Consider the following 72089-nt stretch of genomic DNA (forward strand, 5'->3'; position numbering starts at 1 on the left):
GTGATGATATGACCTTGATTTTATATCTTGGAAGAATGGATCTGATTTGCCTTGCAAACAGTTTGTTGGTAGAACTTGGCTGTGTACAATACAACAGTTGTCTGGGTGATAAATTGAAATGGAAATTGCTCTTTAAATGAGACTAAGCATATGGCAACATTCTTTCTGTACAGTGAAGTTATTACTGTTTTAGCCATTGAAAAAAAAACTTGAAATTAAGCTATTTTAAACAGTGATAAAAATCCACTTTACTGGCAATGAAACTGACCCTCTTTGATCTTATCTGCTAGGTTTTAATTTTTACATATACTGTCTCGGTATTCATGTAAAAGTCACAAATAATACTTGTAATGTTTGCAATATGTTTGAAATGTCAGTTTCTCTGTCTTTTACAGGGTGAATATAGCATTCCTATGGCCTAACATTATAGGCTAAAAACATTTGACTGGAACAGGAAATAATATGAGGAAGAACCTCTGTACTGTATACAAAGTATATGGGGATAGCTGTACTCACCACTGACAGTGTAATAAATCAGTTAATGCAAACAGTGACCTGCTATACAGAACTGATACAATGTTGCAGGGATGGAACTTTGTTGTTTACCTTAAAGCGGAGTTCCACACAAAAATGGAACTTCCGCTTTTCGGAACCCTCCGACCGCAACCACCAACTTTATTGCACACTTTCATGTGTACCCTATTATGGTGAAGTTGAAAGTTTGGGACAGGATGATCAGTGAGATTTTTGGAAATGTAATGGGTCTGTGTGCAAAAAGGTTGGGGAGCCGGACAAGACCAAATATGTGTAATTGTCATCTGGTGTCTCACCACATCTGCAGCAATCTCAGGGTATTGAGAGGTAGTTTGTATGTAACTTAGAGTGTGTTACAAATTTTACAAACCAATTTTTAACCTGTCTCTTGATTTTTATGATAAGCACACAAAGACTGACCCAAGCTCTACCGCTATGTTGAAGAGTGTATGAGCAGAGTATTGGTGCTCTGGCTGGGACATTCACTGCAGATCCATAAGAGACATAAGCAGCATCTCGATAGCTTCTTAATGAAAATGTTTATGTTTGCACTACAGCAATAGCAGAATCCAACAGATGCTAACGCATTTCAGCCGAAGCCTTCCTCAAAGCATACACAGATAACATTAACCTCCCTGGCAGTATGATTATTTCAGATTTTTGATGCTGAAAGCAGTACAATTATTTTGCATGGAAATTTGGCTTTTTATATTGTAGACCTGTAATTTTTAAGAATAACTCACTCAAATCTGTAAAAAACAAGAGTCTAGTAGACATCCCGGGTATGATAAAGTTTGAAAAACTAAATCATAACTTATAATATAATAAATAACTATAAATAATTATAACAAATAATATAATAATAATAAAAATTATTCAATAATGTAATCAAATCAAAAACACTAAAATTTGCTCAGTTGCAGAATTGTCGCTGTCATTACTTTCAGTGTTTGATGACGGATTTCCCCACAAATCACTATCGCTCAATTCTGCAAGTGATTCTAATTTATTATCGCTGTTTTCTAGCTGGTCTAAAATCACTTTTGATGGAAAGAGACAGTTTTGGTTGCTATGGACAATCTCCAGTTTCCCAGGCAGAAAGAACAATATTTATTATGTAAAACTGCTTGCAGGGCACTGGACAGACCACTAGGGACAGAAGGGATAGATCAAGCAGAGGACGGCTCGCTCACAGTGCAGGGACACATCTCAGGATCCTGGGGACAAGGTAAGTAACATGTACCTGGATCCTGCAAAGCAATCCTGAGTGTGGTTCAGGGTTACCGCTTTTGGTACTGAAAATCCACCCCGAGCCACACTCGGGAATAGCGCCAGGGGCGTTAAAACCACATTTATTTGCTAATACAGCCCCTGTGACAAACAAGAGGTGGTTCAATCCTAATTAACAATCTCATCACTTGGGGATGAGAACACTGTAAGAGAAGAACAGGTGGATGGCAAAACACTCAAAATAGGGTATTAACCATATATATGTTGAATGAAAAAAAAATGTTTTATTTTTTAAAAAAAAGGTTAACATCCATCCTATTATTCATTCCAGATGGAATCTTGGTGTTGAGTGTCTAAATTCACCACACCTTTCTCTCTCGAGCAGGATGCGATGGTCATTTTTTGATCCCTTCAAAACCACTTAAAAGGACAAATAATCAAGATTCCCTCCATGTACTGTCCTAAAATGTTTGGATACATTTCATATACCCTTACTTAGCATTTGGGTTGAGTGTATTGTTATAATGCTCTGACAGTCTAATTCTTAAAATGATGGATTGTACAACCTATATGTTACAATCAGCAGGCACTGCATTCTATAATACAGTTGTACTGATAAGTTTACACACCCTGGCAGAATTTATGATTTTGTGGCTAATTTTCAGAGAATATGAATGATAACACAAAAACTTTTCTTTCACTCATGGTTAGTGTTTGGCTGAAGCCATTTATTATCAATCAACTGTGTTTACTCTTATTAAATCATAATCACAACAGAAACATCACTCCAAATGACTTTGTGCCAGAAGGTTTGAGGCTTGTCTCTGGGTTGTTTGGTGTATTGTAAGCGAGATACTTTGTGGTATTTGTGTAGTAATGGCTTTTTTCTGGCAACTCGACCATGCAGCCCATCTTTCTTCAAGTGCCTCCTTATTGTTCATCTTGAAACAGTCACACCACATGTTTTCATAGAGTCCTGAAGTTATTTGTTTTTCTTTGCATCCCAAACAATTTTCCTGGCAGTTTTGGCTGGAACCTTACCGTGGTTTGGTTTCAACAGAGCCCCTCATTTTCCACTTCTTGATTACAGTTTGAACACTGCTGATTGGCATTCTCAATTCTTTTGATATCTTTTTATATCCCTTTGCTATTTTATACAGTTCAACTACCTTTTCAGGCAGATCCTTTGACAATTCTTTTGCTTTCCCCATGACTCAGAATCCAGAAACGTCAGTGCAGCACTGGATGAAAGATGCAAGGGTCTGTCAGGAGTCCAGAAACTCATTGACTCTTTATACACACACACACTAATTACAAGCAAACAGATCACAGGTGAGGATGGTTACCTTTAATAGCCACTCAAACCCCTTTGTGTCAAATTGTGTGCATGTTATCAGGTCAAAATCACCAGTGTATGTAAACTTTTGATAAGGGTCATTTGGGTAGTTTCTGTTGTGATTATGATTTAAAAAGAGTAAACACAGTTGATTGATAATAAATGGCTTCAGCCAAACACTAACCATGAGTGAAAGAAAAGTTTTTGTGTTATCATTCATATTCTCTGAAAAATGGCCAAGAAATCATAAATTCTGCCAGGGTATGTAAACTTATGAGCACAACTGTATAAATCACCAATTTGGAATAGCAATTAATATAGGTTTTGAGAGAATATGATTTGCCTGTGGAAAAAGAAGTTACAGCTTTGCACTTCTTATGTCTGCTACATTGTTACAAGCTCAAACCATATGGGTATGAGCCTGTAACACAAAGGCTCGGTTCACACTTTTGCGATGTGGTAACCCTGTGAATCCACTGCGAGTTCCTGGATCGCAACCGACTCGCACAGCAGTTCACACTGCCATATGCAAACTGCTAGGAGTGTTAATACATTGTTAATGAAACCCCCATTTCATCTTGCATATTGGACTGTGAGCTGACAGTTCAGACATGCATCGGATTGCATAGGTGTGGACTCCCATGCAATCTGATTCTGGTGCGGACCAAAAAAAAGGTCCTGTGCGAGTTTGGTCCGAATGCAATGCGATATCAGCCACACTATCTGTATGGCTGAAATCGCATCACACGGACATTGCATGTGATTTGCACTGCAGTGCGGTGCAAATCACATGTGATATCGCAGAGTGCACAAGTGTGAACCGGCACTTAATTGTGTATTGGAGGAGCGAGGCTTGTGTTAACAAAATAGATTGGAGGACAGGATAGATCCCGGAGTGGGATCTCCCCAGCTGGAAAAACTGCTTCCCTGCTGAAGAATGTAATACAGTATCTTATCTGCATACAATATGGGAAGACACTACTTGACAATTTTAATGATTTGATTGTATTGTGTAGAAAAGGTGGTTACAAAGTGAATCACTATATTTCTGTGACAGGGGTGTTTTTTATGTAGCACCCCCCAGTGTGGCTGGAGTGCTAAGGATAGGATTATTGTTTAGTGTACGTGAATTGTCAGGCTTGGCTGGCAGCACTGGGGCATTGTGGTGTTCAGGTGAAAGATGGAGATGGAGTGTTTTGCTGTCGGGGCCTTTGAGAGTAGCATCCCAGTCTGGGGGGTAATCTCAAGTCTGGGCTTGGGTGTGGAAGGGACCCCTTCTCATGACACATGGAGGGATTCTGAGCAGGAGTTTTCTTTTGCGAGAGTACAAAGAATGCTGCCTCCTCCAAACTGGGGGGGGGGGTTGGGGCTTCTTAGTATTGGAAACAGGGGAGAAGGAATCAGGGCTGCTGTTATAAATTACAGGGCCCCATACAGCCTCCCTAACAGCCCCCCAGCCAAATATGACTGAGGACATATTCTTATCAGTCCCTCTCTCTACAGCCTCCGCTGCACAGATGAATAAATAGGAAGCGCTCTGAGACTTCCTGTTCATTCACAAACTGAAGTAAACACAATTTACTGTGCTTCAGTGATGAATGGATACAGGAGTGATTGGTACTGATCGCTCACTGTGTTCATTCAGAAAAGGAAGGGGCCAGTAAATGACATCCACCTGTGAGCCCACAGCAGCTGGAACTGGAGAGGAGGGAAGATGGAATCACTGTGGGTGAAAGGGGCACACAGGGGGGCCAGACAGCATATGGAAGGAGTGCATGTGCTATAACCAACCCCCCCGTGCAGTGCAACCAGAGGGAGGGAGAGGAGGAGAAGCTGGCAACGCTGCAGTGGGAGAAAGAAGAGGATTGATGTCTGCAATAAGACAGTACAGCTGGACCTCCTGCTCAACAGGTGCCTGGGCCCCCCTTTTGAACAGATGGGGACCAGTACAGAAGATCTGGCTGTACTGTCCTATCAGCAGCCCTGGAAGGAATTGTTAACCTTCTGTAAGTCAAGTGTTCCATATCAGAGCTATGGTAGGGTGCTTTGCCAATCTATGGATTGGGAGCGCTGGGCACAAAGGGAAGACACTTAATTGGGTAGGTGATGTGACTTGCTCAAAAATCAAAAATACTATCAGTTTTATCCATTAAATGCCAAGTCTCGTTTGTCAAAAAGCTACTCAATGGATAAAAGTTAGGAGAAAATATCCTCAGGGCTTTTAAACTGGGAGTTCCAGATCCAGTCTAGATGAACAGATGATAGAAGTAGAAACTGAGCCAAGGGATTTTAGAAGATTGTCTTAAGTTAAAGGGGTTGTAAAGGTTCATGTTTTTTCACCTTAATGCCTCCTATGCATTAAGGTGAAAAAACATTTGGCGATTGCAGGCCCCCCAACCCCCCTGTTTACTTACCTGAGCCCTCCAAAGTCCCGCATCGAGAACGCGATTGATGTCGGCCTGGTCTTCTCGGCTGTTCTCGGCTCTGCATTGGATAGATTGATAGCAGCGCAGCCATTGGCTCGCGTTGCTGTCAATCAACTCCAATGACGCTAGGGCCGGGGGGCAGGGCCGAGTCCTGTAGTCGGGGCTTATGGACGCCGGATACAGGACTCAGGAGTGCGCCCGCAAGCTAACCCCCTGGGAGTCCACTTCCCAGAGGGGGTTAGCTGATGCAGGGAGGAGCCGAGACAGCAGCCGAGGGACCCCAGAAGACGTGAGGTAAGGTAAGTATGACATGTTTGTTATTTTAAAAAAAGTGAAGCTTTACAACCCCTTTAACCATCCCTTCATATTTTTTTTTACATCAAAAAAGTTTATTTAGATGTTGAAAAGTCAGTACAAATCAGAAAAACCATTATGATTTCAAGTAACCTTACATAATAGTATTTAGTCGACATAAGTTTACAATAAATCTGTAGGTAAGTAGTGTATAACATATTATAAAGTTAATGTCAGTAAAGGTGAGTGTGATCATTAGCATAATGATGTCACATAGTTAATGAATCCAGTCTATCACACCTCTCTTTGTCTAGATCTATTCATCTCCCATGTAAGTAGGTAGAGGGAATAATCTGATTTGTTTGCCAGATTTAAGAAAAAGAGTGAAGAAAGTAACAAGAGAGAGAAAGAATTTATGACAAATTTATATTCAGAGTTATTTCGATAGGTTACCAACCACGTTATCCAGCTGTATAGAGCCAGTGAGAATCTATAGTTGTAAATACAAGCGTTCCAGTCTTAATCCAGCCCAGAAGTCTGAGCATCGTTAATCTCAGTGAAAGTCTTGGAATATTTGAATACATTCCAAGGTCTCCAGGTCTCATGAAAGCTTTCGACCTGTTCATTGGATTGAGCGAGGGTGTCTTCCATTTCATAGAAGTCTGCAACACTATGCAGCCAATCAGTGACTGTTGGTACTCGTTGGGATTTCCAATGAATTGGAATAAGGGATTTGGCAGCATTTAGTAAGTGCCTTGTGAGTGAATGCTTGTATTTTTAGAGACCAATTTGAGACGTGTAGTAAACAACAAACTGCATCAAGAGTTAAAGTTGTCTCAATTTGATTAGTTCTAAGACTTAGTTCCAATAGCTGGCAATTAATGGGCATTGCCACCAAATATGCAACAAGGAACCGCTATCCTCCAGACATCACCAACAGTGGTCCGATGTTTGTGGATACCATTTGTTTAATTTCACTGGTGTTAAGTACCATTGTGTCATCAGTTTATATGCTGTTTCTTGCACCTTGGTGCTGATGGAGCACTTATGCGATAAAATGCAAGCGTTCTTCCATTGTTTAGGTGTTATGTTTATCCGTAAGGTATCTGACCACCTCCTTCTGAGTCTGTCATCCACTGGTCCCCTTGCATCCTGTAGCCATGCGTAAGTAATTGAAGTTGTTCTACTGACCGGCTCACCCATGTGGCACACCGACTCAAATTCCGTCAGGGGTCTGGAGAAGTCACCTGCCTTGTAATTATCCTTAAGATAACTTCTAGCTTGTAAGTAAACCCAGAAGGGTAAGTCTGTCACGTTATCTTCCCTTTTTAGGACCTGGAATACCTTTATTTTAGCCTGATGATAACAATCGCCTGCCAAAAGAGGTCTATCATTGAAGGGTGACTTGAGATGAGGATTGCTCATCCCTGTGGTAAACTCTGGGTTGTCTTTCAATGGTGTTAATGGGCCTAGTGCAGACGTAATCCCTGTACCTCTAGGTAACTCATGAATCAGTTTTAGAGTGGTTCCTGTTAAAGGATGTTGCTTTAGGTCGTCAGGGTAGGCCGTCCAATGTAACCAGGGGGAAAAAGATAGTGGGGTGGAGATGAGGTCCATCTCCAACTTCACCCAGTCTTTACTGTCTCGATGGCAGTGCCAGTCTATAATCCTTGCTATGTGTGATGCCAGATAATAATCCCTTAAGTTGGGTACTCCAAGACCCCCACTTCCTTTACTTTGAGTAAGGTTTCAAATTTGATTCTTGCTTTTTTATGCGTCCAAATGAATTTCAGGAACAATGATCTCAAGGTCCTAAACATACTGGGTGGCAGCCTAATCGGTAATGAACATATTAGGTAAAGAAGCCTGGGTAGGACGGTCATTTTGATAATGGCCGCTCGACCAAACCACAAAAAGGTTCCTGTATGCCAGTTGCGTAGGTCTCTGTCAATGTTTTTCAGTAATGGAGGGAAGTTTTGATCGTATAATGAAGAGATCTGTGGGGTCAAATTAACTCCAAAGTACTTCAGTCTTTTAGGGTCCCATTTGAAAGGGGAATTGTCCATAATGGAGGTGAGTGAGTGGTTTGAAAGTGATATGTTCATGGCTTCTGACTTGGAGTCATTTATCTTTAACCACTTGCTTACAGGGCACTTAAACCCCCCTCCTATCCAGACCAATTTTCAGCTTTCAGCGCTGATGCACTTTGAATGACAATTGTGCGGTCATACAACACTGTACCCAAATGAAATTTTTATCATTTTTTCACCACAAATATAGCTTTCTTTTGGTGGTATTTGATCACCTCTGCGGTTTTTACTTTTTGTTAAAAAAAATGTAAAAAACTGAATTTAAAAAAAAAAATGTTTTTTTTTTTTTATATTTTGTTAGAAAAAATTTAAAACGGGTCATTTTTCTCCTTCATTGATGTACGCTGATGAGGCGGCAGTGATGGGCACTGATAGGCGGCAGTGATGGGCACTGATGGGTGGCAGTGATGGGCAGCACTGCCAGGTGGCACTGATTAACACTACAGGTGGGCATTGATAGGTGGCAATTGTGGGCATTGATAGGTGGCACTTGTTGGCATTGATAGGTGGCACTTGTGGGCACTGTTAGGTGGCACTGTGGGCACTGTTAGGTAGCACTGTGGGCACTGTTAGGTGGCACTTTTAGGTGGCACTGATGAGGCAGATGTGCCTCACTTGGGGACCGATGTCCCTGACATCCGAGCTGGTGATCGGCTTTCTTTCTACTCGTGCTGTCAGCGTGAGTAAAAAAAAAAATGATTACCGATCTTTTGTTTACATCATGTGATCAGCTGTCATTGGCTGACAGCTGATCACATAGTAAGGGGTCGGGACCGGCCCCTTACTCGGATCGGTGATCAGCTGAGTCTCAGTGACTCGGTGATCACAGCGTGCCCGGCGTGCGCCCTGCAGGGCGTGCACAGGGAGCGTGCACAGGGGAGGCCGTCATATGACGGCCTCCCGGGAATTCAGGTCCGTGCTGTGGCCGTCATTCGGCCATAGCGCGGATGCGTAGTGGTTAAGTTAGACACATATCCATAATGTTCAAAATCCTTCATGAGGTTGGGGAGAGTAATATGGGGCCTAGATATAAAGAACAGTAAGTCGTCGGAATAGGTGGCAACCTTGAACTCCCGATCCTTCATCTGCCATTCCCTTACAGAGGGGTTGGAGTTGGTCTGTCTGATAAATGGTTCCAGGGACAGTATGAACAAGAGAGGGGACAAAGGGCACCCCTGTCTTGTGCTGTTTGCAATATGAACTCTCTCGGAAAGTGAGCCATTTATTTTTAATCTCGCTGTAGGTTTTTGATATAGTGCTGAAATCCAAGCCAACATTCTCGAGCCCAAACCCACATGTTTGCAAGTGGCCAGCATGTAGTCCCAAGCTACTCGATCGAAGGCCTTCTCCACATCAGTGGATAGGAGAAGGCCCTCGATTTCGCTGGTTCTAGTCTTGTGTATCAGTAACAGTGATTTAATGATGTTATCCTTGGCCTCGCGTCCAGGCATGAAGCCTACCTGCTCTGTCCCAATTAGCTTTTGTAGGAAGGGTCTCAATCTGTTGGCGAGTATTTTTGCGAAAATTTTGACGTCTATATTCAACAAGGATATAGGATCATAGCTTGAACATTCACAAGGGTCCTTACCCGCTTTTGGTATGACCGTTATTAATGCCGAAAGAAGGTCAGGTGTCACCTCCCTAGAATCAGATATGGAGTTCAAGGCTGCCGCCAAGGGGTCAGTTAGCAAATCCGTAAATGTTTTATAATAAATTGCTGTGTACCCATCCGGTCCTGGGCTCTTACCTAGTTTCAAGTTTTTAATGGCAAGTCTGATCTTGGCTGCATCTATTGGGCATTCAAGAGTATTGGCTTCTATGTCATCCAGTGACGGGAGGCCACTCTTGTCTAGGTAGTCTCGTATGATCTGGGACCTGTCTCCTGTCATTCCTGGCAGTCTGTGTTGTTGCGGTAAATTGTAGAGATTGGTGTAGTAAGCATGGAAGTGTTTTGCAATTGCCTCTGTAGAGACGTCCAGCACGCCATTTGCTCGTTTAATGTCCAAGATGTTGGTGTTATGTGTGTGTACTCTCAGAGCCCTGGCTAATGTCTTTCCAGGTTTGTTACCCTCCTCATTATAAATCTTTTTCTTGAAAAACAAGAAGAGGGGAGCATGCGCGAAGCTCGACATGGCAGACACTTCTCTGTAGAGCCCCGCACTCCCCGCTGCACTTTTGGGACTCGTTTACCCAGCTAAACCGGTGCTTCAGCCCCCTTTTCCAGGGATCGCTTCCCTAAACACCAGAGTATCCTCCAGTATGGTTTTAACGGGGCACCGAGGCAAGTCGAAACCAAAACCTATCAAAGAAGCGCTGGCCCACGCTTCTTCCAAGATGAAAGCCGAGCCCTGGCTGAACAAACTGCTTCCTCTCCTGCACCATCTGACATGCTAGACAGCGAGGACAATAACAATACACAGTCTAATCCAGGTGGCTCCCCTCCCATCTCGCAGACAGGTATGTCTCAAGCTGCTTTCATAAGACTGATGGAATCAATGCTCCATAAGGCCTTAAAAACAACATCTGACCAGATTATTAATAGTCTGACACGAGAAATCCGTGAGATTGGCCAGCGAACAGCAGATCTGGAAACTAGAGTAGATGACATGGAACTAACTTTACAAGAACAGGCCCAAGAGCAAATAGCCCTGCGTGAGGAAAACTCCATGCTTCTATCTCACTTAGAGGATGCCGAAAATCGCTCCCGCAGGTCCAATCTGTCCCTCCGTGGTGTGCCTGAGACGATCGATGACCTTCAATCGTTCACCACAGCACTGTTCCAGGAGCTTGCACCTTCCATACCTATCGAACGCCTCGAATTCGATAGAATTCACATAGCACTCACCCGTCGCCAGGCCAACGGACCCCCTCAGGACATTATTGTCAAGCTGCATTTTTTCCGCACGAAGGAACAGTTATTAACAGCAGCCCGTAATCATGTCCTCTCTCCAATTTCAGAGCCACACATACCAGTTATTCTTTGACTTGGCACCCCTTACCATCGCAAAACGCCGTGCCATGAAACCCCGACTGCAGATATTGCTACAGCACCAGCTTAAATACACTTGGCGGTTTCCATTTGCCCTGCAGTTCACTTACCAAGGGCAGCAATACACCTACTCCACCCTGGACTCTCTACAACGCTTGTTGGAATCGCTTCGCCTGTCGCCTCAGACACACCAGTCGGAAACATCACTTCCACGCACACCAGCTAGGGCAGCCCCCCAGCCGTACTCCACGACCCCGAAACAATGTAATCTTGATCCTGTATCGATCCGGAAAGGAACCCCAGCCCGATCGTCTGGAACCTATCACCCCAGCCCAAAATCTCAAGCACTTTGTTGAGAAGAATGAATCTATTTTACTTTTATTCTCACCTTTTTTCTTTTTTGCATTCAGGTTCTCGGTTGCTCTCGTAGCAACTAACTGTCAACTACATCAGGATGACATTCCAGCGACCGAGACCTGTTGGACGGCTGATATCGGCTTTGTCCGCTCCGCGTCCTAGACGTTTTTTCTACAAGGCTCCCAGACTTCAAGGGGCCTGTTCAGGTTCAGTTGTTTTACTGTTTTGTTGTTTTACTTTATGACTGTTCAGCTACCTAAAAATTGAAATTATAAGTTGTACTAGTCTACTTGCAATTAATCGGGCCCACTCATAGTGAGCCTGATTAAAGCCATTACCACTGCCATTTCCACTTTTGAACTTTGGTGAAATCGAAATTATACCCCCTGTTTATCCTGACAAAGTAAACTGTTCACACCCAGCATACTCCGCTAAACCCTTCTCCATATCCCTCCCCCTACTTCCCTTTTCCCTCTCCTCTCCTCCCCCTTCTTCTCCCACCTCCTTACCTCCCTCCCCCCCTTCCCCCTCCTCCCCTCCCCCTTTCTACCCCTCACTACCTCCCCCCAACCCCCTCCCCCTTTTTCCCCTCCTTTTTCCCCTTTCCCCTCCCCCTTCCCTCCCCCTTTCTTACCCCCCTATATCCAACCTCCCTCCCCCCCATTCTTCTCCCCTTCCCCCACTCTCCCATAGTTCATCCACATTTGAATTTATATTGAAATGGCACCAACAGAACATCCATATACTCACCTCTCAGTTTCCTAGACATAGTACTCCTTTAGCTTCTACCGTTTGTTTGTGTAGCCCTAATGGCAACTACAGATTTACAGTTTTATGTACTAAACTTAATCTTTCACTCCTGCGTGCAGCGGGGAGAAGTCATTGCTCCCCCCTCTACGGTGCACCTGCTCTTTGACTATTTATCTGGTCACAGGGCTGGTGCATTTCTTGGTCGGGCTGTGCTGACCTTTTGCCTCCCTCCAAGGGGGACTTCTCGGTATTTGCCCTACACCTTATGTCTTCCCCCTCCTTTCTCCCTAACTTCTATTCCTCTTCCTCCATGCTGTTACTCTTTCCCTTCTCTTTCGTCGGTCGGCTCGCACGGGCCAGGTACACTCTGATAATACTCCCCCACAAGCCTTTTAATGTCCCCGATTAATATACTAACTTTAAATGTTAGTTACTCAAGAGACTCAACTCCCCACACAAACGGGTGAAGGCCTTTCAAACGTTTGCATCTTTAAAAGTCAACGTAGTGGCGCTCCAGGAAACCCACTTCTCTATACGCCAAACCCCGAGCTTTTTTAGTTCCAAATACCCTCAGGTATTCTCTGCCTCAGCAGGAACAAAACACAGAGGGGTTTTGTTAGCTTTCCATTACTCTATGCCATTCACCCCTTAACTGAGATAAAAGACCCAGAAGGTCGCTATCTAATCCTTGTAGGAACACTGCAAGACATAACGACAACATTTGTTTCCTATTATGCCCCCAACACTAACCCAAACCCCTTTTTTTCACACCTATTACAAGTCGTAAAGACACATTGTAAGGGAACCCTGTTTTTATGTGGTGATTCCAATTTAGTTCTACAACCACATGTGGATAAGTCTCCCTATGCCCCTGAACATTATACCCCCTCTTCACACCTCTGTAAGCAAATCCAGAAGGCCTCCCTTTTAGACACATGGAGAGAATGCAATCCCACAAAGAAAAATTATACATACTACTCACACCCCCACAAATCCTTCTCCAGGATAGACCATATCTTCACTTCCATAGCGTCCGCACCACTCCTGCTTCACTCACACATACAACCAATCACATGGTCTGACCACTGTGCTATGATCACCTCGGTATCATCCTTAATATCACAGGCTACTAACAGATTCTGGAGTATGAATGATTCTCTACTAACCAATCAGTCGTACTGCCCGGATATCCAAGTAGCCCTCAAAGATTATTTCACACATAACTCTACCCCGGACATTTCCCCTATACTGCTCTGGGAGGCGCATAAGCCAGTGATCCGAGGTACCTGTATCTCAGTAGCATCACATCTCAAGAGAGATAGAATTCTTAAACAGCAACAACTAGAGTCAGAATATCACAATAGTTTTCTCCAATTCCAGTCCAGTCCTTCTGAGGCAAATAAAATCACTTTAGAAAAAACTAAACTTGAACTAGATATACTTCTAGCTGAGGCTGCCGATAAGGCCATTCGTAGATCTAACCACACGATCTACACTAAAGCGAATAAACCAGATACCTACCTGGCTTTGCACCTTTGTAGACCAGACCGTGCTCGGGCTCCCATCAGTCTCCGACTGGCTAAAGACACGGTTACTAGTAACCCAATCAGAGTACTCTCAGAGTTTCGTAAACAGCTGGCAAACCTCTATGAGGCTAAAACAGCGTTTCCCTTATGTCTAGCTGAGAAAATATTTCATAATCTGCCTATTCCTACATTATCAGACACCAGTCGTGAGTTGATGGAAAGCACGATCACAACTGATGAAGTCTTATTTGCCATCAAAACACTCAAACCTCACAAACGTCCGGGACCGGACGGCCTCCCTAGCCTCTATTACAAAAAATTTGCTATGGAACTAGCCCCCCTTCTTGCCAACACTTTTAACGCTATACTCAGACAGCAATCTTTTGGTAGAGACACATTGACAGCGCTTATTTCTATGATCCCGAAACCAAACACGGATAATACATTGTGGTCTAATTTCAGACCAATATCACTTTTAAACGTAGACATAAAGATCCTGGCCAAAATCTTAGCTCTACGCCTTAACCCTATTATTGGAGTGCTGATACACAAGGATCAAGTAGGGTTTATACCCAAGTGGCAAGCGAGCAATAACATTAGGCGAGTGATCCTCCTACAACACTTAGCCCGTTCCCGAAAAATACCAATGCACCTCCTCTCCCTAGATATAAGAAAGGCTTTTGATACAGTCTCCTGGCCCTATCTATTTTACATTCTCCAATGCTGGGGCTTTGGCCCTCACTTTCTTGGCTGGATCAATGCCCTGTATGATCACCCACAGGCCCACGTACAATACCCGGGATTCCGTTCAGAACCCTTCCCCGTCTCTCGAGGAACCAGACAGGGCTGCCCCTTATCCCCCTTGCTCTTTGCTCTTGTGATCGAACCTTTAGCGGCCCTGATCAGAGCAAACCCTGACATTTGAGGTCTTGAGTCTCAACCTCGCACAAATTGTGTCTCTTTGCGGATGATGCACTAATGTTTGTTACGTTGCCACACACTACCTTACCAAATCTTATGAACATCTTAGATAAATTCGCTCTGGTCTCCGGACTAGAAGTTAATCAAACAAAATCAAAAGCCCTCAATGTGTACCGATCTTGCTCTCCTGCGCCAAAACTTTTCCTTTCTTTGGTCCTCCACATCCATACCTTACCTAGGGATTAAATTGACCAGTGACCCATCCAATTTGTTCCAATCCAATTATCTCCCGATGCTAACTCAATTATCTTCTCTACTCAACTCCTGGCTACCATTATGCGTCTCCTGGCTTGGGCATATCGCTGCTGTAAAAATGTCGCTGTTACCAAAACGACTGTACTTGTATAGAGTGCTACCAATCGTAGTCCCCCCCTACTACCATAGGGTAATACAAAATAGAGTCTTTAAATACATTTGGGGCCCCACACGGCCTAGAGTTGCGAGACCGGTATTACTCCATAATAAGCTCAGTGGAGGCCTAGGAATACCCAACTTTTTACATTACTACCATGCGGCCCGCCTGGCCCAATCTACTCTATACCACTCTAAATCTGAAATACCTCTTTGGGTTGGTCTCGAGGCCATTGACCTCCACCCAATTACTGTATCCAATTTGCTATGGCTTCCCCCTTTGGCACGAGGCTCTATAACCAACCCAATTACGCAACATACACTTAAACACTGGGATAAGTTGAAGGTCCCCTTCAAATTGATCTCCTCACACTACCCTCTTCTATCATTCCTAGGCCACCCTCAATTCTACCCAGCATATGCAGAACCAACCTTATTTCATGCCTGGGCTCAGGCGGGTCTGATTCACATATGTGATCTAATTACTGGAGACTCTATAAAATTGTTCCAATCCAGACTCAAGCACACCTTCCGCATAGAGAGTGTTTTCGTTATCTCCAAATTGCACATTTTGTTCAAATAACTATAAAATCTAGCTCTGGACTGGATACTCTTACTGAGTTTGAGAAGGTGTGCGACTCGGACACGCATGCCCCGGGCATTATCTCTCGTCTATACATACACCTCACGTCATCATCTTCAAGTCTTTCCACCTACGCACAGCAGTAGCCGAAAGACTTAAATATTGAACTAGAAGCTGATGATTGGCTGACCATTTGGACTAATACAAAAAATTCATCCCAAAATGTTGTTGCCTCAGAGGCCAATTACAAAGTGCTAATGCGCTGGTATTTAGTCCCAGTCAGAATCACTAAATTTATACCTGACTATCCCTCTAATTGCTTTAGGGGTTGCAGGGACAGAGGAAATCATATGCACATCTGGTGGACATGCCCATTGGTGCAGCGCTTCTGGGCAACAACATTCCAAATGGCCTCTACCCTCCACCAAATCACTTTGGACCCTAATCCAGCTGTAGCTCTCCTTAACTTTATTCCACAGGATTACACCAGATCGCAACTCCGCCTCCTCCTTCACCTGTTTACTGCAGCCAAGCAGACGATTGCTAAAGCCTGGAAGACACCCATCCTTAATATAGTTGAAATGAAAAATAGGATCACTCAGGCTATGATACACAGTAAGATTGAAGCAAAGATCCTAGACAAGGTCCCCCAACACTTTAAAATCTGGCAACCGTGGATTGACCACTTTATGCCCACCAAGATAGACAAACATCTCTTGGAGCCTTGAGGAGGTTCTAAGGTTCATCTAAGAAACCTATTGAATTCACGCCTGTGCCCGTGCGGCCCGGCCTACTCACCCCCCCTGCTCAATTTACTCTTATCTCCTCTCCTCTGGTCCCCCCTATTCTGCTCTTCTCTTTCCTCCCCTATTCTCCTTTTCTTCCTCCCTACAATAACTATTGGTATTGTACTCTGTCGTATGTTATGGCCCTGGCGACTCTCTCGCTCGTACTCTGAGGAGACCGCCAGCACCTCAATATAACAAAATAAAGGACTCCGTTCTCCCGTACTGCTAACATATTTGTCTGAATCTAGACGATGAGTTATTTGACAGAGTATCCATTTTTTGTAATATTTACTATATTGCTCTCTATTCCCGTTATACTGACCGATTGTGATGTGCACTGTTCAATATATGTATTATACCTTGTATTGCAATACATGTAACAGATGCTTGTTAACTACCAATAAAATATTTGAAAAGAAAAACAAGAAGAGTTTGGCCTTCGTGTCAAAGAGTTTCTGAAGAGTTTTCCTGGTGTTTAGCAATTCCGTGGTTGTATTGACCGACAGAGATTGTTTGTGCAGAGATTCTAGATTGCGAATGCGATCTATCAAGTGTGTAATCTCTTTCTCTCTTTGTTTTTTCCGCTGTGAGCCTATCGCAATTAATTCCCCCCTCAATGTGCACTTGTGGGCCTCCCAAAGTGTTAGCGGGTCCATCCCAGGTGTGTTGTTTCGGTCAAAAAAAACTCTCAATGATTCCCTCAGCTTAGATATATAGGTAGGATCTGAAAGTATGGAGGAGTTAAGTCTCCATGTCTGGACTTTTTGTGGCAATTTCGTCAAATCCAAGGTTATGGCTATTGGTGCAAGACCTGATATGAATTGTGAGCCTATGCAAGCCTCTGTGAGTACAGAGAGATCATTTTGTGATATAAAAACTTAACAATGTATTTTATCAGCTCCATAGTAGTGCTTTACCCCAAACACCCCCTAAAATGTTTTAAATTGTGATTTGTGCTTTAAATTCAGGCAGAGTGCCAGAGGCTTTTTTTGGGGGTCCCCAAATCATTTTAACCCTCCCTCCCCCCAACTGCTAAGTCAGCTGATACCAATTCTCTACAAATAAAAGGCAGTACAGTGCATACATAAATAATAATAAAAACGATCAATAAACATCCATATGCAAGTGGTAAATGCAGAAGAAATCCAGTAATTCCTCCGGTGATATAAGTGACATGAAAAGCATGCAGAGTGACTGTAGTGAAAGGGACCTCCACCTTCAGTGATACAAGCCACTCACCTCTACAGATGGACCCCTGAGTAAATCAGTCAGGTCAAAACAGCAGTTCCCTCACGGGGATAATGGCAGGAGGAGATGCATATAGGACTTGATCAAACATCAGCAACTGGTACATTTGCAGTAATCACATGGAACAGATGTAAAAAGAAATCTAGTGCTCTCTGTATACTGCTAAAAGATTTATTGTAAAATAGTGGAAACACTTACAAAACATTGCACTGTGCCCCAGTGCGAAGGATACGAGCGTGAGTGTGGATGGATGATCCACATAGGATAATCGAGCAGAGCGCAGGTGATGTCACGATCCAGTCACTTGAGTAATGCCGTACGCGTTACGTCCCTAGAAGGGGGCGGGACTTCCTCAGCGGCGACGGCCAGATGTGACAACACCCGCATTAATACATGTCACCTGTTATAAGATAACCATTGGTGAATAGCCATAGTAAATATACTGATAAAACGGTCTATAAACACTATGGCAAACCCAACTGTTAAAGGAAAAGATAAATATATGACACTAACCCCGCACTCAAACTCAATACCCTGGATCATCCATTTTCCACAGCATGAATAATACATATTAAAAACACATAATCAAAACATGTTCATCTCTCAAAATAATGAAATTAAAAATCAACAAATCAGCCACTATCGGTCAGAGATAAAACAATTAACGTCAAAGTCGACGTTCAGGCCCCCCGGAATGAGAACCTTGGTCTCGTGAATCCAATGGGATTCCCTGCGACTAAGTTGACGTAGGAAGTTGCCCCCCTCCAATGTTTGTTTACTCTCTCGATACCCCAGAAACTCAGACCCCTGGGATTTTGGCCATGTACTAATTTAAAATGTTTGGAGACATTATGTGTTTTTAATCCCTTTTTAATGTTGTTAACATGTTCTCCTAAATGGACATGCAGGGATCGGGAAGTCCTTCCTATGTATTGAAGGCCACACTCACATTGGAGCATGTAGACGACCCCAGTTGTTGTGCAAGTGATAAGTTGATCTATTTTATATTCCTTACCAGTGGAGGTGGCCCTAAAACTTTTACGTTTTTTGTTGTTGCATTTAGAATGCCTGCAGGCTGTACACCGCCCACAGGCATAGAAACCTGAGAGAAAGGAAAATAATCTGTTTTCTGATTGTATGGGGGGATCCACCACTCCTGGGGCTAAGCGATCACGCAATGATGGAGCTTTTTTATATATGAACATAGGACGCGGTGGCAGCAGGGGACCCAGCACATGATCCTGCTTAAGGATTGACCAATTTTTTGAGACTAATTTTTCAAATTGTTTATGTTGGACATTATAGATAAGCACCATTTTAAAGCCAGAGACACTGGAACTAGTGTCCCTAACTTTATCAGAAATCAGTGAGGTTCTGTCCATGGCTAAAACTTTCTCAACCTCACTTTTTAAATTATGTGTATCGTAACCTTTTTCCACAAATCGGGATGTGAGTAACGTGGATTGGGCAATGAAGTCAGTATCACGTGTACAATTATGTCTAAGTCTGACGAACTGCCCCCTGGGAATGTTACATAGCATGATTTATGATGGCAGCTTCCCAGAGGGATGTATGAGTTACGATCCGTGGGCTTGAGGTAATTACATAGTCTGAACCCTTCATTGTCTTTCCAGATCTCAAGGTCTAGGAAAACTATTTTTTCTTTGCTGAAATTCCAGGACAACTGGATGTTCTTGGTGTTACTATCAAATTTCTGAACAAAGGCATCTAAACTGGGCTGGTCCCCTTCCCAGATCATGATAAGGTGATCTATGTACCTTTTGTAACATACTAATTCGGGGGGGCGATGCTTAAACACCACATCTTCCTCCCAGTGGGCCATAAAAAGGTTGGCCACACTGGGAGCAACACGGGCACCCATTGCAACACCCCTTTTTTGAAGAAAAAATTGGCGATTGAACCAAAAATAATTTCTGGCTAAACAAAAGGTTAAACATTTCAAAAGGAACTTTTTATGTTTCTCTGGGAGGTCTGAAAATAGAGATAGGGCCTATTGGACAGAGGATAAAGCATCCTCATGCCCAATGATGGTATAAAGGGACCCTACATCGGCTGTGACCAGAATACTAGAGGGAGAACATCTGACTGATTCGATGATTTGGATAATGTGTTTGGTGCCTTTAAGAAAAGCATCCGTTTTAAATACCAAGGGCTGGAGAAAATGGTCAATATAATGGGCTAACCTAGAGGAAATGGAGTCAATACCATTTACTATGGGCCTCCCAGGAGGATTAACAATATCCTTATAAATTTTTGGGAGGCAGTAAATGATGGGGGTTCTACAAAAAAGGGGGTCCAAATAGGAAGCCTCCTTCTTATTGAGAATGTTCCCTATTTTCCCTTCCTCTATTAGCCAGTGGAGCTCATCCTTATACACCAACATAGATAGTTGATGGGAAACACGTCTACATCGGCCCACCACCCAACTCAGGGTCGTACTATTGTAATTATAAGGGGTTCAATAAAATTGTGATGTTGGCGGTGGTGTCGGCTACTTATGAGTTCCTGTATGTGGACGTGGAGAAGAATGGCCAGATGTCCGATGGTGGAGTCATCACCCAGACGGAGTTCTACAGGCGTCTCCAGAATGGCAGCTTGGACTTGCCACCTCCAGAAGACAATGTGGAAGGACTCCCATTCGTCTTCGTTGCAGATGAAGCATTTGCGCTGGGGGACCATCTTATGCAGCCATTCCCGATGAGGACCCTCACCCCGGACCAGGGGGTTTTTAATTACTGGCTGGCCAGAGCCAGAAGAGTGGTGGAGAACACGTTTGGAATCATGGCCAGCCGGTTCCGCCTATTTCTTACACCCATACATATGGCGGAGTATAAACTGAATCATATAATCCTGGTGTGCTGTGTTCTACACAACTTTTTACAGCAACATTCTGCCAACTATGCAGGCTCAGTTGGGCCTGAGGCTGGACTTCAAAACGAAACAACCCTGACGTTGCTTGAAAGTGGCCATCCTGGCTTGCCCCCCCGAGTGCCCGTGATGTCCGGCTAATATACCTTGAATACTTTGCGGGTAGGGGGGCTATCAATATGCCAGACAATGTCTGAAACCTTTTTCAAATAAAAAAACAAATAACTACTCAAATCTTTGGTGACATTTACTGCTTGTGTTTGTTTTAGCTGACCCTGACAGAAATGTGATGAGTCCTGAAAATGTTGCGATTGTGTAACCTTACAAAGCACTGGTGGGTGTTATTTACTAAAGGCAAAGACACTTTGCACTACAAGTGCACTTGAAACTGCACTGAAACTGCACTTGTAGTGCAAAGTGGATTTGCCCTTAGGAAATAACACCCATTGTCACAGAAAACACCAATTAGAGCACCACAAAAGTGTTGTAGCATTGAGACAATAATCCACACATTCTTGATTAACAATCTTTTTAATACCAGCACAATCACATGTGCATTTAGAAAAGGTTTTTTAAAACAAACCAACATGTTTGTTGTATAACAATTTTTGGGGTCACATTAGAAAAAGTAGAAATGTCCATTTAAGATAAAACAGGCATGTTTAAAACCAACAAGAAAGACACAAATCTTGAACTTACAAAGTTCACTTTTGGTAGAACTTGAAGGCAATATCAGACATGAGTATTTACAAACTGTGTTTGATATTGCGTTCAGATGGGGTGAAGTCACCCCCGGAAAAGCCAAATTTTGAAGATGCACACAAATTTACGAATGTCAACATGTGCTACCTGCCATCACGGGAGATCAAGGGACGTGTTTTGGGGGTGCAACCCCTTCCTCACAGCAACTTTATTATTGAGGAAGGGGTTGCACCCCCAAAGCGTGTCCATTGATCTCCCGTGATGGCAGATAGGACATGTTGACACATTGTGTGCCTCTTCAAAATTTGGCTTTTCTCAAATTTGTCAAAAAATTTCAAAAATTTGTAGCACACAAAAAACAAAGGGATTTGGAGGGGTTTTAAACTCTCCCTAAAACATCAATGATGTTCTTCATTTTTTGAAGAACATCATTGATGTTTTTCTTGATGTTTTCCAAGTCCCTATTACACCCCATGATCTCCCAGATCAGGATCTGTGCACTTTCCGAGGTGAAAGGATCCACAACATCACGATCACCTAAAAAGATAGAAACCAAAAAACACCATGTATTATAAATATGCCGGCATCCATCTCTTACCTGAGTCTGTGGTCGCAGACATTTACCTGTTGTGGTGCCAATTTCCACCACGTCTCCCTCCTCCTCCTCCTCTGCTTGTCTTGGGTGGATTTCCCCTTCTTCCAGAGGTGGGGGGTCTCTGGTCTTCTCGGATGAGGGGTGTCCTCCGAGTCTTTTCTCCCCTATGTAAAAAAAATAGGTCTACTTAGCACACAGATATTTGATGGCAGAACTATAAATATGAAACATTGCTTGGAAGTGGGGCACAATTGTCTGTTTTTGACAGAGTTCCAAGATGTTGCATTTTTCTTGTCCTTTGTGAAGCTTCAATACTTACCTGTTTTGTACAAGCTTCACAGATGGAGTCACCCCTATAGTATACACTGGAGTACCTGTGTGGGCCCCCTAATAAAAAGGGTGTTCTTGTGTCCCACACTAGTGCTCCAGCGTCCAGATGTGTAATCAGCTGCTGAGTGTCCTCTCCTTACACAGAATCTAGTTTGCATTTCATTCCAGTAACAAACCCATCTACACAACCAAATTAGTTTCACACAAGTAGGCCCTAAAAAATGTGGGCAAATGCATAAGGCCAAAACAATAGTGTTTTATAGGCCGAAAGAAAAATGTTTGATACGAACGAATAATGTGCCCATGAACATGAAAGTTGACATTTTGAACTGGATAATGCCCCATACACACGGTCCGACATTGATCAGACATTCCGACAACAAAATCCTAGGATTTTTTCCGACGGATGTTGGCTCAAACTTGTCTTGCATACACACGGTCACACAAAGTTGTCGGAAAATCACGGTGACGTAAAACACGTACGTTGGGACTATACATGGGGCAGTAGCCAATAGCTTTCATCTCTTTATTTATTCTGAGCATGCGTGGCACTTTGTGCGTCGGATTTGTGTACACACGATCGGAAATTCCGACAACGTATTTTGTTGTCGGAAAATTTTATAGCCTGCTCTCAAACTTTGTGTGTCGGAAAATCTGATGGAAAATGTGTGATGGAGGCTACACATGGTCGGAATTTCCGACAACAAGGTCCTATCACACAAAATCCGACCGTGTGTACGGGGCATAACAGTTAAGAAAAGCACATGGAACAGCATGAACGTAATAAACATAAAAAGGAAAAAATAGGAACACAGCACAACTACTTACTTTTTTGCAGCACTCTCCGGATCTTTCTGTACTGCTCGTGCTCTCTTAATTTTAGGTCCGACCACCGCTTCCTGAGCTGATCTTTCGATCGATGTACTCCGAAATTCTGGTGAAGACTTTTGACCACTTTCGCCGTGATCTTGGCCTTTCGGACATTGGGGTTGGGATAAGGTCCATACTTTCCATCATAGTCAGCCTTATTCAGGATGTCGACCATCTCCAACATCTCCCCAAAGGACATATTTGATGCCTTAAATCGTCTCCTTCTGGATCAGGACGTTTCTGCCTCTGGGCTTTCCTCCTCCTCCTCCTCATTGCTGTAATTAGCACACACCTGCTCTGACTCCACCATGTGCTCTTCCCCACTGTGACAAACAAGAAGGGGCGGGGAATAGACTAGAAAGAATGTCAGGGGCGGGCGGAGTTTCACGCATGCACAGTGTCTATAAAGCGTAACACGCGTGCGTAGTACGTACGATCTGTGAGCGGAGGAAGGAGTAACGGAGGCACCGATCGTGATTGCGAAGGTAAGATTTAACATTGGGCCTATACTGCTTCTAGATTGAGGCCTGTATTTGCACGAGTTTAGAAGACTTTAGGCTGACATTAGGGTTTGTCTTGTGTTGTGTCTTGCAGTGAAAATGGATATCTTGAAAGATAAGGACTTTATGCCAATCTTCATTGATATGTTCAGGGAGCTGCCCTGTCTATGGGAGATAAACCACCCTGAATATAAGAACCAAACAAAGAGGAAGGCAGCGCTGGATAATTTGTTGGAATTTGTGAAGACGGTGATCCCCACGGCAGACATCACCTATTTGAAGATCCTAATTGGTGGCCTGAGGAGCACTTATCTAAGGGAGCACAAGAAGGTCCAGGATTCCCAGAGATCCGGAGCTGCAGATGACATCTATGTCCCCAGGCTGTGGTACTATGACAGGCTGCATTTTCTGTCAGGTCAGACTGAACCCAGGTCAGCACTCTCCAATCTTCCTTCCCCCCAGCTGAGGCTTCTGACACCCAACTTGGGTCTTCCAGGCAGCAACATGTGGAGGAGCCCAGCTTGAGCCAGGTATAGCATTCCTCTAAATCTTCATGGTTGTCCAATCAATGATGCTAACTAGATGTTAGTTTGGAGTACTAATTTATGATTGTGATTGATGATGCAAAAACTAAAACCATGTCCCTTTTTCATACACAGGGAAGTCTCAGCCAGGAGGTGGCCGGGCCAAGCAGGCTGCCTGATATCCAGGTCCCTCCCCTCTGCCTTCAAAGGCAAAGTGGCAGGAAGAGGTGTAACCTAGAGGAGGCTGCCATAGGCCTCTTTTGGAAGACTACAGAGGCCCTGAGAAGCCCCCACAGTGTGGAGGAGGACTTTGCTGGCATAACTGCCTGCAAAATGATGCAGATGGAGGAGGGCCAATGACTCCTGTGTGAGTCCTTAATTTTGGAAGCTCTCAATAAGGGGTTGGGGGCCAAATAACATGTGCTATCCACATTTGTAACCTCACACATAATCCTCCTCCTCCTCCAGGTCCTACTACTCCTCCTCCTCCTCCTCCAGGTCCTACTCCTCCTCCTGCCACATCTCCAACACCAGAGCCACAGCCGGGAAGGAAGCGTGGAAAGAAGACCAGAGAGTGATGACCCTGGGTCCAGTCTGGTCTGGCAAAAGATGCAGGCTCTTGTAGTACCACAGCCTGGGGACATAGATGTCATCTGCTGCTTTCTGGATCTCTGGGACTTCTGGACCAGACTGCACTCCCTTAGATATGGACTCCTCAGGCCACCAATTTTGCAGTAAAAGAATTGATGGTTGCCCTGGGGGTCCAAGGCTTCGCCAATTTATGATGTTTATCCAGCGTTGCCTCGCTCTTTGTTTGGTTCTGAGCCCTTAATAAAGGAATTTTTGTTTCAATTATACTCGCCTATGTGTGTTTTCCTTCAAAAAGGACAGTTTGTTTGTGAGGATTCAGGTACATTTCAAAAATTCTATGTGAAATTAACAAGGGACACTAACACCAAACAATCTCCTTGAGATTAAATAATACAAGATATCAATGTGTTGTGGTAACTTGACACACAAAACACACACAAAAATATTATGGAGTAAAACAAAGATCAGCCTTGAAAAAATACAAACCCAAAAAAAAAAAAAAACCAGCCTTGAAAAAAAACAAAACAAAAATAAAACAACAAAAAAGAAATTTGGTCAGATGTGACAAATCAAAATATATTGAGGGAATCACGATAAATAATAAAGAAAGAAGTTTATGGGAAGTCTGTGTGAATATCAGCAGCAAAACTACTTCATTCTTCTCACATTATAAAGAAGAAGAGAGTGTGCTGTATTAAACCATTTTTTACATTGCAGCGTGATGAAAGTGCTGTATCCATTCCGAACGCTAATTTTACCAGACCAATCTGTTCCGTCTCGGAATTTCTTCTGAGCATGCGTGGCACTTTGTGCGTCGGAATTGTCCACACACGGTCGGAATTGACGCGATCGGATTTTGTTGTCGGAAAATTGTATAGCCTGCTCTCAAACTTTGTGTGTCGGAAAATCCGATGAAAAATGTCTGATGGAGCCCACACACGGTCGGAATTTCTGACAACACACTCCGATCGCACATTTTCCGTAGGAAAATCCGACCGTGTGTACGGGGCATTAGAGTATTCCTATAAGCGGACAACGTGATTGGTCAAAGGTCTATAAGAAGAGAAAGAAAATAGGAAAAGTGAGAGAGCTTAGGTCAACCTCTAGATAGGGCCCTATCCAGAGAATTATAGTGAGTCTGGTGGACTATGAATGGGACCAGATCACTTTGTGGGACAAAGGGAGGCAGCTGCCTGGTATGTGAGCAAAAATAAGAATAGTATACTGCGTTGAAAAAAATCACAAAAAATAAGAATTTAAACTAGAAATATAACTGGCAAACCATGCCTCCAAGTAACACACAGCCTTATATATAAAATATGGTAAGTATATGATTAATTCACCCTATCAGTCAAGGGATCCCATCCCCCCTAACTGTGGGACATCTAATCCCCCACCGCCACCTAAAGCATTTAACTGCAAATCTGCGATCTAATCACCCCTTGTGGTCATCACCTCCAAAGTGTCGTGACCACCCAAATCCTCTCTCCCAAAGATGCGCCATTAGCCCCAGAACTTTATGACCAATATCATCAAATAACAAATCACGTTTTGCAATTGGAACTTTGACAAATGACCTCCAATGGTCTCTAATTCCCCATAAGATCACCAGTCCTGACTAGAATCCTAAATTTGGACTGTTCAGGTGCTGGATGGAGGACCTAATAAAAAGGAAAAAAGAAATATGGAAAGTTCCAAAGGAAAAAATGCAAAAATTGCGACTGTCAGTGGTCAGACGAGTGGAACCGTGCCACTAAGCTTGATGAAAAGAGGTTCAGCCGAACCTTAATCCTCTACATGGTCCTGGTCCAACATGGATCTCGGATTCGGAATGCCTGTTTTGGAGCCTCCTGGCCTGCCCTGTTTCATCTTCTTAGAAAGTCTCTTTTCCGGCGTGGAGAAAGGCGACCGGGGTGGGCTCCTATTGTGCGGTGGTAGGACAAATTCTGCGTACCAGTCAGGGAGTTCCACTAGGTCTAGGCCAAGACCAGCACAGAAATTGGGAAGGTCCAGTGGGGTGCGCAGTATGTGTTGGTGACCATTCGCCGATACAATAAGTGCAAAAGGGAAACGCCAGGTGTACCTGAGATCTCTGTCCCTGAGCTTATCAAGTAAAGGACGCAAAGCTCTGCGTTTTTTAAAGTAATCTACGATAAGTCATGAAACAACATTATGGTTTCTCCATTAAAGATGATCCTGTCATTTCCTGTCTTCCTTCAATTGAAAGCTCTGAAGGCAGCATATTATATCACGCGGTGGAGCAGTGTCAGGGCCTCTAGGCCCGAGGGCCCAGTGTGCTCGCACGTATTCGATCTCTGTCTCTTCCTGTCTGTCTAGCAGGCTGTTAAAGACTCTCTGGAGGGCTGGGGCTATCTGGTCTGCCTCTACTGATTCAGGGATCCCGCGCACCCTAATATTATTCCTCCTTCCCCTGTTGTCGAGGTCCTCAAGATGCCTATTGATGTCAATGAAGTGTTGTGCATGAGAGACCATGACCTTGTCAAGTCTGTGCAGGGCCTTGTCTCTCTGCCTCCCTGCGTGCTCTGTTGCTGCCAGCTTCTCAGTGAGAACCACTAGATTTGTTTTCAGGTCTGTGATTGTGGCCGAAAACGTGGATTTGATATCCGCAGTAAATCCGGACATATCAGCATAGGTCAGGGGTTTGTTTACTCTGGATTTACCTGTGTCCTCAGTGGATTCTGAGTCACCGCTGAAGTCCTCCTCGTGGAGCTCAGCCTGCTGCATCGGCGCCATCTTGGGACCGGCCGTGCTGCTACCCGCTGCTGGTTTTTGTCTCAGCAAATCTGCAATGTTCCTAGCAGCGGATGGCTGATGCCCACGATGGGAATGTGTCTGAGGGGTGCTGTGAAGCTGTCTGCCCGGCATTGAAGGCTCTGCAGCAGGGTGTCAGGCTGTAAGGCTGTGTGTCTTACGGAGCTCCTCTAGTGTGCTTCCATCCAAGCCGCGCGCCAAGCCACGCCCCCTCACATTTTTATTCACTTATTAGCATTATATAAAGTGAGAACGTGGTAAATCCTCAGTCAGTTTTTACTTGCTCAACATCCCTCCCCTAAAAATGCCTAAACATGCACTCAAAACATATTGTAAGTCCATGATTGTTGCCTTAGACTGTGTAGCAGGGTGACCCCATGCTACTCATTAAAATGGTGGTTTATGCTGAATTTTGAGAGAAGCAGGCACACTAATGGCTCAGGTGTGTCCTGACTTCATGTTAGAGCCAGAGATAGAGCTAAGGGCCTCACCCCCTCGAGGAGGTCAGTGTGTGAAGGGAACCATGGGGTGCTGTGGTACCATGCTGCTCAGGTTGGGACAGACCAAGACCAAAGCCTGAGAGAGAATCCAGAGGGACCAGCGCAGCTAGAGAGCTGTGAGGAAAAATGCAGAGCTAAGATTCAGTGTCTGCGTATAAATACAGGAATGTGTTTAATGGTCAGGAAGACCCTGCAGAGGTATTTGGAGCAGTAAAGTTGCCATAAGAAAACCAGGAGGCTGAATGTTGTTTTTACAGTGATGGTGAGAACTCCCTGCGTGGGAAGACTTATCTGTATGAACTTTGACTTGCTTTTAAATAAAAGTGGGCTGCCATAAAATACAGTTTTGACTGGCGCAACTTATTGTAAACATACCTAGTGCTTGCGTTTCATCACCTCAATCTTACAAATAATCTTTAATTACTTTTTATTAAAGCATATCCCTGGCTGATGATGGTGTGGATCACTGCTGCAGTATAACTAAAGAATGACAGGGGAAAGCAGGTTAGAAATAATAAGGAGGAAATGGAGCAAAATCCACATGCTGCTAATGTAAGAGAGAAAAATAGCTAAAGTGTGGAGTCGCAATTATTTCCTTACCTTTATGTTTCAGTATTTTTATTGAAAAGATCTGGTAGTAACAGAAATAACATTGGAACAAAGCCAATTCTCAGGTTGTCATCATAGCAAAACATAGAGAACAAAGAGAGAGGGTGCCCCAGGGATTTTATGGGCGAGGGTTGAAGCCAGATAGAGAAGTAGAAGGCATATATAAAAAAGTATTACAAAATGTATTGGTTTATAAGACATACAAAATTGCATATAAAGATATTATAATCACAAGACCAGTGGTTAATGTATGGTAATTTACATTACCACTGGTCTTGTGATTTTAATATCTTTATATGCAATTTTGCCTTCTACTCCTCTGTCTGGCTGCAACCCTCGCCCATAAAATCCGTGGGCACCCTCTCTCTTTGTTCTCTTGTTTGATACGGGATGCAGCTTGGGTTCCAGGTCCCAATCTAATAGGTAGTCTTCAACAAATTTTTTCTTCATAGCAAAACATAGGCAAAAAAGATATGAACAAAAAGGATAAGTATAATCCAAGATTATATGAAAAAAGCATACATTAGGCAAAACATGGTCTCAGGTTAACATCCAAGGGTTAAATGTACTATCCATCATCATCAAGAAATAAAACAAAAAACATAGTCCTGAGTAATAATGAGACCAAATAATCACTTCTTTTGGATAGCAAGGAATACAGCTATGTATGATGGAGGGCAGGAACAAGGGCATGGTATGGGGGAATAGATGGAGAGGAGGGGGGGTGAGAGGAAAATAATGGGTATGGAGCCATGGGGAAATCCCCAACACTAATTCCTGAGACTATCGTAGGGCACAAAACTGTAAAAGGCCCCAACGACAACCCAATATACATTATATGTAGATACCAGAGAAAGAGGGAAATAAAAGTGGAAGAAGAAGAAGAAGAAAAAGAGGGTCAACCCGGAGCTCATTGGGGAGCCGAGATATAACAAATACACGGATCCCATATCTTGGGAAACTGTTTGGAATTGTTATGAAGTATATGAGTGAGTTTGTTATTAACCATGATCAAATTGAATTTACTCTTAACGTAATCAAGGGGAATAACCGACTGTTTCCAATGCCTAGCAATTGTGATCCTTGCTGCCAGCAATATATAGGTAATCAATTTCATCAACCTTCTGGGCACTTCATCAGGCTGCTTGTGAAAAAGAACAGCTTCTGGTGATCTGCGAATGTTCACCCCCATCAACGAGTTTATAAGATTAGATATCCTGATCCAGAACCTAGTCATGAGAGGGTATTGCCACCAAATTTGATGCATCGTCCCCAACTGGCCATAATGTCGAAAACAGTTCGGCGATGTGGAAGGATGCATTTTGGCTACCCTAATCGGAACCAGGTACCAGCGCAAGAGTGTTTTATAATTAGCTTCGATTAGAGTCGTATTGATGGAGACTTTAGATAAATCATAAGTGATGTCCTGCCACTCAGTCAGATCAAATGTAAGGTTCAGGTCCTTTTCTCATTGGTTCATATAGGTAAGTTTTAAGTTTGGCTCAGTAAGTGAGGCATATACCGCAGATACACACCCCCCTCAAAAGGCCCCTGGTTTGGCAAGACATGTCAAAGTTCGTAAGTGTAAGGGGCCCTTCCAGGTTAAGGTTAGATCTGGCAAAGGATGTGATTTGATTGTATTGGAATATTTCACTAGGAGGCATTGGCATTGTATCCTTAAAGTGTTATAAGGGATATACTTGATCTCCATTAAGATAATCGCCAATTCTCAATAGCCCCTTATTTAGCCACCACTGAAATAATCTTGATACCAAACCAGGTGGAAACTCTGGATTACAAAAGATGGGAGCTAGTGTTGTATGTGGGGATGATAAAGAGTTGCAGTGATGTGTTCTGGCCCATACTGCTAAAGAATGTGATAGAGAGGGACAGAGTATAGGAGAGCGTAAATGGCTAGGAAGCCACATTAATGATCCTATGGCAAAGAGATAGCAAGAAAGTGCCTCAATGGAGACCCAAAGGGGGACAGAGCCTTTAGGGGTAGTGTAGGCTAATTGGGCAATTTGAGCTACGTGGAAATATGCCTGTAGTTTGGGAAGACCAAGCCCACCCCCAGATTCAAGGGTACATAGTGGTCATTCTGCATCCGGGTCTCCTGTTACCCCACACGTAGCGCAGGACTTCAGGTTGCAGATGCTGTAGATCTCCTCTCAGGACCACCACTGGTAAAGTTCTAAAGTAGTAAAGTATCCTGGGTAAGAACGTAATTTTGACTGAGTTATTTCTGCCAAACCATGATAAGGAATAGTCCGCCCAGCGTCGAAGGTCCTCCCTAAGTTTATTAAACAATGGGGGGTAGTTTGCCTTATAAAGAGTCTCAATAGAGGATGTCAACTGAACCCCTAGGTATGGAAGGGAGTGATGTGCCCATTGAAAACTAGTATTCTGGACCTGGACCATGGCAGGGGATAGCGAAAAATTGAACGCCATTGTTTTTTGAGAATTCAGGGAAAGGCCAGAAAGTTGCGAAAAATGGTCAGAGACAACAAATTACGTAGAGTCACTTGAGGGTTAGTGATGTACATAAGGACATCATTGGCAAATAAAGCACATTTATGCTCCTGTTGTCCACAATTAATATCGTGAATGTTAGTGTGTGAACGAATCGCCATAGCCAGGGGTTCAATTGCCAATGCAAAAAGCAAAGGGGTAAGTGGGCGGCCCTGTCTCGTGCCACGTCTAATAGGGAATGGTGATGATTTGTAACATCTAATGGAAACCTGGGCTAATGGGGAGCTATATAAAGTTTTCAGCAAGGAAAGAAATGTAGAGCCAAAACCTAAGGTCTCTAAAAAAAACAAATAGGTAATTCCAAATTAAGCTATCAAAAGCCTTATTGTGGTCTAATGAAAGGAGCAAAAGTTCCTGAGTGTTGGGTATATCCCAATTGGTACGTACAGCTGAAATCAGAGTTATAGACCTACGAATCTGATCTAGCATTTGGCGCCCTACTATAAATTCTGACTGATCCTTATGGATATACTGTGCCAAAAAGGTATTGAGGCGAGAGGCCAAAAGTTTTGTAAGAATCTTTAAACCTCAATTGATTAATGAGATTGGGTGATAAGTAAAGACGTCAGTAGTATCTTTGTTAAGTTTAGGAATAACGCTAATATAGGCTTTATTTTCAGCCTGTTCAGAGAATTTTTTGTAGTAAGAGTTGGGAAGACCATCAGGGCCAGGTGATTTATGAAGTGACAATGTTTTTGTAGTATTACAGATCTCCTCACATGTAAAGGGCTGGTCCATAAGGTCTCTATAGGCCTCCACAATAGATGGGAGGGGAAAATTTTCCAAAAAGTCCTTGATGGATGGAGGAGCAGCATCCCAGGGTTGCCCATATAAATCAGCATAAAATGTATGGAACTCCTGAAACGCTTGGTTAGTTTGGGACTTAAAATGAGGCGTGACACCACACCTCTGGCGCATAGAGCATGACGTCGATGGGTGCAGCAGGGACATCCACCTTAGGAGAAAGGGGAGGAGGATGGCCCGCGGCACACATCGCAGCTCCCGGAAGGGATGGGAGCTGAAGGCTCCTTAACCGGATCATGTGACAAACTCTGCATAAGAAAGAGATTAACAATAATTAAACAAAGGATGGGAATTGGAACCATCCCATGGGTATAAACTCTGGAATGGGGGGAATTAGACAATACAATAAACTAAGATATAATGCATAATAGATTAAGTATAATCAGACCTAACTAGAATTAAACTACGTGCTTCCATCCCTATGATAATTATAGAGAGGAACGCTTGGTCAGTAGGGATGAGCCGAACACCCCCCGGTTCGGTTTGCACCAGAACTTGCGAACAGGCAAAAAATTTGTACGAACACTGTTAAAGTCTATGGGACATGAACATGAAAAATTGAAAGTGCTCATTTTAAAGGCTTATATGCAAGTTATTGCCCTAAAAAGAGTTTGGGGACCCAGGGACCCTGCCCCAGGGGACATGTATCAATGCAAAAAAAGTTTTAAAAACTGCCATTTTTTCAGGAGCAATGATTTTAATAATGCTTAAAGTGAAACAATAAAAATTAAATATTAATTTAAATATCGTTCCTGGGGGATGTCCTTAGTATGCCTGTAAAGTAGCAAATTTTTCCCTTGTTTATAACAGTAACACAGCAAAATTACATTTCTAAAGGAAAAAAAGTATTCTAAAACTACTCACAGCTGTAATGTATTGTCAGGTCCCAGCAATATAGATGAAAATCTTTGAAAACAACAGCATGGGTTCCCCCCAATCCATTACAAGGCCCTTTGGGTCTGGTATGGATATTAAGGGGAACCCTGCACCAAAATTTAAAAAAAATGGCATAGGGGTCCCCCCCAAAATCCAAACCAGGCACTTCAAGTCTGGTAAGAATTTTAAGGGGAACCCGGAGCCAAAATAAAAAATGGTGTAGGGGTCCCCCCAAAATCCACACCAGACCCTTATCTGAGCACGCAACCTGGCAGGCCACAGGAAAAGAGGGGGGATGAGAGAGCACCCCCATCCTGAACCGTACCAGGCCACATACCCTCAACATGGGGAGGATGCTTAGGGGTCACCCCAAAACACCTTGTCCCCATGTTGATGGAGACAAGAGCCTCATCCCCACAACCCTTGCCTGGTGGTTGTGGGGGTCTGCGGGCAGGGGGCTTATCGGAATCTGGAAGCCCCCTTTAACAAGGGGACCCCCAGATCCCGACCCCCCATGTGAATCAGTATTGGGTACATTGTACCCCTAAACATTCACCAAAAAAAGTGTCAAAATCTTGAAAAAGGACAGTAGACAATTTGTAGACAAGTCCTTTATAAAAAAAAAACTGTCTCGCGATGTCCATTATCTTCGATCACAGCGTTCGGTGACCTGATTAAAAAAAAAACATAAAAAAACTCCACCTCCATGGGAGGCTCTCGCTGACTGAAGCCTCTTCGCGATGACAGCTGTTATATAGCTGAGGGCGGGGCCACCCGGTGATGTAAACAGGTGACCCCTTCCCCTCTGACATTATGTGATGTCACGTAACATCAGAAGGGGGCGGGGTCACCCGTTTACATTACCGGGTGGCCCCGCCCTCAGCTATATAAGAGCTGTCATCGCAAAGAGGCTTCAGTCAGCAGGAGCCTCCCATGGAGGTGGAGTTTTTTATGTTTTTTTTTTAATCGGGTCACTGGACGCTGTTGTCAAAGATGAATGGACATCACGAGAAAGTTTTTTTTAATAAAGGACTTGTCCCAAATTGTCTTGTCATTTTTAACATTTTGACACTTTTTTTGGTGAATGTGTAAGGGTACAATGTATCCGATACCCATTCACATGGGGGGGCAGTATCTGGGGGTCCCCTTGTTAAAGGGGGCTTCCTGATTCCGATAAGCCCCCCCACCCGCAGACCCCCACAACCACTGGGCAAGGGTTGTGGGGATGAGGCCCTTGTCCCCATCAACATGGGGACAAAGTGCTTTGGGGTCAACCCCAAAGCATCCTCCCCATGTTGAAGGCATGTGGTCTGGTACGATTCAGGAGGGGGGTGCTCTCTTGTCCCCTCTCTTTTCCTGCAGCCTGATGGGTTGCGTGCTCAGATAAGGGTCAGGTATGGATTTTGAGGGGAATCCTATGCCATTTTTTTTTTATTTTGGCTCGGGGTTCCCCTTAAAATCCATACCAGACCTGAGGGGCCTAGTATGGATTTTGGGGGCACCCCCACGCAATTCTTTTTAATTTGGATGCAGGGTTCCCCTTAATATCCATAGCAGACCTAAAGGGCCTGGTAATGGATTGGGGGGAAACCCCTGCTGTTTTTTTCAATGATTTTTATCTATACTGCCAGGACCCGATTATACATTACAGCCGCGATCAGTTTAAATGTCTTTTTTTCATTTAAAAAAATATGCTACTTTACAGGCATACTAAGAACACCCCCAGACATAAGAATATTTATTTTTTATTGTTTCACTTTAAGCATTATTAAAATCACTGCTTCAGAAAAAATGTCTGTCTTTAAAACTTATTTTTGCATTGATACATGTCCCCTGGGGCAGGACCCGGGTCCTCAAACACTTTTTATGGCAATAACTTGCATATAAGCCTTTAAAAGTAGCACTTTTGGTTTCACCATTGAAGATAATTTGGTCCTTGCACCTGGCTTTGTGCATTATATCCTTTTTTAGGGGAAAGTTCTGCAGACAGAAAATGATGTCCCGTGGTGGTGCCATGCCAGGGTCTTTCAAGGAGGCTATTAAAAACTCTTTGTAAAGCAGGAATAATTTTATCATTCTCCACAGATTCAGAGATTCCCCTAACTCTGATGTTATTCCTCCTTCCCCTGTTGTCCAAGTCCTCCAGATGCCTATTAATTTCTATGAAATGAAAGGAATGTGAGACAGTCACTTTCTCCAGCCTGTGTATTGCTTTGTCTCTGTGCTTCTCCGTTGCCTCATCCAAGGCCAGCTTCTCTGTGAGAACTAGTAGATTTGTTTTCAAGTCAGTTATGGCTGCAGAAAATGTGGACTCTCCACTTCAAACCCTTACATATTGGCATAGGTGAGGGGATGGTCAGAGTGCAGAGTCTCCCTACCTGTGTCTTCTGATGCCGACTGGGATTATTCACTAAAGACCTCCTCATGCCAAGACGGTGCCATCTTGCTGCCTGCCATGCTGCCACGGGCCAGGGTCTGATTTTTGAAGAGATCTGGGATATTCCTCACTGAGGAGATGGCCGAGTTGTGGCAGGATCTAGCATGGGGTGTGACGTGGGTCAGTCTATCTATTTCAAAGGTGCGGATAGCACTGTTTTTAAGTTCTATCTCACCTAATGTTTACTTGATGTGCAGACTTCTAGATATTAAAAATTTTAATTTGACTCTAATCTGTGACAACAAGCTTAAAATGTATATTTGATTTCAGTTTAATTGAAATGTGCCAACAGTGTTTAAAATTACACCCATGCTTGTGAATTATATTTCTCTAAAGACTTGAAAGTCTTTCTTTTTAATTATGCAAACTACTTAGTAAGAGATGCAAGAAACATGGTGGTAAAATCCATTATACTGTATAGTTATGCTTATCCTTTTTTAAGTTAGTATTTTTAATCTGCTAGCTTGACCTGAAAAAAAATAGGTACATAAAAACTTCCTTTTGCAAAATAAAAATCTGGATGAGGAAGCAACATTTCAGAATCTGGCAATTTTTACACACATTGCTGAAAATACTTTCAAAGACATTATTCTAAGACAACTTCATGTTTTGCAGTAATACATTATCATAACAGCTTTCAAAGATGATATATTACTTTAAGCATGCCACTACCCAGAAGTAGATTTAATAGAACTGAATGTAGACAGTCAACATTTTCTTAGCACCAGATTTAAACAGTGACATTTTCTGGATCCATTACAGTAACTGATCAACCTTGTCATTTGTTGGAGAAAACATCTGTTGGTTTGCTATGCAGAGAAATGTATGCTGCTAATCCCCACCTATTAACATTTGAACAATAAACACACAATTTTTTCAGGGTTTGCTGACTAGAGGGCAATTTGTTGTTTTCTCATTACTTAAGATGTTCAAGTACAACATTTGTTAAAACAAGTATTGTCAACCGATCAAGGAAACTAAAAGCTATAAACCAGTGAATGCACCAAAGGATCAAGCAGCCCACAACAATGTCATCTGGTTGCTAAAGTTACAAATATTACTATTTATATGCATATGTTTATTCCCTGAGACATTCCTTTGTGTGCCTATGAGTTACTTCAACCTGTACAAATACCCCTTACAGTGGAAGACTCAATCCTCTTAGATAGATTTGCCAAGTGATTGCTACTGTTTCTCTGAGGTAAGGCTGACATGGTAGCATCTGCAAATAATGTATGGCTATCAGGTGCCTAATCTTTCATCAAACTTGCAAGCAATAGATATTTATTGGGTCAAGAGGGTATTTTATCTTATTATTGCGGTTGTTTATTTTCTGTTGAGGATCAACAATAAACCAAGAGATAAAAAACGAATAAAATGTTTTCAACATAAAATAAATAAAAAGCAAACTCTAAAAATAAAATATTTCTAATAGAAATAAAAAGGAAGCCATTTTATAACAATTGCTTGTTTGATGCCAAGATGTCATGGTTGCCCAGCTGTTGCTTGTAAAGTGTCAAGTTTGCTTGCTTGTAGCCCATATATTGTAATAGCCCATTTGTTGTCCATGTATTGCTTGGATTTTCATGTTTTTACTTACATGTATTGTCAAGTCAATAATCTTTGTTTAGAGGAAAAAATCATTACAATTAAATGCCCTTCAGACATCTCAATTTCAAATCGTTCCACTATTATCCTGTTTTGCATGGCACGCTACATGCGCTGCTATTAAACCATTTCATTTACTGGGTGTAGCTTCAAGGACATCACAGGGCAAAAGGGAAATGCATGCAGCAACCATATCTAAGGATTATCACACTGTAATATATTGCCTTTTTTCTGCTGGGTTTAGATACAGTTCAACAAATGTACTCACCTGCAAGTTCAATGATAAGTACTACAGGGAGGTCACATCACCACATAAGGAACCTTCTTAGAGGGGACCATTAAATATATAGGGACACAATCTTAAGAGTGTGAACAATGGCTGGGGATGAGGTTCAAGTGTGCCAAATCCTGAACTATTGGTCAATAAGTTTGAAGTTCACACCAGAAAGAAACAACCAATAGTTACATGATCCAAAATTCAGAAATATTGATTAACCCATCACCTTCACTAAATATGGGTGGGCTCACAGCAACTATGCTTTCAGCGTGTCATGGTGCTTTAATGGTATTCAACATAAAATTTTAATTTTACAAATTTTGAGCATGATTCACGAAACGGACTTCAAATCAAACCCAGGTCTAACAGAGATTAACATTTATCACCAATCCTTGGCTCCGAAATGGTGGTGCAATAGCTATTATTATCAGGGAACTTATGTCCAATAATTGGGGTAGAGGTTGATGTTTTTATTGTCTGGGAACAGATTTGCTTAAAGGCTATGAAGTTCACAGTTTCACTATTGTATTGATTTGCATTTCTGTCAAGTCTGTTCATACTACTGTACTATGCTTCTTACAACAGTATTTTTGTAACCTCCTTTTTTTTTTTAAAACAAATGAATAGCACAATAAATATACACCAAACTGTGGTTTATGTAACAAACGGCTGATGTTTCTTTTATAGTCCTATAATGTTTTTCTTTTGCAAATTTTATTAAGAAAAGGCAACGGCTAAACAGTGAAACAACTGTGTCACAATAGAAAATTGCAATAAAATATGATTAAACATTAACCCAACCTTGTAATTAGAAATGGTCTAGAATTAATAGTTACATCTTAATGGCAATATATTAAAAGGTTATCACTGTCAATATTTAATGAATTATTTTAATTATTATGATAAGGACATAGAACCTAAACTGCTTTAAAGTCAGAAATTTGCAGTCATTTGAGGCATGAACTTCAATTTCCATCTTTTCCTTTGTGATAATTGTGTTGATTGAACACTCAGAATCAACCTCTGTGAAACTTCCCACAATGTTTTCATTTTGTTGCCGTTATTTTCTTGGAATTAATCATTTAAAAGTTCATTGACCTTCTTATCTGCACTTTTTGCCATGCTTTGAATATGGAGGACTTATTTTGCTGTTTTATTAGATATCCAAATACATTTTCCAAAGCTTTTATGTGCTGATGAAACAGAGATAGTTCTCTTTTCTTTTAGCTGTCCTAAGTCCAACCAAAATCAGTAGCCTGACTACATGAGCTTATTAATATGGACAAAATAGCAAGCTATGCAATTAAAAGAAGCCAGTTAAACTTCTACATTAAAGAATGCAATTTGCACTAGACTGACTAAAAATAATATAAAGATATTAAAGGGTATTATGGATGTTCTGACATTTTGCATGAAATATGATGGTGACTTTTGGAACAATGTTCTCTAGACCAGATTACACAGAGAAATATTTCAGACTACTGGAGGTAGACATAAAATTACATTTGACAAAGAGGATTAGATTCAACGATTGAGTATTGAAGGGCCATTACATAAACACACATGAACGCACACACACACAGGTCACATTCCCCTAAATAAATAAGCTTGAAAAGAGAAGGTTGTTGGGACTTTAAATGAGGCCTATGACGTATGGGTCAGTACCTCCATCCCTAATTACAGAGAATAAACAAAAAGGGTTTCGACTTTAAATGAAGCAGGCAAAATTGGAAGCAAATAACACAGTTGTCTATAAAAAAATATGTATTTTGAGGCACATGCGTGGTGGTGTCAGGCTAGGAGCATATAACAGGTAACAGTTCAGGTGTTCTGATTATGCAAAGAGTTGAAAGAAAAAGAGCACATACCATGAGCAGGTCTGAGCAGAGCAGGTCAGCTGCGACTTGTAGTTCACCTCTGTAGATGAAGGTAGATGTTTGCTGGACCTTGTAGTTCACCGCTGCAGATGAGTATAGATGTTGTCTGGAGCTTGTAGTTCACTGCTGCAGGTGAGGATAGATGTTGTCTGGTGCTTGTAGTTCACCGCTGCAGATGAAGGTACTACAGTAGAATCAGGCAAAGCGTGGTCTAGGCAAGCTGGGTCATACACAGGAAGATCAGAGTCCAAATGGTACCCAATCAGAAGCAAGCAAACAGGGTCAAACGAGCCGGGTCATACACAAAATACACAGAGCAGATATCAGCTGGATCAAACACAAGGTAAACTCTAACACGAGCACTGATTGAATGTTGATACAAGTAATTTAAAGGTGAGCTGGCCAATCACTGTTGTTTCCCAGGCAAAGGCTGTGTCAGGTGAGTTGTGCTGGGTCCTAAAGGGATCCTAGTACTGACAGTACCCCCCCTTTCTCGAGGGGTTGCTCCTGCACCCCCAGGCTTACTAGGATAACGAAGATGGAATTTTTTCTTAAGTCGGTCAGCATGAAGATCACGAGCTGGGACCCAAGATCGATCCTCTGGGCTGAAACCTTTCCAATGAATGAGATATTGTAAGGAATTGCGCACCTGTCTGGAATCAAGAATAAATGCCACTTCATATTCCTGACTGTCCAACACGTCCACAGGTTCTGGTTCATTTACTTGGAGGCTGGAATGAACAGGTTTCAACAATGAAACATGAAAGACATTTGGAATGCGCATGGATGGGGGAAGTTTTAATCTATAGGATACAGGATTAACAATCTCCGAAATTTCATAGGGCCCGATGAATTTTGGGCCAAGTTTTTTAGATGGAACATGCAGGGACAGATTCCTAGATGATAGCCACACTTTGTCACCAACTTTATATCCTGGTGCCTTTGAGCGCCTCATATCAGCCACTTTCCTAAAAGCCTGCACAGAGCGAGAAATAGCACGATTAACATCGGACCAGATTTGGTGTTGACATCTGGCACATCAGAGGGTGGAAGATCAAAGGGGCACACTCGAGGATGCAACCCGTAAACACAGAAGAAAGGAGAGGTCCCTGTAGATGTGCTGGCACAATTATTAAAGGCAAACTCTGCCCATAGCAGGACGTTGACCCACTCCACCTCATCATTGGCCATCAGACAACATACCATCTTCTCTAGAGTCTGATTAGTCCTTTCTGTTTGGTGGTTTGTCTCAGGATGATATGCTGAAGAATATGATAACCTAATCCCCAGCTGAGAGCAAAGGGCCTTCCAAAACTGGGCTATAAACTGAGAGCCACGGTCTGAGAGAATATTAATTGGTGCCCCATGGAGCCTGAAATCATGTTTAATGAATAAAGATGCCAGTTCTTTAGCAGATGGAAGTTTCGGAAGCAGAACAAAGTGGGCCATTTTACTGAACCTGTCTACCACCACCCAGATCGTGGAACATCCCTGGGACAGAGGCAAGTCAGTGATAAAATCCATAGATAAATGGGTCCAGGGACAAGTAGGTATGGGTAGAGGACGTAGGAGACCGGGCGGCTTAGAGGTACTGCTCTTGCTTCTGGCACAAACTTCACAGGCCTGGACGAAGGCTAACATATCCTGCCTAATCGATGGCCACCAGAGGTTGCCAGAGATAATCTCAAAAGTTTGTCTAAACCCCGGATGCTGCAGGTTTTGATGCATGTGCCTGCTGCAATACCTGCAAACGAAGAGCCAGGGGCACAAAAAGCATACTGGAGGGAAGGGCTTCAGCCTGTGCAGGTAACAAGGCCTCAGAGATGTCAGTCTGGGTGAAAGCCAAAATCCTATCCTCAAAGATAATGGATTGTGGAGGAAGCGGAGGAGGAGACTCTGATAAAAAGCTGCGAGACAAGGCGTCAGCCTTAATGTTTTTTGGCCCTGGTAAATATGAAATTGTGAAGTCAAACCTGGAGAAGAACAATGACCACCTGGCTTGATGTGAGTTCAGTCTTTTAGCAGAATGGATGTATTCAAGGTTTTTGTGGTCAGTCAGAACTATGAATGGATAGCGAGCTCCCTCCAGCCAATGTCTCCATTCCTCCAAAGAGAGCTTTATGGCTAAAAGTTCTCTGTTGCCTATATCATAATTGCACTCTGCTGGGGAATATTTAGGAGACAAGAAGGCACAGGGGTGGATGGCAGCATTTACAGGATCCTTTTGTGACAAAAGCGCCCCACCCCTACTTCAGATGCATCTACCTCCACAATAAAAGGTAGCTCCGGAACAGGATGGTGTAGGATTGGTGCAGAGGTAAAGGCTTTCTTTAACTGAGTGAAGGCTGCCTGGGCTTCAGTAGTCCATTTAAAGGTAGTCGGAGTCTTCCTGGTGAGAGAGGTGATGGGATGTGCAATGGTGGCAAAGTTCTTAATGAATTTTCGATAGAAATTTGCAAAGCCCAGGAAGCGCTGAACTGTCTTCAGGTCTGAAGGTGGTGCCCAGTCTAAAATGGCTTGAATCTTGACTGGATCCATGGTGAGGCCTGTGTCAGAAATTAGGTAGCCTAGGAAAGGTACTTGTTTAACATGAAATGAACATTTTTCAGGCTTTACAAAAAGGGAGTGAGTCTTTAATCGGGCCAATACCGAGCAGACATGCTTCTGATGTGTTTCAAGATTGGGAGAATATATCAAAATATCGTCTAAATATATAAGCATGAAGCGACCCAACGTGTCATGGAAAATGTCATTCATAAAGTACTGAAAGACAGCTGGTGCATTTCTGAGACTGAAAGGCATGACAAGACATTCGTAATGACCATCCTTGGTGTTAAAGGCTGTCTTCCACTCATTACCTGCACGGATGCGCACCAGATTATAGGCTCCCCTTAAGTCCAGTTTGGAGAAGATTTTGGCTCCCTGGATTTGTGAGAACAATTCTGTGATGAGAGGAAGAGGATACCGATTGGGAACAGTTATTTTATTTAGACCTCTGTAATCAACACAAAGTCTCAGTTCCCCATCCTTCTTTGGGACAAAGAAGCATCCTGCTCCTGTGGGAGAAGTGGAGGGACGGATGAAACCCTTAGCTAGGTTTTCCTGGATGTATTCTTGCAAGGCAAGATTCTCTGGCTCAGACAGTGGAAAGATTCTCCCTCAAGGAGGTGTAGTGTCGGGCAAGAGGTCAATGGGACAATCATAACTGCGATGAGGAGGTAAAGTGTCAGCAATCCCTTTAGAAAACACATCCCAAAAGTCCTTATAACAAAGTGGAACTTCCGGTTCCGGCGCCGCATGGAGTAGCTGAGCCTCCTCACAGCTCCCACACCACGATCCAAAAATCAGCCTACAAATTCCTGCCCAATCCCCACTTGACGCCGGCACACCTCCGCGGGTGTTCCCCGCTCTCTTGCCGACCTCCAGAGCTCCAGAAACCGGCTTCTTACCAGGCCTCGACGACCTCACCCGGCCCGGCCGTAAATCGAGGCCCCGGTCTCGGCCTACGCGGCATCCACGTCAGGAACAGGGGCTTGAAAACTACCGCCCGACCCCCCCTCCTGCCGCCTGCAACCTAATCGGAGACCCCTCACCCCCCTAGGATCTCCAGATCGCCAGATACCGACCTCCGACCAGGCCGCGACGAACTCACCCGACCCGGCCGCAAATCGAGGCCCCGGTCTCGGCCTACGCGGCATCCACGTCAGGATCAGGGGCTTGAAAACGACCGCCCGACCCCCCCTCCTGCCGCCTGCAACCTAATCGGGGACCCCTCACCCCCCTAGGATCTCCAGATCGCCGGATACCGGCCTCCGACTAGGCCGCAACGAACTCACCCGGCCCGGCCGCAAATCGAGGCCCCGCTCTCAGCCTACGCGGCATCCACGTCACGAACGGGGGCTTGAAAACAACCGCCCGACCCCCCCTCCTACCGCCTGCAACCTAATCGGGGACCCCTCACTCCCCTAGGATCTCCAGATCGTCAGGTACCGGCCTCCGACTAGGCCGCAACGACCTCACCCGGCCCGGCCCCAAATCGAGGCCCCGGTCTCGGCCTACGCGGCATCCACGTCAGGAACAGGGGCCTTAAAACAACCGCCCGACCCCCCTCCTACCGCCTGCAACCTAACCGGGGACCCCTCACTCCCCTAGGACCACCAGATCGCCAAGGTACCGGCCTCCTACTAGGCCGCAACAATCTCACCCGGCCCGGCCGCAAATCGAGGCCCTGGTCTCGGCCTACGCTACCTTCACGTCACGACCCTGGGAACTAAAACAACTGCCCGACCCCCCTCCTGCCCCTCATCAGGGACCCCTCCTTCACTAACCAAGGGAACGGCTCGGATCCACGCCAGATTCGCCTAGCCCAGCAAATATCTAGGCCTACGCAGCCCTAGCAGGTCAAGAAAAGGCCCAAATACAGCCGCCTGCCCCGATCTAGGCCTTCAACAACAGGACTTCAATATCGAGTGCACACCCCCCTCCTCCTGCCAGAAGTCACGCCACAGCCCCCACAAGTTACCCTATGGACCGATTTGTGGAGAAGACTGGCGCGCGCTCTTACGCGGCCGCAACAATGCAACCGGCCCGGACGCAACCCGAGACCCCGGTCCTCCCGAATTCCACGCCCGACGAACCAGGCATGGAGGTGAGCGATCCCACAGTACCCCCCTCCTCACTCCACTCTCCTCTCTCCCTGCATCCTACCTCCCCCTCCCCATACCAGGGGGATAATGATACGGATCGTATAGCTCAAGCCGTCGCAGCCCTCCTATCCCCTATGATAACTTCCTCAGTGGAAAAGGCAGTGGATGCGGGAATGAGGCAAGTCAAGGCACAACTAGGAGAACATTCAACTAGACTTCACGAGGTGGAACACCACCTTTCAAACCTGGAAGAAGAAGTTTATCAGGCACAAGCTACCGAACGAGCACAGGAGAAAACCAATCAGTACATACTACAAAAACTGGACGATCTAGAAAACAGATCTAGAAGGAGCAATCTGCGATTCGTGGGGGTCCCAGAATCACTACAGTCCTCAGCTATTGCAGAATTCTGCGCCAGACGCGTCCCGGAGGCATTAGGCCTCCCCGGCCCTTTTACGGTAGAACAGGCCCACCGAGTGGGAACATTCGCTCCTGATCGCAAATCCCCTCGCCCAATCATAGCGAAGTACCTAAACTACAACGACAAGACTGTCATCCTACAAAAGTTTCGGCAAAACAGATCTCTGGAAGTTGATGGGATCAAAATCCTGATCTTCGCGGACTATTCCATAGAAGTCTCAAAAAAGAGGAAAGCATTCCAACACATCTGCACAGAGCTACATCAGCGACAGATGAAGTTCACATTGGCCTTCCCTGCAACTCTCCGCATCAAAGCTCCCAACGGAGACCAGCTTTCCTTTCAGGACACCCCTGAGGCGGAAGCCTTCTTGCGTTCATTGCGCACCGAATCTCACTCTGATTCCCCGCTCAGGGCCTCTCCAAATATTCGCCCTCTGGACCAGCGAAGCCCGAGGAAAGATTCCCCGAAACGCTTCAGATCTTCCGGACCTACCCACCGTAACACCCCCCGCTGATGAGAAGATTTGCTACCTCACCATGTTTTCTTTAGGAGCATATGTTCTGCCTGCTCCTCGGTATTAATGACTCCAATGTCTGGACACTCAGGTATATGGCTTGTTTAAGTTTGTCTGTTCTCTTTTATTATGGCACAGTTTTCTTTTCCTTTTATACTACTTCACCTCCTATAGCCTCACTTTGAATGGCCTCCCCCTGATCCTGCACCTATGAGAGGTCCTCCGTCGCAGCCATTGACACTGAGCCATTCAGGGCACGCACTCAGTACAGCGACTGGATCGTTAGGGGAGCTGGCCTGCACAGTGACTCTATGTGGAAAAAAGAGAAGTTCCTCTATTGTTATGAGATGTTTTTATTCCTTGCTCCTACCCCTCCTTATCCCTCCTCATTATTTGTCCCCAGCAACATCCATCTGCCACTAGACTCTCAGCCACAACTCCTTCCTCAGAGCCAGTCCACCCTAGTTAGCACTACCAGTTCAACTCCTCTCCTCAGGTCTACATATATTGTTAACAATTTACCGGCACATAACCTACCTTCGACCTTACTCACATGAAAGTCACCTCTTGGAACGTGAAAGGGCTTAGGTCCCCCGTTAAGAGACTTAAAATTCTTCGTCACCTCAAAAGACTAAAAACAGACATCGCCCTGCTCCAGGAAACCCACCTAACCACCTCTGACCTCCACCGAATGAAAAAACTTTGGGTGGGTACTGTCCTAGGCTCAAGTGCACTCAATCGCAAAGCAGGGGTTATCATATTAATCCACAAAAACCTTCCCTGCGAGATACTATCTGTGGAAACAGACAACCAGGGTCGTTTCCTCTCCACACACATAAAACTGGGTAACAGCACTCTAGTGATTTCTAACATATATGCCCCAAATAATCCCGGCAAAAAATTTCTTAATGAATTGTCCTCCTGGATTCTACACTCTCCACACCTCCCACATATAGTTGGGGGAGATTTTAACACCATCATACACCCAATCGACGACAGATCCTCTTCCAAACGAACGCGTCCATCTCCCACTCTGTCTGATCTCACACACTTCGCATCCACTATGGAATCTCTCCACCTACATGACATCTGGCGGCTTTTCCACCCAGCAGATAGAGAATACACCTTTTACCCCAACCCTCACAACATTTTCACTAGAATTGATTACCTCTTCTGCACTGACAGTCTTATCCCCATGATCTCAAATTCTGATATCCATGACATAGCCATATCAGATCACGCCCCCATCTCAATCTCGCTAGATACCCCTGACCTACACCCTACTCCTAAACTTTGGCGTTTCCCCGCTTATCTCCAGAATAACTCAGACTTTCGACACTACATGGAGAAAGCTTGGTCTGAATTCTCCGAGACTAATTCCCCACATACGGACAACCCGAACCTTTTCTGGGAAGCTGGCAAGGCCTTCCTCAGAGGCCGAATCATATCGTACGCTGCCTCTCACAAGAGAAACACTTTGGCAAATTATAAGAGGGCCAGTGCCAACCTGCGCTCGGCGCAACGCTCTCTCTACACTAGGGACTCCCCTGATAACAGGCTACACTGGCAGGTAGCAAAAAGGGATTTTGATACCTGGGCAGATACCCTTGAGCGGACATACAGGGCACATATGACAGCCACCCTTCATAAATTTGGCAACAAAGCTGGCAAACTGTTAGCAAGACTCTGCAAAGGCCCTTTCCGCCCGACACACATCACCTCCCTTCGGGACACCGCAGGTGACATAAAAACCTCACAACAGGACATTAACAAAATAATGTTACAATACTACTCCTCGCTATATGCCACCGACCCTATCGACACAAACACAGCCAAACACTTCCTAGACAGGCTGTCTCTACCCACGATCTCTCCCTCCCAACTTGAAGTCCTCAACGCACCTATCTCCTTACAAGAAATATCTAATGTCATCCGGAACCTAGCTCCCTCTAAAGCCCCAGGCCCAGATGGGTTTACAGGAGAATTCAATAAGGCCCTACAAACTATTACCGAACCCACTCTCTTCGCCGTCTATAATGGTATATGGACTGGCGGCCCCTACTTACCGACTGGGAATCAGGCCATAGTCAAACTACTTTCAAAAAAAGGCAAAGACCCCCAAGAACCGGGTTCGTACCGACCCATCTCACTCCTAAATTTAGACGTGAAAATTCTCTCAAAGATAGTAGCTTCCAGACTTGCCACCATCATTCCCTCTCTGATTCACCCAGCCCAATCAGGTTTTGTGAAGGGGAGAACAGCCACTATGAACATTCGTAAGGTAATGATGGCTCTGGAACAAGCCAAAATCAGCCCAGGGGGGGACCATGCCATCATCACTTTGGACGCGGAAAAAGCCTTCGATAATGTTAGCTTCGAATGGCTATCACTGACCCTATCAAAAATGGGTTTTACGGGCCCTTTCCAACACCTTATACATGCCATGTATGCCTCCCCCGCGGCCAGATTGGTGGCGGCAGGCCTTCTCTCGGATGAATTCCGCCTTCACAAGGGCACAAGACAAGGTTGCCCCCTATCCCCACTCCTCTTTAACATAGCCTTAGAACCCCTCTCTAGATACCTTACTCTAGAGGCCCCATTACACGGCATCAAAATAGGATCCCAAGAACTCCGCACGTCACTCTTCGCCGACGACATCCTAATTTTCTCAACCAACCCCTCCTCTGACATGTCCACCATCAAAACAATCTTTGATGAATTTAAACTCTGCTCGGGTCTCCGCATAAATTACAGCAAATGCGAAATTCTCCCCATAGGCACTTTATCTGTCCCTCGCTGGGCACAACACTCACCCTTTCCAGTAGCCAAATCACACATAACATATCTAGGCATTAAAATAGGAAGACTGCCCCATTCAATATACCATCTAAATTATCCCCCACTATTGAAAAAAATTTCTCAAGAATTGGATAACTGGATGGATCTGCCCCTTTCGCTCCTGGGAAGATGTCACCTAATAAAAATGGTCAGTTTCGCTCGATTACTTTACCCTCTCCAAACAATACCATTACTTCTTAAACATGCAGATATCAAAAACTTAAACAAAGCCTTCTCCAAATTTCTCTGGCGGAACAAAAGACCACGTATAGCCCTTGCTAAACTGTATCTTCCCAGACGCGAAGGAGGGATTAGTCTCCCAAATATCAGAACCTATAACCTCTCTTGCCTACTCAGGATAAGCCTAGACTGGATATCGCAACTTTCTCGCTGCTCCAATTACTCCATGGAAGCTTCAATGGCCCAACCGTACTCCCTGGTGGCATTACTTCATTGCAGGTGGAAATCAATTCCCCCACCTATACAACACAATCTTCTCCTTAGAGACACAGCCATAGCTTGGAGGGAAGTACGGAAAGCACTGAAACTTTCACCCTTTATGTCCAGACATCTTCCGATTCAAGGAAATCCCAGCTTCCCACCGGGTTTGGAATACAAACCCTTCACTATTTGGCAACAAAAAGGCCTCACACATTTTTCCACCCTATGTGATCTGGAAACAGGACGCCCTCATAACTTCTCTGTCATCGCAGAAACTTTCTCTCTCCCTACATCTCATACTTTACACTACGCACAATGCGTCAGCTTTATAAAAGATTCATGCAGAGAGGAAAGTAAGAGATTTCAGACATCCATCACAGACTTACTACTCCACAGTAACTCTTATAAAATCTCGGATATCTATAAACCTTTCTTGATAAGGACTACTCCCCCACTTGCCTCCTCATCGGTAGCAAACTGGGGTAAGGACTTCCCTGACTCAGACATAATGGAAAAGGTTCTTCAGGGATACCAGAAAACGCTTCAGCTGACCCCCAATGAGGTATGGAGAGAAACTCAATTAAAGATTATGCACCGCGCCTACATACCCTTCATCTCGGACAAGACTGTCCAAGGTGCAGCAAATTGCCCCATGTGTCGACAGCCAAAACCATCACTTTCCCACCGTTTCTGGTCATGCCCCTCCATTTCCGCTTTCTGGGACCAAATCATCTCCTACATCTTCAAAATAACGCTGTTAAAAATACCCAAAGACCCCCTACTCCTCATCTTCGGATACTGGGATGACCAACTGCTCCCGTGGTCCCCAATCACCCACCCTACATATAAGGACTGGGCCTTGATCAGTCTCTTACTGGCTAGAAGACTAATTCTACAAAACTGGACCTCCTCTCTTTGCCCACAGACCTCGCAACTTAAAAGGGAGCTTCTAACCTTGCTTCACAGAGACAAACTCAATACCGACTTCAAAAAAGAACTCCCCCACACACGATTTTACTCAAGATGGTGGGCCTTCATGCAATCAACTCTGTCCCAAGAGGAACTACAAAACTTCGAAAATACTTCATTCGCTTATTATGATACTTTCATTAACACTCCTGAGGAGGAAGACACTCCCGTTCTCTCTTCTTCCTGTAACGCTATAGCTACTTAATACTTTAACCGACTGATGTATGCTTCCACTCTCCCCCCCCTTCTACCCATCTTTACCCCCCTCCCCCCTTCTTTTCTTTTGTTTATTGATACCAGTAGCTCCCACAGGACCCACCTTGTTGATTCATCCAGTTATATCGTCGTGATATGTCCATCCAAAAGCCACATCATATATCCCACCCTGGTTATTTTGGTTCTACACCTATATATAAATGTGCATAGACTACTGGTATTTGTATATATTTATATATATATATTTATATATATATATATATATATATATATATATATATATATATATATATATATATATATATATATAAGTAAATATCTATATATACAATGTTCCAAATCGTATATGTAAAAATGTTCAAAAATTTTGTATACCAACTAATGTGATACCCTGTATTGCAATTTCTTTCAATAAAATCTATTGGAAAAAAAAAAAAAAAAAAAAAAAAAAACAAAGTGGAATCTGTTCCATTCCCACTTGACAGGTAGCAAGTCGAACAGGGTACTGGATGCAGTTCTTTTTACACTGGTTGGACTAAGCCAGAATATTTCCTGTTTGCCAGTCAATTACAGGATTGTGGTTCTGAAGCCAAGGAAGGCCTAGGATTAAAGGAGTGGATGGAGAGTCAATGACAAGACATGGAATCTTCTCCCAATGCAAAGCCCCCAATTGTAACTGGAAAGGATTGGTGGATTGGAGCACTAGATCTTGTGAGAGAGGCCAATTATCCACGGAAATCAGGCGGACTGGGTAATCAAGAGGATGAGTTTCCAGGGACAAAGAGGTTATCAGAGTCTTATCAATAAAATTCTCAGCAGCTCAAGAATCTACCAAGGCCAGCAGTTCATGAGCCCCTGTCCCAAAGTGAATGACAGCGAGTAAAAGAATACAATTGTCCCCCTGTGGAGATGAGAGCAGACCTAAGGTAACCTCCCCGCAATTACCTAGGTCCTGGAGTTTTCTGGATGTGTAGGGCACCAATGGAGCATATGACCCTTGAGGCCACAATACAAACAGAGTCCCATGTTACACCGGCGTGTGTGTTCCTGGGCAGATAACCGGGTGGAGCCTAACTGCATAGGTTCTTCCTCATATTTGGCACTGGAGGTGGAATAGTCAGGTGGCAAGGGAGGTATATAGTTTGCCACAGCTGTAGGTTGTTCTTGTCTCCTCTCTCGCTGGCGGCGGTCAATTCTAATGGCTAGACTCATAGCCTCCTCCAGTGAGGCTGGGTAGGAGAAGTTGACCAGAGCATCCTTAATTACATCTGAAAGGCCCATTCTAAACTGGCTGCATCATTCCAGCCAGATTCCGGGGCCCACCTGCGAAACTCTGAGCAATACATTTCAGCTGTGGTAGTTCCTTGCTTTAAGTTACGCAGGGTTGATTCTGCAGTAGCAGCACGATCTGGATCATCATATAGCAACCCTAGGGCTTCAAAGAAGGCATCTACTGTTAGCAAGGCTGGATGGTTTGGCTCCAGGTTAAAGGCCCAAGCCTGGGGGTCACCCTGTAGTAGAGAGATAATGATTTGAACCCTATGAGTTTCAGGGCCAGACGAGGATGGCCTTAACTTAAAATATAATTTGCAGCTGTTTTTAAAGTTACAAAACCCTTTACGGTCACCAGAAAACCGGTCAGGCAAAGGAATTTTTGGTTCAGATGGAGTTTTTGTAGCAGTGGTAGTAGAAGGAGATTGCACCTTGGTGAGCTCTGTGGCCATTTCCTGAACTTGATGGGATAAGCGGCAAAGTTCCTGTGCAAACAACTGAGCCTGCTCAGGATCCATGATAGGTTTCCCTTATTATGTATGGCTCGTGTTAATGTCAGGCTAGGAGCATATAACAGGTAACAGTTCAGGTGTTCTGATTATGCAAAGAGTTGAAAGAACAAGAGCACATACCATGAGCAGGTCTGAGCAGAGCAGGTCAGCTGGGACTTGTAGTTCACCGCTGTAGATGAAGGTAGATGTTTGCTGGACCTTGTAGTTCACCGCTGCAGATGAGGATAGATGTTGTCTGGAGCTTGTAGTTCACTGCTGCAGGTGAGGATAGATGTTGTCTGGTGCTTGTAGTCCACCGCTGCAGATGAAGGTACTACAGTAGAATCAGGCAAAGCATGGTCTAGGCAAGCTGGGTCATACACAGGAAGATCAGAGTCCAAACGGTACCGAATCAGAAGCAAGCAAACAGGGTTAAACGAGCTGGGTCATACACAAAATACACAGAGCAGATATCAGCTGGATCAAACACAAGGTAAACTCTAACACGAGCACTGATTGAATGCTGATACAAGTAATTTAAAGGTGAGCTGGCCAATCACTGTTTCCCAGGCAAAGGCTGTGTCAGGTGAGTTGTACTGGGTCCTAAAGGGATCCTAATACTGACAGGTGGCTCCCAAGATGGCGGCTTGATTCAGGAGCTCCACATGGTTCCAGCTGAGTAACGGCCTCAGCATTAGCTAACAATAGCGGATCATGTCCCTCGCAACCCGCCCGCACTACAGAAACACCCGAGCCCCGATTTGCATGTCAGGAGAGCGGCATAGGAGAGAAGTATCTTCAAAGCAGAGAGAACTATCTCTGCTTTGAAGATCAGGCCAAGGGATCACCTAAGATGATGGCCGCGATTCATCCAGAAGGAGACCCAGATGACTCAGACTCCATAGCGGACCCACTCCCTGCACCTCGGGATGCTTATGGTCCTCCATCCACACCAGTAAGTGCCCTAATTCTCCCCGTAGCCTCCCCTGCATCCACAGAATCTCTCCTGTGCAGATCATTCCATGAGCTCCTGAGCTCACCGATCAACAGCCCTGCTAAACCTCAATGCATTGCATGAGGCTGTTCCTGTCACCCCAGGCCAGATCTCACATATGACTCAAATCCTAACCAGATTCTCTGAAATGCTAGCAAATGCTTTAGCCCACACTGCAGCACAAATAACCAACTCCATTAAGATGGACTTATAGAGTCTTGGCACACACATAGAAGCCATCAAACAGACGGTGGATCAAGCAGTTCTGCGGGCTGACCAGAACACCAATTTTATCCAAACACCACAGGATCAACTGGACACAGCACTGTCTAACATTTATGACTTAGAAAACAGAAACAGACACTATAATTTTTGCATTAGGGGTCTACCAGAGTCTATTTTGGATGTCCAGGGGTCAGTTAAATCCCCCATTAAGGATCTCTTTCCGTATATCCCAGACCACAGATTGGAGCTGGATAGAGCCCACAGAGCTCTTCAACATCCTCGCCAGGATGTTCTCCCAAGAGACATTGTGGTAAAACCGCACTTCTGCAATGTTGAGGAAGGCCAGGGAATCATTTAACCTTGCCATACAAGGGAACCCGGTTCAAGTATTTGCGGACCCCACAACAATCCAATGCAGGAGGTCCCTTAAACCCCTCTTGGGGTTGCTTACCCACAAATCTGTGAAATACTGGTGGTCTTTTCCTTTCCGACTACAGTTTCAATTTCGGAATAAAACATACAGCTTTGCCTCCTTTCAAGAGGGAGAATGCCTACTGCTTCAACTGGGAGTAGCATCTCCCAAGAATCGTCTCCGTTTGATCCCACAACCACTCGCCAGAGTTCTTACAAGCGGCCTCTTCTGGTCAGTCCACTGAATTTGGTCTGGCAGAAACTGAAACAAAGACAAAAACGGAATTCCAACTCTCCATGATAGTGAACTCTCCCTCCAGATCATCATGTGACCTGTCATGGTCCATGTTCAGTTGGAAGTACATCTTCCCAGTTATCAACTTGTGACTGTCCCCCGGTTTGACTTTATTGTTTTTTTTTGGGGACAAAATGACTCTAATAAGTTTCTCTCTCCCTTAGGTTTGGGGGGGGGGTATCTCGATCATATACACCTTGCTGGCATACAGAGATGACAAGCCTTCCTATGTCTGAGAGTGGGAGCATGACGTGGAGATTTCATGGGACAGTAATATATGGTTTCAGGCATTACAACACTCTTATAAAAGTTTACTCAACGTATCACTAATTGAAGCCAATGTTAAACTCCTTACCAGATGGTACTACTGCTAGATTGGCAGTAATGTATCCAGATGCCTCTCCCCTGTGCTTTAGGAACTGCAACCTAGTGGGATCCATGTTTCATGTCTGGTGGTCCTGTCTGTGTGTCAGAACTTACTGGAACAAGGTTTTTCATCTCCTGAGGAAAATTTTGGGAGCAGCAATACCTCAAGACCCCACTATTGCTCTCCTGAATCGTAGAGTGGATGCATTACACAAGCACATACAAACTTTAGTTTTTTTCATCCTCTTGGGTGCCAAGATTACACTAGCTGGGGCTTGGTAAAAGCCCACTATCTCATTTAGGGCAGTAAGGAGGAAAATATCCTGGATTATGATGCAAGAGCACATAGTAGTTAAGCTTCAGAACAAAATACCTAATTTTGAGGCCATTTGGGAACATTGTGCAGCCTACACTGGCATTTCCCTATGTCGGGCATTACACCCGACTCTTAAGACCTCCCTGACTTCTTTCTCCTCTCTCTTCCCCTTCGTTTCTCTCTTCTGCTAGCTTGGAGGCATCCTGATGCCTCACTCTTCTGATTCTTTCCAACTTTTCACACCTACAGACTTTTTTAGTTGACATTTAAAACGGACATGGACAGCACCTGAGTTAAACATATGAGTGTCACAGCAAAGGGTCTGAATACTTAGGACCATGTGATATTTCAGTTTTTCTTTTTTAATAAATCTGCAAAAATGTCAACAAGTCTGTGTTTTTCTGTCAATATGGGGTACTGTGTGTACATTAATGAGGAAAAAAAAAATGAACTTAAATGATTTTAGCAAATGGCTGCAATATAACAAAGAGTGAAAAATTTAAGGGAGTCTGAATACTTTCCATCCTCACTGTATGTTCCAGTTGGCACTCTGTTGTAGTAGTACTACGAAGCCTTGCAGGCTGATATGTCACTTGTATATTGTTACTCTTTCTACATGAAAATTCAATAAAAAAATGTTGAAAGGTAAAAAAAAATATCTCTTCAGGTTTGACGGATGTCTTCCTCTGCTTCTATGCCTCCAAAACTGCCAGAATCCTCCTTCTCGCCCCTCTCCTCTTGTGTGTTCTGTGGCCTCGCAAGAATGGTGTCTGAATAAAGCGGGCCTTGAGAGGAAAGAAAGTCCTCCTCTTCCTCCCACTGCTCTGCCTCAATTGCCCTGTCCATAATGCCATGCAGAGTATGCTACAGCAGGAACACAAGAGGGATTGTGGCACTGATGCATGCATTGTCCTGGCTAACCATCCTTGTCAATTCCTCAAATGGTGACAGTACAGTGCATGCATCCTTTATCAGCAGCCATTGGCATGGGAAAAAAAGCTAATGTGCCCTGAGCCTGTCCTTGTGTCATACTCACACAGGTACTCATTGATAGCCCTCTGCTGCATGTGTAGCTGCTGCAGCATTGCGACAGTTGAGTTCCACCTGGTGGGCATGTCACAAATCAGGCAGTTTACGTTCAGGTGGAATTCCCTCTGAATTTCATCCAACTGAACACTGGCTGTGTATGACCACTGGCTATGTATCTGTTGAAAGGCAGACAGAAGGTTAGTGCCATTATCGCACACCACCATTCCTGGCTCAAGCTTCTGTGCTGTGAACCACCTTTGAGCTTGCCCCTGCAGCTGCTCCAGTGTGGCTCTTGTCACCTAGACAGACTAGCTGAAGAACTGTATGGAATATTTTAGACTGACTTGTTGAATGGCCCCTTGAATGCTTAGGGAGTACTGGTGGTTCATAGGAAAAATCTAACAGAGAAGGACATGGAGGAGAAGGAGGAGGGGGTGGATCTGATAGATCTTGCATCATCACCACCAGCTGTATGGAGACATGGTGGCAAAACAAGCTCCAGCACTGAGCCCTGTCCTGCATCGTTCCTAGTTGCAAGCAGAGTTACCCAGTGTGCTGTGAATGAAATACATTGTCCCTGACCATGCTTGATGGACCACATGTCAGCAGTAAGGTGAACCTTGCAGCTGATGCTATTAATACTCAAGCACTGGTAAAATAATAAACAATAAAATTTAAATGTATATATAAGTGATAAAAGCTGCAACCAAAGCAGTGATCTCTCACTCATGAAATATGAATAAAAATAAAAATATATGGTGCGCTGATATCCTAAATACTGATATTAATAAGTGCTATGTGCTGTAGCGATTCCTATAAATTGCTAAACCACTATATAGAGAAAATTGAGTACTGTCCGTGATACTTTTTTTATTTGCACTAACATACAATTTTTCAGGACAAGCTTTCGGGGTATGTCCCCTTCTTCAAGGTCCAAGCAGTACTGATTCACAAATTTTTAAGCAGAATGTTAAAGAAAAAGAAGAAAAAAAAAAAAGAGAAAACCAAACACATACAAATCAATGGTAATAAAGATAGCAGCAGAGTTAGTGAGATAAGACAGAGGAAGAGCTAGGGGGGAATGCAGGGGGGGGGGGTACTAATCACAGAGCGGTCGTAAAACTTTAGCATAATGTGTAAGGAAACCAATATCTAAATTCAGGCCATTATTCTTCGTGTCAAAAAGAAGTATCATTCTTAGTTCAAACGTTTTCCTTTCCTGGATAGTTCTGAAATTCCCTTTAAGAACTAAGACATTGAGGTCTTCTATGGTGTGGTCCGATTGTGAGAAATGATGTCCCACAGGTGTGCATAAACTGTCTTCTTTATGTTCTTTGATGGTATGTCTGTGCAAATTCATCCTCGCTTGCAACTTCTGTCCTGTTTCACCAACATAAGATCCTTTGCTGCACATTTTGCATTGGATGAGGTACACAACATTACTTGAGGTACAGCTGTAAGATCCCATGATATTGAAGGTCCCATTTGTGTGTGTAACACTTTTGGATAGATTTATAATAATGAACTAATGAACAAAATGAACTAATTCCCACTGTAGTGGTAAATGCAACAAAATTATAAAAATGCGTGTAGACCAATCACATGTAAAATAGATCCCACTAATAACATAGAACCAGGTATATACACTATTAAAATAGCAATGAACCAGATATCAATAGTATTGGCCAATTAACAGCAGTGAATACATATTTAAAAAGTCCCGTCCATTGTTATTTCTGCTGTTGAAACTGCAGCCAGGTGAGGAAGCATTAAAACATCAATAACAAAAAATAATAATTAAAATTACAGATCTTCCAGAGGATGGCTACCACATACGATGGCTTGAAGACAAAATTCAAACAGCTGGTGCGATCACTTCTTTCTAGTAATAATCTCCATATCTTCCAGAGCTCAAACATTTAACAAAAGAGAAAACAATAGTGTGATATTGCAGAGATTGGTGTCAGCTTTCTAAAGCTGATACACTCACATGCTTTCACTGATATTACAGCATGTAAGGCAGTCAGGCTCACTCCTCCTCACAGCCCGTCCGAGTAGCTGCACACTCATGGCTGATGTCACTGGCTCCTTCTCCCGACGTGTTGCGTCACAGGTCACGTGACATTCTCAAGGGAATGAAGCCTTGTGACGAACGTGTGGGTTTATAGCCGCCCTGTGTTTGTGGGTTGCCATAGTGACTTCGGATTCATTTGTAACATCATGCTGCATCACTTAGACTGCTAATGCAGTATGTAAGTGACAGATGTTCATACATGAAAGTGCTGCCCTAGAGCTGGGAACCAGGGGGATATTGCAACTCTGAGACAGGGATCACATCATTTTCTGCATGCTTGTACCCCTGCAGGGGTGAAGCGCTCTGGTGATTGAAAGCGCAAGAGGGGGGCGCATGCGCGGAGTCTGACAGAGCAGTTATGCACTGCTAGAGCTCCGCTCCGTGACAGAGGAAAAGCTGAATATTTAAGCATACCAGCTGACATAAAGCACTCCAGATTACTCTACTTCTACCAGTGAACCCGGAGCTCAGTTGGAGACCTTCAATATGGTTCTAGGAGGTAACCGTAACAAATATAAAACCTCCACAAAGGAGTCACAGGTACGGGCTGCAGCATACACTGAAACAGAAGCAGAAACTGTTACACACAGAATTATCTGGTGATTCTGATACTGAATTATTTCCCTCACAAAACTCTCCACATGAATTTGCTGATTCCCCAGTACCTTTAAAGCAATTTGAACGTATGCTGCAAAAAGCACTGAAACAGACTTCAGAGCATATTACAAGTAGCCTTACAAAAGAAATACGAGAAATTGGCGCTCGTACAGCAGCATTAGAAATTAGAGTGGATGAGGTGGAAATTTCAGCACAAAATAATATGTCAGAAATAGAAAACCTTAAAGAGGAAAACTTAATACTACAATCTAGGTTGGAAGATTACGAGAACAGAGCCAGACGTTCCAACCTCCGCATCAGAGGTATCTCTGAATCTGTGATTGACCTGCATTCAACCATGACTGCCTTATTTCAAGAACTCCAACCGACCCTACCTATCGATCGTTTGGAAATGGACAGAGTTCACCGTGCCCTCATGCCCAGGAAAACAGATGGCCCTCCACGCGATATTATTGCAAAATTTCACTTTTATCGCACAAAAGAGCAACTGCTGGCTGCAGCCAGGGACAAAGGCAATCTCACATTCCAAGGTCATGTTTATCAGTTATTTACTGATTTATCCCAATTGACTATCTCTAAGCGTCGATCAATGAAACCTCAACTGACAGTGCTACAAAGTCATCATATCACTTATCAATGGGGTTTTCCGTTTTCCATTCGATTCACATACAAGGGCTCAAAGTTTACCTGTAGATCCTCAGATGAACTGCAGCGAGTTTTACAAGATCTGCGCCTTGTGGATGATCCACACATCTCTAATTCATCAAGAAGGAGGTCAACCCCTTCCACCCCTCACAACTCTTCTCAATCTCCAGAACAAATAGGAAACCAACATGCTCACAAGAGGAGTCGTTTAGCCTCCCTTCCGCTGGATGAAGAAAACTCCATGGACTGACCAATTTTCCTACCCATAGTCGCATCTGAACCCCTCATTGTTTTACCCACTCTTCCAAAGTGCAGTTGCTGAATGACTGTCTCGGGACTGAAGAGATTGTAAAACTGTATCTTACATTGGTCCTCATACTTTAATTTAATATTAAACCCCCCTTTGCAAGGATTCCTTAACAATTTTGTGTGACAACTGGTATCTCTCTATGTAATTTATGTCCTTTCAGGCATAGGCAAACTATGATGTTTGATAGTGCAGTGTACCCATCCAACATAGGAAGCCATTTCAAAATATCTAAATTGGCTTCACCATTGTAGGGTATCAACTATTTTTCTTTATTCGATCTAGATTTATTGCACAATTCAGTTACCATTTCCTTTATCCATTCAAACTCATTTTTTTTTTTTTTTCTTTTTCTTGAACATTACTAAGCGAATGTTGTAGATGCATTCAACATATAGATAGTTTTACCTGATATAGTCAGAGCGATAGTTTATCTAAATTCCACGTTCTAATTATTTATTTATTTATTTATTTATTTTTATTTTTTTCTCAATGATGTCTAAACCCATACCTGTATCTCTGGGTAGTTATAGGTCCATTTGCTCATTTTTATATTCTCTTTCCCAGTTCTCTATTCCACTCCCCATCCCTTTACTCATAATTTTCTCACGTATTTCCCCTACTACACCCTAATATAAATTATAATAATACACTCCAGAATACTGATCTCATTTACCTCCCAGTATGATTAAATGGAGATTTTATCCTTACATTTATTTATAGCCGAGCTGGCTATGTCCCTATACATCTTGATGATGTTCCCTTCATAGGGCTTTTCCTCTTTCCACGGCAGTTTCGTGTGTTCCAATGTGCCTCCCTCGATCGCCCACCAATATTATGTGGACGATTGAAGTCGGCCTTTTTTCCCCTGATGGGGGGATTTCTCCCTCATCACGGGTAATTCTTGATATCTATCATAAGCCACTGTTTACAGTTTTATATCTTACTACTCATGCTACATGTTTCTTTCTCTCTACAGTTTATCCTTGGTCCAACTTTACCTTTTCCTTTTTCTCGTTCAATTGGATTGATCCATTCAGCCAGGAACTCGTGAATAATGGTAAGAATCTTCGCTTTTATCATCTACCATGGCACCCTTAAACATTCTTTCCCTGAATGTACAGGGAATTAATGTACCGCAAAAACGCACTAAAGCGTTCCGTTTCTTTCAAGCACAAAAAGCTCATATAGTTTGCTTACAGGAAACTCACTTTACAGTGGACTCCACACCCAAATATATGAGCTCCTCTTATCCACAAATCTACACAGCCTCAGCTACCACTAAGAAACGTGGAACCCTTATAGCTTTTCACCGCTCTATCCCATTTATCCTTAAATCAGAAATCAAAGATCCCGAAGGGAGATATATTATTCTCACGGGACATATTTTGGATACAGCAGTTACAGTTGTGTCCTATTACGCCCCAAACAAACAGCCTACATCCTTTATATCTCACCTTCTTCAAGTGGTATCCACGCACAAGATGGGTACAATCATTGTGTGTGGAGATTCAAACCAGGTCCTCCTCCCATTTTTAGATAAATCACCATACTCTCCACCGAGAAGCCCAACCAAACAATCTTTTCCACAACTTCTCTCGAGATATAATTTAATCGACTCATGGAGGGAAAATAACCCAGCAAAAAGGAAATTTACTTACTATTCACACCCTCATAAAACCTTCTCTCGAATAGACCACATACTCCTAACTATTGGTATGTTACCAGAGATTCTCTCATCAAATATTATACCAATCCCTTGGTCAGACCACAATGCAGTATATACTACTATAGCATCTACTATTCCTAAATCGCACGACTCATCATGGTACCTCCCCGATATCTTGCTAAAAAACCCATCTCATCGCCTCATATTTGACCAAGCCTTAAAAGAATATCTTATGCACAACACCTCTCCTGAAATTTCTACACTGACCCTCTGGGAAGCACATAAGCCAGTTCTACGAGGAATATTCCAACGCCAATCTGCAATGTTTAAACGGGAGCGGAAAATTCTTGAACGCAAATTGGACTTGGAATATAACACTGCCTTTGGAAATTTCCAAAATAATCCTTCTTCGACCACAAAAACTAGATTAGAAAAGGCTCGTTTAGAATATGATCTCTTTCTTACAGAAAATGCGGATAAATCCCTGTGACGTTCTAGACACGCATTCTTTATGAAATCTAACAAACCTGACACTATGTTGGCACGTGCTCTTAACTTTAGGCATAAACTATCTAATTCTATCCGACTTCAATTGTCTAAGAATAATTTTACCTGCAACCCGGTTAAAATAGTGCACAAATTTAGAACTCATTTAGCTTCCCTATATTCGGAAACGAAAGAATTTAACCCTTCTGAAGCTGATACCTTTTACTCTCAATTAAAGCTTCCTGAACTAACTCAGACCCAAAATTCTCTTCTTGAAGAACCCATTTCAGTGGAAGAGGTAGTGAAAACAATTAAAGAACTAAAGCAAAACAAAAGACCAGGCCCCAATGGTTTCTCAGCCATATATTACCATACTTTTTTAGAGATCCTTTCTCCACTCCTAACCAAAGCTTTCAATACAATATTAGAAGGATACTCATTTAGACAAGAATCGCTAATGGCAATTATATGCATGATCCCAAAACCAAATTCTGATAGCACATCCTGCTCGAATTTCCGCCCCATCTCACTTTTAAACCTTGACATAAAAATTCTAGCGAAAATCTTGGCATCCCACCTCAACAAAATCATAGGTAACCTTATCCATCGTGACCAAGTAGGCTTTATGCCTACTCGCCAAGCTGGTGATAATGTGCGTCGAGCAGTACTCTTGGCACACATTGTCAAAACTCGCCGCATTCCCGCTTGTTTCCTTTCCCTGGATATTAGGAAAGCTTTTGATTCAGTTTCTTGGCCTTATTTGTATCACACTCTCCAGAAATGGGGGTTTGGACCCCACTTCATTAAATGGATTACAGCACTTTATGACAGACCTCAAGCATATGTAAAATATGCAGGTTATAAATCTGACTCTTTCAAAATAGAAAAAGGCACACGTCAGGGTTGTCCACTTTCCCCACTTTTATTTGCCCTTTTAATAGAACCCCTAGCACAATACATTAGACTAGACCCAAAAATAACTGGAATAGAACTAGGAGGCTTCCATCACAAACTCTGCTTGTTTGCGGATGATATCTTATTATTTTTATCATCTCCCCGAGTCTCTGGTCCCAATCTATTACCTATCCTTAATAGGTTTGCCAATATATCCGGATTAACAATTAACCCCAAAAAATGTTTAGCACTGAATATATCCCTATCTGACAGAGAAAAAGATACGATTAAATCAGCACTTCCATTTACCTGGGCAGAAAAAACAATCCCATATCTTGGTATTCATCTAACAGCTTCCATCTCAGATCTTTTTTCAGCCAATTACCCATCTACTCTGAGAAAAGTGACTAATTTAATGAAACAATGGTCCCACCTTCCATTATCTTGGCTAGGTAGAATTAATACTATTAAAATGTCAATTTAACCTAAGTTACTTTACCTGTTCAGAGTCCTGCCGATCCCGATCCCAGCATACTTTACTCGATTAATTCAGAAAAGAGCAACGACATTTGTATGGGGATCTTCCAAACCTCGCATTCCCATCCCAAACATTATATCTTCCTAAGCCTTCTGGCGGCTTGGGTTTTCCCAATTTTGCAGTGTATTACAAAGCTGCCCATATCGCAAGCTTACCAAAGTACCATGCAACACAGGAAACCCCCTTATGGGTATCAATAGAAGCGACTGAATGTGATCCCCTATCTGTCTCAAATCTTCTATGGCTTAATCCTAAAGATCGCACTGGTCTACGTAACCCCATTACTAAACACTTTATATCCCTTTGGGACAGGCTTAACACCAATTACTATCCCCACACAATCCTCTCCTCTCTTTCCTTAAAAATCCGGCTTTTTACCCAGCATGGGTCTCCCCCAAGTCATTCAAAGTCTGGGCTTCCCTAAATGTATCGAGATTACATAAATTTGTTACCTCCTCCAACATTATTCCTTTTCAAAATTTGCAAGAGACCTTTGGGTTACCCCCCTCGGAAATATTCCGGTACCTTCAAATTAAAAATTTCTTCACTCCCTACACAAATATAGACACACCACTTGATCGACTCACACATTTTGAAGCCACATGTAAAAAGGATCCACATGCCAAGAGACTAATCTCTTCTCTTTATTCTCAATTGTTAGCTACACCCAACTCGGACAAACCTTCCTATGCTCAGAAATGGGAGGAGGACCTTGGGCGCACTATAACCACTACAGAGTGGTCAGATATCTGGTTGGCTACCAAAACATCCTCCCCTAACGTGTTAGCGGTTGAAACCAACTATAAAGTCTTGACCCGGTGGTACCTCGTACCTTCCAGAGTTGCTAAATACTCTCCATCCTTCTCAGCCCTTTGCTTTTGCGGCTGTTCGGACTTGGGCACACAAATGCACATCTGGTGGGCCTGTCCTATAGCTCAAACCTTCTGGAAGGAAATATTTTTAATTGCCTCCAAATTATTCAAAATATCAATGCAACCAGATCCTACTACGGCATTACTTAATCTTAAACCTGTATGTTTGACGCATTTGCAGTTCAAGCTTTTTGTCCAGCTCCTCACAGCTGCAAAGCAAACTCTCGCGAAAGCATGGAAATCCCCTTCTTTAGTGATAGCTGAGTCAAAACATAGAATGAATAACTTTATGATCCACTCTAAAATGGAACACAATCAAATTCCAAAATTTGAAAAAATGTGGTATCCATGGGTTCACTCTTTCGCATCATCATCCTTTGATAATTCAGTCCTCCTGCCATGGTAGTTGATTATATGTGATGGAACTCAAACTTTACTAAACCCCACACTGGCTCTCGGATCAATCCAGTAAATCTCTTTTCTCCACTCTTCTCCTCTTCTTCCTTTTCTTTCTCTATTCCCTTTCCTTCCTCTCCTATCCCCCTCATTAATTCTTGAAGCTCATTGTTACTAATGTTGTATCTTATTCACATTATTTTGGAAATTAACATTGTAGGAATAGATGGATACCTTTTGATAAAATGTATCAGTTTTAAAATCTCTATTCCAAACATCCCTATTTATTTATCATACTTCATTGTGTGTTTTATATTCTTACCTATTTCTGTAAATATTGAGCTTCATTCTTTATGTTAACATGTATCCATAAACATGTATGTTAAGCTTATTACTATGAACTTAATAAAAATCTTTTGACAAGGAAAGCGCAAGAGGGGAGCACAGTCACTTTTGTCAGCACGGTCTTTGCTTATCCCTGGAAAATGTTCACTTACTGAAGGAAGCACTTTGTCACTTTATATGGACACTGATTTCTGACTTTAATATTTTTTAACTTTCTGGGGCACTATTGGCTAATGGACACTTAGTTTATATAATTTATTGGATATCATTCACAGCAGCTTATTTAGCTTATATGTTTGCAATTTATACCAGTGTTGTTTGACAGGTATTATTCACATCAGCTGATGCTATTTATTTATTTATTGACTGCATCTCTTCACACCTTCACATACATATTCTAGATTTTTACACTTTTTTATCTTTTACCTTTTGCATATATTATAATTTAAGCACATGCCACTTTTTCACGTGCTAGGTAGTACATGGTTTCTGCTGTTGATACACAGTTTGTACACCTTATGTATATGATTATATGTATATGATTATACATATATATGGTTATTTGGGGGTGAACACACCATCAATAGTTACATACATATATGTTTTGTCAGTAAGTACAGCGCCATTTCCCTTTTTATGTTTTTAAGACTCAATAGAAAAGTGGTACAAATTTTTCAATGTAAAGGTATAGAGATTTTACAATTTCTGATAAAAAGAAAACAAAGGAAAGTGGCAATGATAAACCAGAAGATTGCTGAAAGTAAAGTGGTATTGGAAGAGTATAAAGACTCTCCTTCTTTTTTAACTCTAACTAATCAGCTCAATAGAGTGTTGGAACAAAAATATACCAAAAATAAAAATAGGAAGAGAAGAAAATATCTAAGGGATATAAATGACTATAAATTGGAACAGGCATACAAATGGCAATTGACCTAAAAAAATGACCAACAGGGATTTGTAGCTTCATCACCAGATAGAGAAGTGTGCATTCACACTCCCAATAGAGAGCCCAGGCATACATCTCCAGACCCATATAGATAAGATAGAGAAAATGGGTATGCACATCAAAAACCATACAAAGAAGAACAAAATGGATCAGGAACCCCCAAACCATGGTGGAGGAATAAACAGAACAATTCCAAAAAACCCTATTGGAAAAATGGTAGAAATAGAAATCAGCCACCAAGAAATCAACCATATAACCAACAACAAAATCACTATGGAAATGCGGGAAATTATGGGTATTATGACCCAGATAATCAAGGGTATGCCCATCAAGATAGAAGAGACACCAGACAATATGCTCAGTATCCCCACTCACAGGCAAATAAGCGCCATCATCGAGATCAGTATCAAAGTGACAATAGAAGAAGTCCAATACACACACAAAACAGATATGAAGCACTTAGGGATTGTAGAGAAGAAGGCAAAAGGGTTTTTTTAGATCCACGGCCTTTTTTAGATCAGTGCAGATGGGACAGAACACCCTCATATGCAGAGAGAACCCCACTATGAAACACGAGAATAGGTGACAGAAAAAGCCCAAACAAAAGAGGGGATGCCGAGGAGGACTCAAGGCCAAAAAGAAAAAGAGAATAATTGGAGAGGGTATATATAATCTCAGTGGAATTGAGCTCACTAAATCGGAACTAAGTACTTTGGATAAAGGCTTAAAATATAAGAAAAAATTTAAATACATTTGAAACGTACGTGGACTTACAGAGATATATCAGAAAACTCAATATTCAGAAGTATATGATGAATAAAGCTCCTGCTACAGAAGGAAGATCCAATAGAATAGATAAAATTGAACACACTGAATTGAGAAACAAAACGCTGTTCAACCCGCCAGTGTCGAACAATGAACATGTTAAAGTATTTAACAAAATGGTAACTGAAGATATTGAAAAACTCGAAGTTAAAAGAATACAAAACTCACAAGCAATTAAGAGAGGTATTAAGGAACTGGAGGAAAATTAAAAAGTCATGGTAAGACCAGCAGACAAAGGCAGAGCTATTGTAGTGCTTTCCGAGGAATACTACAATACTACAATACTGAATTAGCCAATCAACTTGGTGATATCAATAGATATATAAAATTACAAGGGAATCCTAAGAAAGAGTATAAGAGTGAACTACAGGAATTAATTCAAAGAGGCAAGATGAAAAATATATTGTCGGAAAAGGAAGAGAAGTACCTCATATCAGATATTTGTAGAGTACCCATTATATACACTGTACCTAAAATCCACAAAAATCAGACTCACCCCCCCGGGCAGACCCATAATCAATGGAATACAATCCATCAACGCGAGATTGGGGGAGTATGTGGACAATTTTATTCAGCCACTAGTTCCAAACACTCAATCATATCTAAGGGATACTAAACATTTAATTCAAATACTGGATACTGTAGTAACTGAGCCACATGTATACTACTTAATCGCAATGGCAGATGAAAAAACATCAGATTATGAGATTAGTAACAACAACATAACATTTCTGGATCTAGAAATAACTCTTAAAACTTATGGTCTATCTACAAAGACATTTTTCAAACCAGTTGAATGCAATAGCTATATTCCAGCAGACAGCTGTCACTATGTTCCTTGGCTCATCAACATACCCAAAGGACAAATTATAAGAATTAGAAGAATTTGCAGCAATATAAATACATTTGTGGAACAGGCAAATATAATAGGAAATACATTTATAGAAAAAGGGTACAGTGAAGATTTTATAAAAGGAAAAATTCAGGAGGTTTTGGAAATACCAAGACAGTCCCTTGTAATGGATAAAGAGAAGAACAAGAAGAATCAGCAATATATCCCTATGATATTTAACTATAATGTCCAACACAAAAAAATTGAGCAGATAATTAATAAGCACTGGTCACTTTTAAAAGCAGATGCACAATTGAATACATTTTACCGGATAAACCATGTTTCATATATAGAAGAGCGCCCACTCCCAGAGATCTGATTGTGAAAAATGTTCCGGACCCCCCAAAAAGAAATCATGATTTTACTTTTTTTCAAGGAAAGGGCTTTTATCCATGCAAAATATGTTTCACGTGTCGGAACACAAATCAAAAGAGACAAAAGTGCAATAAATTTATATCTAATACCACCAAAAAGAATATGGAATAAAAGATTTTATTTCTTGTTCTTTACAATATATAGGAAGAACTAAACGCCCCCTATGGAAAAGATTACATGAGCATATACAGAACATCAAGTCAGGATTTCCAAAGCATAGCGTATCCCGACATTTTGCCGAGGTACACGGATAAAATGCCATGAAGTTAAAATTTTGGGCTATTGAGAAATTTAAACCCCATTTGAGGGGCAGTCACAAAATTAGGGAATTGAGCAAAATGGAATCCAGATGGATATATGAAATCAATTGTTTTGCACCATTAGGATTAAACATTGATTTTGATCTTAATTGTTTCATATCCGATTTTTAAAAATTTTTTGATCAAGTAATATTACCCACATACATATTCATTTTTGCCCCATATGTCATTAAAGATATTTCCATGGTTTTTAAGATTTTTTAGGATTTCTTATCACTAGATGCAGGGCACATGCATTTAGTTTTTAACCAATGTATTGTTTCAATACACTTAAATGTATTAAAGTATCCATTAGGGTTTAAAGTATTACTGTAACTAGGAGTAATGTATTTGTATCTTCATGTATTAACATCTGTCACTTACATACTGCATTAGCAGTCTAAATGATGCAGCATGATGTTACAAATGAATCTGAAGTCACTATGGCAACCCACAAACACAGTGCGGCTATAAACCCACACGTTCGTCACAAGGCTTCATTCCCTTGAGAATGTTACGTGACCTGTGACGCAACGCGTCCGGAGGAGGAACCAGTGACGTCAGCCACGAGTGTGCAGCTACTTGGACAGGCTGTGTGGAGGAGTGATTTACCCAAATTTAATAGAAACTGGGAAATGTGTAATTGGGTGCACTTTTTTTGAATGAAAAGCGGTGTTTGCTGCACTCTTATTTGAGGACTGAAACTTCACCTAATTAGGGCCCTAGAATGCACTGTGAAGAATGCAGTGCATTGTGGGTCGCTCAGCTGGTGAACATCCTGTCGAACTACCCACAAATGTAGGTGCTCGCCAAACGGGCGAACAGGCGATGTTCGGGCTGAACTTTTGCTTGGCTCGAACTGTTCGCCCAACACTACTAGAGAAGTCTTATCAGATGTAATGGAACATTTTTGAGAAGTTCATTCCCTTAATTAGAACTTCTCTGGGTTTACATAGTAGCCAACATACAATCCAAACTCCTCAAGTACACAATACTTTGACATGTGTGCTTCTGGGTTAGGAATATACAGAAACATGTCACCTGCATATAGTGATATTTTTAAGGTTCTTGAATCGAACAACAAACTAGGAATAATGCTTCTTAAAAGTTGGGCTAAAGGTTCAATAGTCAGATTAAAAATGAGAAATGAATGGAAACAACTTTCCCTATAATCTCCCCTACAAATCCTAATAGGTTCAGACGCTCACTATTTTTTTTTTTTTTTTTGTGTCATAAATTTTTATTGAGTGAACAGAAAAATAGCATACAACATTCCATCATAACAGAACACTAGAATTGGCTTGTATTAATTAATGAAATACATTCTTCAACTCTATAATACATTCTTAGTATGTTTGAAAAGTATTTATTACACTTACACTTACTACACTGAGTTTTACATATTATTCATATATAATATATTATCAATTCAAAGGTGATACACATATTCTGTTTGCATATGTGAGCTCCATTTTATAACTAAATTTAATTGTATGAGAAATAAAGTAAAAATAATAGGGAAAAAAAGGGGGGATAATGTGTAGATGATTGGGTAGGTAAAGGATGGGGTGAGCTTGATATCTTTTTGTTCTTATTTTTTCCTTCTAGTAATGGTTGTGATCTATTGCAAAGTTATAATATTTATATATTTACTGCTTTGTAGGCAGGGGAGAGTTTGAATTTTATCCAGTCATACCAGGATGAGGTGAATTTGGAGATTTTTTCCTGTGATATACTAATGAGTTCTTCTATTTCCCCCATGTTGTTGATTCTGCGAGACCATTCTTTTTTGTTGGGGTAATATTTTTATTATTTTTATTTTATTTTATTATTTTTGTTTTTATGCTGGCACAAGCTTATTGGTATAATGTCCCTAAACACTCCAGGAAATCCCCTTTAAACCCTAATTTCTCGATTGTGTTATCGATATGTTTCCAGTAAATATTATCAAAAGTTTTCTCAGCATCTGCCAAGATAAGTACAGCTGGGGGAATGTTCCCCCTATTCCCTCTTTTTATATATACATTTTGGCTTGTAACATCACCATGTTATTTTCATATATATTGACTGGTCAGGCATTAGGCCTAAATGGTCTTTATGGATCATATCTCTGACAACTTCAATCTTCCTGCCATGACTGATGTCAATATTTTCAAGTCCATATTTATAAATGAAATAGATGGTAGGGGGCCCTGCATCCTTCACATAATTTATTATTAGATGATATTAGATGCCAAACATTCCTTCAGGAATAGATTACCTCTCTCAGAATATGCATTATACATTTTGGCCACTATGGGAGCTAGCTCAGTTGTCATCATACAATAGTATGTTAGCATACCCATTTGAGCTTAATGCTTTCAACATCACCATGTTATTTTCCTATATATTGACTGGTCAGGCATTAGGCCTAAATGGTCTTTATGGATCATATCTCTGACAACTTCAATCTTCCTGCCATGACTGATGTCAATATTTTCAAGTCCATATTTATAAATGAAATAGATGGTAGGGGGCCCTGCATCCTTCACATAATTTATTATTAAGATGATATTATATGCCAAACATTCCTTCAGGAATAGATTACCTCTCTCAGAATATTCATTATACATTTTGGCCACTATGGGAGCTAGCTCAGTTGTCATCATACAATAGTATGTTAGCATACCCATTTGAGCTTAATGCTTTCAACAATAGGGGTCTCTTAATGGTGTCTTGAAAACACTCTCTTTTTTAAAATTTGAATTTGATCATAATTAAAGTAGTTGTAACCTTAAAAAAAAAAAAAAAAAACAAGCTCCTGTCCCTTTAGGGCAAGATATACAGCAAAATGCTTTTGTAGTGTCATGTATCCCTTTCCATGTTGTACAATACCTGGCTGATCCTGCATGTTCCTGTGTTCCCCTGTGTGTACTGACCACGCTTATCATGGCTGCTGATCCATGATAGCGTGGTCAGTTTACGTCTCTTCACCAAACCTAATCTCTCCTCAGCTTATCTGAATCTCCCCCACTCCCCTTTCCTCTCATCCCCTTATTTCCTAAGTCTGTGTGTGAGCCAATAAATCAATCTTTTCATTGATCGATCAACCAATCCTTCCATCAATACTTTCCTGATTTATTGACCCTTCCAGTGATCGATTGATCCCTCCAGCAATTGAGCCTTCAAATGATCAATCAACCAATTCTTCCACTGACCAAGCAACAGATATTTTCATCGATTGATCAGTCCTTTCATCAATCCTTTCTTCCTTCATTCAGTTGACCCTTCCTTTCTTCTATAGATTGATCTTTCCTTCAATCCCTCTTTCATTCGATTGACTGATCCTACGTACTATTGACCAATCCTTCCATCGATTGACCAACTGATCCTTCGATTGATCCTTTGTGTGATCCTTCTTTCAATCGATCGACTGATCTTTACATTAATCCTTTCCTCCTTCGATCAACTGATCCTCCTATTGATCCTTCCTTCAATTGACTCTTCCTTCGATCTATCTTTTCTTCATTCAATCCTTATGTCTTTTGATCAATTCATCCTGTCTTCCTTCGGTCGATCCTTCCTTCGAACAACCCTTCCTTTAATCAATTGTTACGTCCTTTGATCAATTGATCCTTGCTTTCTTCAATTGATCCTCCCTTCGATCGATCCTTCCTTCTTTATATTGATCCTTCCTTCATTGTTTTTGTGCAAGTCATTTTTTGCAATGCTATTTTAACTTTTCCATATAGCGTAATACCTAGTTGATCCAACCTGTTCCTGTGTTCCTGCCAGAAAACTGACTTTCCATCATTCTGCTCTCTTTGCAGCATCTGTTTCTTGCTCTCTCCCTCTCTCGTTCTGTCAATTCCAAGCTCTGTGTGAAGTCAATCCTCTCCCCACCCGTCCCCCCTCTCCTGAAACTGAAACTAAAACAGCAGAGGAATGTGAACCCCTTCCACTGGAGTCCCTCTGCTTGGGAGTAAGACCCGAGAAAACCATGTGACTGCACAGAAGCACTGCTGTAAAAAGGTATTTAGAGGTTATATTGCTGAAAAAAAAAAAACATATTGCTCCATATGAAAACCTATTGTGGGAGTTTATTGTGGAGACTTTTCAACCACTTTAAGGTGGGATAAATGACAGTGTGACTAAAAGGCCTGTCCATTGTAGTTGTCATTCTCAGGAGGGCTATACAGATTGTTTGTAGTATTCCTCAAATACTTTTGCTAGCCTATCCTGAGATAGATATGCTTCACTATTTCTCTTTTATCCTGGACAATACCAATTTTACAATCTTTTTTAGGCAGCCTGGACATTAATTTCCCAGTTCTATTGTCATGTCTTAGAAAAGTTCCCCCTGGTCCTATGGTTTATTAACTTATTGTGTTTATCCTTAACTCCCTCTACCAAGTGTAGTGCTGATCTTTTATTTTATTGTTATGCACTATAGAGTAGGAAAATAAACATATTGATAGTGTACCATAATAGGATTGTTCTTTGTGTGGGATATTATCTTTTAGAATCTCATCTTGCCTGGTAAATAAGCATTTTATAAATTGCTCATTATCTTTTATTTCAGTAGGAAACTTCCAAAATATCTTTGCAAAATGTTTCTCCAGTTCTCAGTCTAACATAATTGGTGCATGATCTGAATACAAAATATTGTCAATTTCACTTTTACCTCACACCCCACAAACAGTCAAACTATTAGACAATAATAATGTAAATCAAATATTAAATTCTCTGTATATTTTCAATATTCAAGCTGCATAGTTAGTAAGTATTCTTTATTTTGGTAGAAAAGAAATTTGAACTTGTAATAGTATTTTAGGCTCTGATAATTACACTTTTTTAATTGCATTTAACATGTACCACCAGGAATAATATCATGCATGACCTGCTTTGTGAACAAGGCTAATTAATGTAAAAACTGTTTGAAAATGCCTCATTTCATAAAGCAAAGCAAACATTAAAATTATATGTTTTTCAAAGTACTTTTTAAATATATACTGTACAGTCCCTAACAAAAGTCTTGTCGCTTCTCTATTTTGTAGAAACTCCTGCTATTAACCTGACTTTTAATTAATCAATTGGTGTTAGAAATAGCTCATATGAAAAGCTAAAGCCCTCCCAAATGATGTTTAATGCACTGAAATAAATTAGTTTCACTGAAAAAAGATTTATCATTTAATCAAGACAGACAGGTCAAATTTTGGCAAGACAAAAGTTTTTTCGCCTATACAGAAATTGAACAACTTTACTGAAAATCCAAAAATATGTCAGCAAATTAAGTAGCGGTGCTGTGAGATCCAAATTTAATATCTTGTATGACTTCCATGAGCTTGAAGGACAGCATCCATGCAGTTTGGCAAGGATTCATACAATTTATTGATAAAGTCATCAGGAATAGCAAAGAAAACAGTCTTGCATGCCTCCCAGAGTTCACCAATATTCTTTGGTTTCGTCTTCCATGCTTCATCTTTCATTCTACACCACATATGCTCAATGATGTTCATGTCTGGTGACTGGGCTGGTCAATCCAGGAGCATCTTTATCTTCTTTGCCTTAAGGAACTTTGATGTGGAGATGGAAGTATGCCATGGAGCACCATCCTGCTGAAAAATTTGGCCTTTTTTATGGTTGGGAATATAAGAGGTAGCTTAGATTTCTTGGTATTTTAAACTATTGATGTTGCCTTCCACCCTG

The sequence above is a fragment of the Aquarana catesbeiana genome, linkage group LG04, assembly GCF_042186555.1.
Source record: "Aquarana catesbeiana isolate 2022-GZ linkage group LG04, ASM4218655v1, whole genome shotgun sequence".
NCBI classification, from domain to species: Eukaryota; Metazoa; Chordata; class Amphibia; order Anura; family Ranidae; genus Aquarana; species Aquarana catesbeiana.